General features: G+C 41.3%; 2 protein-coding genes across 2 annotated transcripts; both read left to right on the forward strand.

Moving 5' to 3' along the window:
• Positions 1-26214: 26214 nt before the first annotated feature.
• Positions 26215-29677, forward strand: LOC131291099 (uncharacterized). Its single transcript, XM_058320290.1, has 3 exons — positions 26215-26888; positions 28499-28943; positions 29657-29677. The coding sequence occupies exons 1-3, from the start codon at positions 26215-26217 to the stop codon at positions 29675-29677; spliced, it is 1140 nt and encodes a 379-aa protein (XP_058176273.1).
• Positions 29678-33868: 4191 nt separating this feature from the next.
• Positions 33869-34348, forward strand: LOC131291100 (SUMO-conjugating enzyme UBC9-like). Its single transcript, XM_058320291.1, has one exon. It carries the CDS (start codon positions 33869-33871, stop codon positions 34346-34348), a length of 480 nt encoding a protein of 159 aa, XP_058176274.1.
• The last annotated feature ends 37741 nt before the right edge of the window (positions 34349-72089 follow it).

Consider the following 72089-nt stretch of genomic DNA (forward strand, 5'->3'; position numbering starts at 1 on the left):
AAGGGACAAGTGCTGATGAGCGAACGGAGAAGAAACGGTTCTTTGTTTGTGATTTGGTACGTTTGCTCATATCAGCTTTTCAGTAAACAGTTCATAGCCTCGTTTCGATGAACGGGGATGACGAATTTTTCGTTTCTATTTCCAATGGAATTTCGTTAAGTAAACACACTGAAAGACAAAATGAATATTTCTCAATGGCATGCAGAAAACTGCTTACATGCCGGAATTATGGTATGAGTATTTGGTTATAACGAGTAGAAGAAAAAACACCCTACAACCCCCAGAACCCCTGGTTCTGTCGCACAAGGTTGATGACGCATCAGGTGTGACAGTTTGAATGCTGCGCAACGCAGCGATAAACGAAAAAAAATACAAAATTCCCTTGCAACAGTCGCACCGTTGCGCGTCACAAACTTTATGCTCGATGCGATGTTGCCTATGTTGGCCTCGATCGAATGCTTCATGCTGGTTTTTGCTTCCCTTTCGTGCACGCAAGGGTCGCATCTTGTCTCGCACCCCGCACACAGTATTTCCACCGACCACCCGAAGAAAACGCCCCGTTTCCTCGCGCACCGGAGCGAACTAAACCAATCGGCGAGGTCGGAGAAATGGAGAAATGTGGCCGCGTGAAAGTAGAAGCGAGGCAGGAACAGTGTAGGGCGAGGAAAATTTTTGGGGCGTTCTTCGGGAAACCGTTGCTGGGAAACGCGTGAAAGAGAAACTAGGAAAGAGGAGGGTTGCGGTTGTGGAAGATTTCATTCGAGATTAATCTCGGGAGAAAAGCAACAACCGGTTTGTTGTCTATTGCAACGTCTGCATTTGTATTCCTTTGGTAACAAGTGTAGAAATTTTACAAATCAAATTGTAAAAATTAAACAGTATAATATTTTTGATCGGATGTAATAGGTTTCCTTCCATTTTTCAACGTCCTGTGAAAAAAAAGATAAAAAAAAGATTTAAGATAAAACTATGTGCTTTTGAAACTAGTTAACTATCTTTCTTATGTCCTCCCTTCGGGAAAGCCTTTCAAAAAGCCTTTTCCCAGGAAGCCCTGGTTTAACCTGGTTTTCTCGATTCCCAGATAACTTTCCCCTGAGTGGAAATTATAAGTCTCTTGATTGTTCAGTAAGTAGTCTAATTTTTTCTTCAGTACAAAAATAACTGAGCTTTAACAAATTACCTGAAAGTACCTCCGTCGATTTTCAAAACTCTTTTAGTTAAATAAGATTCAAGAAAAAAAAAAGTTAATCAATCGAGTCAAAGTTGGACTTATTTGTTTTATAAGAGCTTGTATTCCAATGTACACCCTTGCAGTATTTTCATATGGTTTCTAAATTTATCCACAGGAATAAATTCTGTAAAAGAGACTAGTAGTATTCTGTAACTTTTGCCAACTCGGATACATATTTTATAAAAAAAAAAGTTAGTTGATCTCCACGGGAAATATAAGGAGAAGAATTATAAATAATGTTAGAGTTTGAAGGCCACGTATGATGTGATTCACATTTCCTTGTTGTTTCATATGTTACTTTAAAAGTTCATTTTTCAAAAAAAAGTTTCAATTCGCCCACGCAATCTAAACAAGTAAAACAAATTCCCTTACAAATCCTAAACCGAGCCAATATAATAATTTTCTACTGAAAGCTACTTTTTGTAATTCTTTTCTAAGATCATTTCATTATTTTCTTCTTCTTTTAACGCATTCAAATCCATTCATTTAATTTTTCTAATTGCTGGTGAATCGCAGGCGCTTTATATTTTATATATTGTTTGTTTTGGCCATAACATGACTGTATATATATTTTTTAAAAATTTTTTTTTTCTCTTTGAGTTACTTATTACGTTGTATTAGGTGAAAATTGTAAAATATTAATAAGTTCATATTTTTTAGGGTAAGTGATAATAATAAACAATAATAATAGTAGTAATAGTATTAATAATAGTAATGATAATAATATTAATAATAATAATAATAATAATAATAGTTTTAAGAAAATAAAAGCACCATCAAAAAAGAGTAAACACATGTTAAAACGAAAACAAAGGATACAATGTAGCTAACCCGATTAAAATGTTTCAAATTCTGCTTGTGATGTGAGATACGCTTCGGATGTTGTAAATCAGTTTCCCAGTGAACGCTGGACGCGAACATGCGGTCCTTAACAGCTTGATGAATTAAGGGGGTCCCTCCCAGACCGACGCTCGCCGACGTAACTTTCACTACATTTTATTCCTCCGACCCGGAATGGCAGCCGTCGGAAAGTTCAATTAAAATCTCCAAATCTGTCACCTTACCTAGTTGTGAGGAAGAGGGGGGGGAGGGGGGGGGGGGGTGAAAGATAGCGCCAGTCATCGCCAGAGTGTTCGGTTGGCGCAAAATTGTGGCCAGCTCGACCGGTCGGCTTGAAAACATAATCCTTTTGCCACAAATTACCGCAAGCCGGTTGGATTCCGAAAACCCTGACCCTTTTCTACCGCTGTCCACCCCATCCCCTCCCCCCTTTACAACCGAAGTGGGGGGTTGGTTGATTTCCACGCGGAAAACGCCGGAACGGTCGTCGGGTTTTCGCTTGACCGTTGTCAGGCGCTAAATACCTGCACCGACCACCTGTCAGCGTCGCGCTAAGCCAATTGGTGTGTGCTTGTAGCTGTGAGCCACCACCCGCTCCTCCCGCTGCAAATGCTTGAGTGTCCGGCCGGAAGCTGACCGGAAGCGGAAAAGGGGGTAAACAGATGGGCTCGACACGGTTGTCCGGAGGGTGGGGGAGGTTGAAAAAAGCGCAATAAATTACAATTCACGTTGACAACTGAAAATGCCCAACTGACTGGGGTGAGGTGGTAGAGGGGTGGAAAAGGGGATGCTGTGAGGGGTTGTGATTTTGGTCATCGGCTGTGGGGACATTCTTCGGTCGAAATCACCACCAAAATCTCACCTCATCGCGAGTGGGTGGTGTTCACCCTCCCCCGGTATTGCCTACCCTCAACACCTTTCAACCTCATGTCACCCCATCCCCTCCCCCCCTCTCACCACCACCCTTAACCTCGATGTAAGCGACGGCGTGGCTTAAGAGTTGAACCACATTGTCTTTCGATACGTTCCATCAAGCTCAAACCATTTCCCCCCACACCTCACTATTTTCCCAACCCGACCCCAAACCGGCCGTTGACAGTGCCGGAGGGACACTCGACACACTCGTGGTTTTGGGTCGGGGTTTTGGCGCGCGCGCGTTCCCGCAACGCGCCCTTCGCAATAGGGACACAATTTATGGTGATTTATTCACTTTTCCAACGACGACGTGAAGGATCCATGTAGAAGAGACGGGAGTGCGGGGCGGGGGGGGGGGACCACGGCACGGATGAGTCTGAAATCAACTGACCACTCAACCACGTTGACCAATCTAGGCACCTCCCCGCCCCTCCTCTCGCCACCATGAAGTGGGCAACATTTGCATAAAATGAATGAAAGTATTTATCCTACCGCAAATGGAGTTTCCCCGTTACGAATTTCTCTAGGAAAATGTAAGTAAGGGTAAGGGGGTGGTGGTTGGATGTGAAATGCGGCGGTCACCTAGCAAACACACGCACACGCACACCCACGCACGGAACGCAAGTGAACGACGTGGTGCTTTTTGGAAAATTACTCCGATTAAAATAATTGGAATCGAATGCACTCGCACTTTCGCCGATCGGCGCTTTTCCGAGTGCGTGCCTGGCAGCAAATTTATATGCAAATGTACCCTTCCCGTGCTGGTGGAGCCCGCGGGGTTCCATCGCGCAATCGGGAAATTAATTGGTGGAGACGCAATCGGGCGCATCCGCTCGTTCGCAAACGCCGATGGCGATTTCATTAGCTCAGGCTGTAGTTGACGACAAAATAGTGGACAGTTGTCGTTGTTAAGATACCGGTCACAGGCGGGGGAAAACACTCCTTACGCTGCTACGGAGGTTGACAAAAATCTCACAATTTTCAAAGATTTAAAATTGCACTCGAAAATGTTCTGACAAATATTTTCCATTTTCTAATGCTGACTTCTTTTATAATAGTATTTATTTTATTATTTTTCTTAAACGACCTATAATACCATTAAAAAGCATTTTCTTCAAAAATATCAATACTAGTCCTGTAAATGACTCGATTCATATTTATTACATCACTTTTTATCTAATGTGATTTGACAGTTAGAAAGCGTTTATAAATTAAATTAATGAATCAGTATTAAATTATTTTCCATTGCATGGCATTCGTTAAGTCTTTTAATGCTGACTTATTTTATAATTAGAAGGCTCTCAGCATTAATTTTGATCGTTGGGAAGCAATTTCTTCTCTTGAACAACGTATTTTACCATCACATAGAACTTTTCCTTACTAGTCAGTATCAGTTTGAATCCTGTAGAGATGATTATGATACGGTTCAAATTTATTGCGTTATTTTTTCATCTACTATCATTTTGCAGTCGGAAATATTTTTTAAAGTAATATCGCTGTTAATTATTATGTGAATAAATGATTTTCCATTTCATGGCATTCGTATTGTCAAGTGAGTTCAAAGGCAAAACACTCCTTACGTTGCTCTTGAGGTTGACAACTACCTTACAGTTCAAACACTTATAATTGCACTCAATTTTTCCATTTTCTAACGCTGACTTGTTTTATAACTATAAGGCATACAATTTTCCCTTATTAATCAGTATCATTTTTAGTCCTGAAGAGATGATTGTGACATGATTTGTATTTATTGTATTATTTTTTCCCTTCTAAGTTAAATTAATAAACCAATATTAATTATTACGTGAGGAAATCATTTGACGAAATTAATAAAATCATATAAAATAGTGAGTATACATAACATATCGAAAGACTGTGTGAAAGGAATACGAAAAACCCGTTTCATGGGAAAGTGATATTCCATTATTGTAGAAGTATATGTTTTGAAGAAAGAAAAATGGTATTTATGTTGAAGTTGAGGTTTGAGGTTGGTAAATATGGTGTTTATTATTATTATCAAAATTATTTAGAATGATAATACAATCCTGGAACAGGTAATACATTGATCTCAAAGTCAAATTCTAAATCTAAAAGAATGTAAAAACAATTTTAAATAAAACACTCTCAAAAAGAAACCTTACAGGCCTTACGTTCTCTCGCTTGTATAACGGCAAAGATTATTATCCCACTGGCAAGGCTAAACAATTTCCAGTTAACGATTTTCTTTCCACTGGACTGTGCGCTGCGAAATTCAATTAGAAATAAATATTACACGAAAAAGCCAAACCCCGGGCGCAACACGTGGAACGAGCATTTGGAGTCGAGCATTAGCATAAAATATTTATTTAACCCCTTTTTTTCCCCTCACAACCAACAAGGGCTGTGTTCCGGTACCAGACCGGTTGGAAACAGGGAGGCACAATGTCGCGCACGGTGTGGAGGTTAAAAATCGAAAATAGATAAACTCTTTTTGGCTTTCCCGGCGGGGGAAAAGGGAAGCGAATGGGTTCGCTAGCGCTGATAACGAAAACCGAAAAAGATGTGCTAAATTCGGCTCGTAACTTGAGCCCGGCGCGCAGTGGGAATTTCCCGGACCCTTCGAAGCGGGAGCGATGAATATTCTACCATAATTAGCGCCTGAAAAACCCCCGAACTTGCTGGACAAAACGGGAAACCAATTTACGACATTATTTAAATTAAATAAAACGCAAATAAATAAGTGATAATGAACGGTTGACTGAGCGGGCGGGCGAGGGACTGCTGACCGCTGAGTGATGGGTTTCGATTCGTGCGAGTTGTTATCGGCGTGGTCGGAAGGGATTTTTTCACACTCCTTGCGTCCTGCATAATTACGGCGGCGCCGAACGACACGGTAGGTAAATAAATAAGACTAAACGGCGAAAGGGGGTTCGTCGCTTGCCGCTCGGGAAAGAGAAAAAAACACCGTGAAGCAAGTGTTGGTCCGGATAGGACGGCATGATAAGGACGACCGCCGCGAGAAAGTTCCCGCTTCTATCTAATCTCGAGGCGTGCGTGAAAACTTATGCGACGTCGAGTCGAGGCGAGCTTTTCCGCGCGGTGCGGTTGTTTATCTTTCTTAACAACAATGTTTCGCTCGCTGCGAAACACGCAAACGGTTTTCGGTGCTGAGCGCTCTATTTATGGCAATCCCGAACGTGCAACGGACACTTGCGCCGGCAGGAAGTAATTTACCACGATTTTCCGTTACTCCAGATCGGGTTCGTCGCTTGCTGATTTCCCCGCGGTAAATGGTGGAGGATCCCAGGGGGGAGACGTTTTCCGAGGCACGCGCTTCCTGGCAGGGAAAAAGTGGCCTGCTCCATGCGGCTGGTGAGCGTGAAAAATGTTTTCCGGCCAGCGAGTAAGCAGTTCCCACGAGGTGTTTTTCATGTCAGGTGGTTAAAGAAGTGTTTTGAGTTGAAATGAAGGCAACGAAAAAAAGGAAATGGTTCAAGATTTTGGTTAATGTAACAGATAACAATATTTAGACTGGACGGAAACAAATTTTTATCCGTTAGTGAAATTAATTTTATCGAAGAAAAGCCCCACGAACCGGTTCCAAATACGGTTTCAAACATCCACAAAAAAAACCTTTTCGAAGCCGCGTTTGAAATCCAACGTTTTGCTGGACGGAAATAAATCCTCCTCGTGGGGAGAGACAAACAGACCACTTAATCTGCATGCAACCACTTCCTGGTGCACTAGTGAATCCAATGCGAAACCTGTCAGTCGCACGCGGACATACCTAAAGCCAGACTGAAGGGGAAAAACTCGACTGCTGGCAGCTAATTCCCGTTACAGGACACGGATTTCGTCGGGCTGTGGATCGAAAATAGTTGCCCATTTGTCCACATTTGTCCAACCGGGAGTTCGTTTGAAAGGAAGGGGGAGGGGGGGGGGGGCTTATTTTCCAGGAAAATTGATTTCAAATTGGATTTGATAGCTTGCGCCCCCGGTTTCCCGGTCGGGGATTTTCCTAATCATCTATCGCGACCACAACGGCTTCTGGCGTGCGCTGGGACAACAAACAATTCGAATACCTGTTTGAAGCGGCACAGTGGGACACGGGATAGTGTTAGGGTTGGCTTAAATTTAAATAGTTCATGATACAGCACTTATCAAAATCAATTTCAAGTAAAACTAAGCTGCTTGCATAATTGAAATAGAAATCAGAAAAATGTAATAAATCAATTATATAACGTTCTTTTAGTCGTTTTCGTTTTCAATGTTATCTTATTCTTATTTTTCGCACATTTTTTAAAACATTTTAATTTTTTCTGTTATTTTTTCTATATATTTTAAAAGACAATAAATTCATACACACCTGGCCTCGTTAAGGTCGCCGTTACAGTTCGCAAATAACAATTGTACAGTCTAATCAATAAATATCCTTTTCAGGAGATGATTTGACGCCAAGCACATTATTAACCCTTTCCACTCGAGCGGCGCCGATACGGCGCCCAGCAGTAGCGTAGCACCAACTCGAGCGGCGCTGCTACGGCGCCAAGCCGGTTGAAGCTAGTGAGCCGATCGAGTCTTACTCAATTTGCAGTTCTTGATCCATGCGCTTCAACGTTCAAAGAGACATTTTTATATTTACGATGAATTAATGAATGAACTACATAACTGTAAACTTTTTCTGCGTTATTTGCCGCTTTTTCAAATGCATCTCTCTAATGCAAAACATCTAATAGGACATGCCAAAAATGCATTGCTTTCATTGAAACTGCTTATGCTTGACATATTTGAAAATTCTGTTGGTTTTTTTGCAAATGCATGCTTGTTTACAATTGATACTGTTCAACTCTGATTATATACCGGACCATCTTTCAATTTTTTCGTCATGGTTCTTGGCAATAATTTTTATAGGATACAGAAAACATTTTCCGTTATTGACCGGTTACAATTTAGTACTTGTCAATCTTTGAATAAAATTAATGAAGTTTAAAGAAATTTTGTTGAAATCTGAAGGAAACCCTGGAAGATTCAGGCCCCCTTGCGAGCTCGGGGCTCACCGCGGCCACTTAGTCCCAGCACCGTTAAATCCGCCTAGGCGTTTACCAATTTGGTCAATTTCGCCTCGAGTTGCTGGTTCGCGCAGGCGAAAACGCTTTCGAGTGCAAAGGGTTAACACCAAAACTGTGTATTTTAATGTTTGCAAATTTAAATAAAATACACAGACGAGTATAGAGATTAATTTTCTTCTGTTCTGTGTTAACTATTGGGGAAGAGGATTCAAAAGTAGTCAGTTTTATTCTACTCTGTTAAGTTACTTTAAGTTGAAAATTATACTACTATAGAAGTCTCGGCACATTTGGTTCCAATCGAAACACACCTAGATTACGTTTTTCCATTTTTAATATACGAATGGGAAGGTGAAGATTAGTTATGTTCGCTATTAGTCGCGGTGTACAATGAATCGGTTCATTTGTGCTGTATTTCTCACTTACTGCTGTCTATAGCTTTGTTGCATTAATTGTTCAAAAAATTGTTTATGGAATTCTACATTGAAAGATTTTGATCATTAGTAAGACAATTTAAAGACAATGTTTTGTGAGATGTTCAGCCTCTCGATGAACCACTGTGCTTGGAAGCTGAACCGGTCGTTTAATCCACGCGTTTCCAAACTGGACACAAATGCCTTCGGTTGCATGTCAACCGGGCGAAGCCAAGCGATGCGGTAAGGATAACTGCACTGTCGCTAGTTTGTAGACTCACCATTGCACCCCCTCTCTACCCCCTACCCCCTCTTTGCTCACCCTTTATTTGTCAGTTCAGCATGAGAATTTCGGTCACAATCGGTTCGGGCACGACTGCAAAATATTAATTTTCCACATATTTCATACACCATCCGGGTTGGCGGTTGTTTGGTACACCGGTACGGTTTCTTCCCCTCCCTAGTCTACGGTTTCCACCAGGTTGATCATCCACGTTCCGTAACATTGTTACACCGGTTAGCGGGTGAATAAAACGTTATAAGCCCATCGTGCTCGCGCACTTCTTCTGTCGAGTGTTTTCGGACGGATGAACACAACTCACCTCCGCCCGGATTAAGGTTTCCCTGCGAGGGGAGGAGGGAAAACCGCCAACACCCGAGGGTGCACAGGAATGTCCACTCAAGGGAAAATCGGGGCTGGAATGTTGCAGTTACATACTTCCGCTTCGCGCACACACGCAAGCACATCAAAGGAATATTTGAATTTTTTAACGGTACCCACGATTTTCCACAAGCGCTCTTTCTGATTGTTTGCAAAAACAAAACAGTATAGTAAAAACAAAACGTTGCTCAAATAATGTATGTGCAACAAACTAGTGGTTGTGCATCGCGGGCATTTGGAAAATATCGGCCCGGATTGTGCAAACTCCGATTGTTCGAAACGTTTCGCAAGCTGTACCGGATAAATCGGGTGTGGGTCCCGGGAATTTTCCACCCATATTTTCCCAACACCCACTGACGTTGCCTTTGTTGGCAGCGCGATGGGCTCACGGGAGTTGAACAACTGACAGTGTAATGGTTGAGTAAATTGTTACAGTTTTCCCAACACACCCACCCCGTGTTTTCACCTCTCTCCCAGAGAGATTGTTTTCCTTCCTCCATAAGCATACAAAGTCGACCTGCATTCGCATCGGTGTGCATGTTTTATTATTTATTTTTTCTGTCCAATGGTGCTGCCCTTTTTCTGCCTCTTGTTTCCTATTGCTTCCCCATCGTGCACACTGTTCGCCCCTAGTCTGAAGCATCGAGCCAGCGATATTTTATTATTCCTCTTTTGTCATACGGCATTTACATTTACACTTGTTCATCATAAATTCAGCCGCAAATTGGATTACATCGCCATTGCGGAGGACTTCCGCCCTCGCGGACTATGAAAGGGGAGTAGAATAAATCACAGGATCTCGCTACGCCCAACATGCAGCGCTTCGCGTTCCACGTGGGTTTTTCTTTTTCCCCCGCGGCAGCTCCGGAAAAGTGCAGTCGTAGTTCGGCCAAATGTCGGCGAACCGGTGGTTGATTAATTTACAACTTTCACTCGCTTTTCCCCATTCAAACACGGCCACATTTGCTTCGGTACGGTGAGGCGGGAAAAAGGATGTAAAAAAAAAAACATCACCAAAGTGACCTGCATGTGCGGAAAACTGTCCCGATGGAAAACGAAATGAAAAACACCCGGATGGCCATGACCGTGTTCGATCGAGCGAACCGGCATTTGCTCCAACAATGTTGCCCGGCAAATTTTCCCGGCGATGGAAAAAAAAAATCGAAATCGGAGATCTCGCCCGAAAGCTTTGTGTTTGATTTCATAGGCCCATTTTGTTTTTGTTTTATCAATTGACGGGATTTCTTTTTCGGTTTTTTTTTATCACATTTGAGAATGGGATTTCACTTCATGAAAGAATGGGAAAATAAAAGTCTGAAACTGTTAATTCCATTTAAAAACACTTTAATAGACATTCTCTACCAGTGTGGATTTTTAAAGTAGTTTATTTCTTTCCCTCACGCAGAGCCGGATCATGGGGTAACCAAACTAAGGCTTGGGCCCCGAGGATGCAAGGGCCCCGTCCTTTTTGGCCCATACTTTTTAACATATTTATGTTTTATTTATTTTTATTTATTATTATGATATTACGGACATTGCCGTATTGTAATTTTTATGTTTTCATTATTTCTATTATTTTGTAGTGAATTTGCCTGTTCTACCAAATGCGTGATGCGTTTGGGAATTTAATTTTGAAAGAATATGGTAATGAATCCAGCTTATCTGATTTTCGCTTTGATGCAGAAAGGTGCCGTGTTTTGAAAATAGGATAGAAAAGGAAAGAAGGGGAAATTATAAAACTGTAAAGAAGATTAATCAAATTGGATAAACGTGAAGCACTTTACAATATTTTGGAAAACTACTTTGTTGATTTTATTACGACATAATATTGTTTTTCGCTTTGGGCAGAGGTCGGCAACCTGTGGCTAGTGATTGTTTGAACACGAAACGAACAAGTTTTTGAAACGAGTTGGAAAACTTGTTTGTACATTCTTTTGAGCATATCAAAAAAATTGATATTTCAAATATTATTAATATAGTAGGAAAAAACGAGTAAAGTGTTTGTTTTTGGTTCATCTTTTATGCTATATTCAGTTTGCCTACAGATATATTGGAAGCTGTGTTTTCGCGCCGGAATTTTCTTTCATCAATAGCTTAGTGGGCAAGGTTCATGGGTGTTTTTCCGGACGATCAAGGTTCGAATCTAGGCTGGCAAAACCTCTATTGTTGACGGTTGAATATTTTTTTCATGTTTTTCATTCAGTGTTTTCAACACCATAGTAATTGGTATTTCAGTTATTATTAATATACTAGGAAAATGCGACTGAAGTTTTTGATTTTGGTTCATCTTTTATGCTATATTCAGTTTGCCTACAGACATATCGGAAGCTGTGACTTCGCGCCGGAATTTTCTTTCATCAATAGCTTAGTGGGCAAGGTTCATGGGTGTTTTTCCGGACGATCATGGTTCGAATCTAGGCTGTGAAAACCTCTTTTGTTGACGGTTGAATATTTTTTTTCATGTTTTTCATTCAGTGTTTTCAACACCATAGTAATAGGTGTTTCAGTTATTATTAATATACTAGGAAAATGCGACTGAAGTTTTTGATTTTGGTTCATCGTTTATGCTATATTCAGTTTGCCTACAGACATATTGGAAGCTGTGACTTCGCGCCGGAATTTTCTTTCATCAATAGCTTAGTGGGCAAGGTTCATGGGTGTTTTTCCGGACGATCAAGGTTCGAATCTAGGCTGGCAAAATCTCTATTGTTGACGGTTGAATATTTTTTTTCATGTTTTTCATTCAGTGTTTTCAACACCATAGTAATTGGTATTTCAATTATTATTAATATACTAGGAAAATGCGACTAAAGTGTTTTGTTTTTGGTTCATCTTTTATGCTATATTCAGTTTGCCTACAGACAGACGACGTTCGAATCTAGGCTGGGAAAACCTCTTTTGTTGACGGTTGAATATTTTTTTTCATGTTTTTCATTCAGTGTTTTCAACACCATAGTAATTGGTATTTCAATTATTATTAATATACTAGGAAAATGCGACTAAAGTGTTTGTTTTTGGTTCATCTTTTATGCTATATTCAGTTTGCCTACAGACAGACGACGTTCGAATCTAGGCTGGGAAAACCTCTTTTGTTGACGGTTGAATATTTTTTTTCATGTTTTTCATTCAGTGTTTTCAACACCATAGTAATTGGTATTTCAATTATTATTAATATACTAGGAAAATGCGACTAAAGTTTTTGTGTTTGGTTCATCTTTTATGCTATATTCAGTTTGCCTACAGACATATCAGAAGCTGAGTTTTTGCACCGGAATTTTCTTGCATCAATAGCTTAGTGGGCAAGGTTCATGGGTGTTGTTCCGGACGATCAAGGTTCGAATCTAGGCTGGGAAAACCTCTTTTGTTGACGGTTGCATTTTTTTTTATTTGTTTTCTTTCATTTTTTTCAACATCATAATAATAGGTGTTTCAATTATTATTAATATACTAGGAAAATGCGACTAAAGTTTTTGTGTTTGGTTCATCGTTTATGCTATATTCAGTTTGCCTACAGACAGACGACGTTCGAATCTAGGCTTGGAAAACCTCTTTTGTTGACGGTTGAATTTTTTTTTTTAAATTTGTTTTCTTTCATTTTTTTCAACATCATAATAATTGGTATTTCAAATGTTATTAATATTCTAGGAAAATGCGACTAAAGTTTTTGTTTTTGGTTCATCTTTTATGCTATATTCAGTTTGCCTACAGACAGACGACGTTCGAATCTAGGCTGGGAAAACCTCTTTTGTTGACGGTTGAATAATTTTAAAAAAATCTTTTTCTCTCATTTTTTCAACATCATAATAATTCGTATTTCAAATGTTATTAATATTCTAGGAAAATGCGACTAAAGTTTTTGTGTTTGGTTCATCTTTTATGCTATATTCAGTTTGCCAACAGATATATTCGAAACTGTGTTTTTGCGCCGGAATTTTCTTCCATCAATAGCTTAGTGGGCAAGGTTCATGGGTGTTGTTCCGGACGATCATGGTTCGAATCTAGGCTGGGAAAACCTCTTTTGTTGACGGTTGAATATTTTTTTTCATGTTTTTCATTCAGTGTTTTCAACACCATAGTAATTGGTATTTCAATTATTATTAATATACTAGGAAAATGCGACTAAAGTTTTTGTGTTTGGTTCATCTTTTATGCTATATTCAGTTTGCCTACAGACAGACGACGTTCGAATCTAGGCTTGGAAAACCTCTTGTTGACGGTTGAATTTTTTTTTTTAAATTTGTTTTCTTTCATTTTTTTTCAACATCATAATAATTGGTATTTCAAATGTTATTAATATTCTAGGAAAATGCGACTAAAGTTTTTGTTTTTGGTTCATCTTTTATGCTATATTCAGTTTGCCTACAGACAGACGACGTTCGAATCTAGGCTGGGAAAACCTCTTTTGTTGACGGTTGAATAATTTTTAAAAAATCTTTTTCTCTCATTTTTTCAACATCATAATAATTCGTATTTCAAATGTTATTAATATTCTAGGAAAATGCGACTAAAGTTTTTGTGTTTGGTTCATCTTTTATGCTATATTCAGTTTGCCAACAGATATATCCGAAGCTGTGTTTTTGCACCGGAATTTTCTTCCATTAATAGCTTAGTGGGCAAGGTTCATGGGTGTTGTTCCGGACGATCATGGTTCGAATCTAGGCTGGGAAAACCTCTTTTGTTGACGGTTGAATATTTTTTTTCATGTTTTTCATTCAGTGTTTTCAACACCATAGTAATTGGTATTTCAATTATTATTAATATACTAGGAAAATGCGACTAAAGTTTTTGTGTTTGGTTCATCTTTTATGCTATATTCAGTTTGCCTACAGACATATCTGAAGCTAAGTTTTTGCACCGGAATTTTCTTGCATCAATAGCTTAGTGGGCAAGGTTCATGGGTGTTGTTCCGGACGATCAAGGTTCGAATCTAGGCTGGGAAAACCTCTTTTGTTGACGGTTGCATTTTTTTTTATTTGTTTTCTTTCATTTTTTTCAACATCATAATAATAGGTGTTTCAATTATTATTAATATACTAGGAAAATGCGACTAAAGTTTTTGTGTTTGGTTCATCGTTTATGCTATATTCAGTTTGCCTACAGACAGACGACGTTCGAATCTAGGCTTGGAAAACCTCTTTTGTTGACGGTTGAATTTTTTTTTTTAAATTTTTTTTCTTTCATTTTTTTCAACATCATAATAATTGGTATTTCAAATGTTATTAATATTCTAGGAAAATGCGACTAAAGTTTTTGTTTTTGGTTCATCTTTTATGCTATATTCAGTTTGCCTACAGACAGACGACGTTCGAATCTAGGCTGGGAAAACCTCTTTTGTTGACGGTTGAATAATTTTTAAAAAATCTTTTTCTCTCATTTTTTCAACATCATAATAATTCGTATTTCAAATGTTATTAATATTCTAGGAAAATGCGACTAAAGTTTTTGTGTTTGGTTCATCTTTTATGCTATATTCAGTTTGCCAACAGATATATCCGAAGCTGTGTTTTTGCACCGGAATTTTCTTGCATCAATAGCTTAGTGGGCAAGGTTCATGGGTGTTGTTCCGGACGATCATGGTTCGAATCTAGGCTGGGAAAACCTCTTTTGTTGACGGTTGAATATTTTTTTTCATGTTTTTCATTCAGTGTTTTCAACACCATAGTAATTGGTATTTCAATTATTATTAATATACTAGGAAAATGCAACTAAAGTGTTTGTGTTTGGTTCATCGTTTATGCTATATTCAGTTTGCCTACAGACAGACGACGTTCGAATCTAGGCTGGGAAAACCTCTTTTGTTGACGGTTGAATTTTTTTTTTTAATTTGTTTTCTTTCATTTTTTTCAACATCATAATAATAGGTGTTTCAATTATTATTAATATACTAGGAAAATGCGACTAAAGTTTTTGATTTTTGTTCATCTTTTATGCTATATTCAGTTTGCCTACAGATATATGGGAAGCTGTGTTTTCGCGCCGGAATTTTCTTTCATCAATAGCTTAGTGGGCAAGGTTCATGGGTGTTGTTCCGGACGATCAAGGTTCGAATCTAGGCTGAGAAAACCTCTTTTGTTGACGGTTGAATATTTTTTTTCATGTTTTTCATTCAGTGTTTTCAACACCATAGTAATTGGTATTTCAATTATTATTAATATACTAGGAAAATGCGACTAAAGTTTTTGTGTTTGGTTCATCGTTTCTGCTATATTCAGTTTGCCTACAGACAGGCGACGTTCGAATCTAGGCTGGGAAAACCTCTTTTGTTGACGGTTGAATTTTTTTTTTTTAATTTGTTTTCTTTCATTTTTTTCAACATCATAATAATAGGTGTTTCAATTATTATTAATATACTAGGAAAATGCGACTAAAGTTTTTGTGTTTGGTTCATCGTTTATGCTATATTCAGTTTGCCTACAGACAGACGACGTTCGAATCTAGGCTGGTAAAACCTCTTTTGTTGACGGTTGAATAATTTTTAAAAAATCTTTTTCTCTCATTTTTTCAACATCATAATAATTGGTATTTCAAATGTTATTAATATTCTAGGAAAATGCGACTGAAGTTTTTGTTTTTGGTTCATCGTTTATGCTATATTCAGTTTGCCTACAGATATATCCGAAGCTGTGTTTTCGCGCCGGAATTTTCTTTCATCAATAGCTTAGTGGGCAAGGTTCATGGGTGTTGTTCCGGACGATCAAGGTTCGAATCTAGGCTGAGAAAACCTCTTTTGTTGACGGTTGAATATTTTTTTTCATGTTTTTCATTCAGTGTTTTCAACACCATAGTAATTGGTATTTCAATTATTATTAATATACTAGGAAAATGCGACTAAAGTTTTTGTGTTTGGTTCATCGTTTCTGCTATATTCAGTTTGCCTACAGACAGGCGACGTTCGAATCTAGGCTGGGAAAACCTCTTTTGTTGACGGTTGAATTTTTTTTTTTAATTTGTTTTCTTTCATTTTTCATAATCATCATAATAATAGGTGTTTCAATTATTATTAATATACTAGGAAAATGCGACTGAAGTTTTTGTGTTTGGTTCATCGTTTATGCTATATTCAGTTTGCCTACAGACAGACGACGTTCGAATCTAGGCTGGGAAAACCTCTTTTGTTGACGGTTGAATTTTTTTTTTTAATTTGTTTTCTTTCATTTTTTTCAACATCATAATAATAGGTGTTTCAATTATTATTAATATACTAGGAAAATGCGACTAAAGTTTTTGATTTTTGTTCATCTTTTATGCTATATTCAGTTTGCCAACAGATATATGCGAAGCTGTGTTTTCGCGCCGGAATTTTCTTTCATCAATAGCTTAGTGGGCAAGGTTCATGGGTGTTGTTCCGGACGATCAAGGTTCGAATCTAGGCTGAGAAAACCTCTTTTGTTGACGGTTGAATATTTTTTTTCATGTTTTTCATTCAGTGTTTTCAACACCATAGTAATTGGTATTTCAATTATTATTAATATACTAGGAAAATGCGACTAAAGTTTTTGTGTTTGGTTCATCGTTTCTGCTATATTCAGTTTGCCTACAGACAGGCGACGTTCGAATCTAGGCTGGGAAAACCTCTTTTGTTGACGGTTGAATTTTTTTTTTTAATTTGTTTTCTTTCATTTTTTTCAACATCATAATAATAGGTGTTTCAATTATTATTAATATACTAGGAAAATGCGACTAAAGTTTTTGATTTTTGTTCATCTTTTATGCTATATTCAGTTTGCCAACAGACAGACGACGTTCGAATCTAGGCTGGTAAAACCTCTTTTGTTGACGGTTGAATAATTTTTAAAAAATCTTTTTCTCTCATTTTTTCAACATCATAATAATTGGTATTTCAAATGTTATTAATATTCTAGGAAAATGCGACTGAAGTTTTTGTTTTTGGTTCATCGTTTATGCTATATTCAGTTTGCCTACAGATATATCCGAAGCTGTGTTTTCGCGCCGGAATTTTCTTTCATCAATAGCTTAGTGGGCAAGGTTCATGGGTGTTGTTCCGGACGATCAAGGTTCGAATCTAGGCTGAGAAAACCTCTTTTGTTGACGGTTGAATATTTTTTTTCATGTTTTTCATTCAGTGTTTTCAACACCATAGTAATTGGTATTTCAATTATTATTAATATACTAGGAAAATGCGACTAAAGTTTTTGTGTTTGGTTCATCGTTTCTGCTATATTCAGTTTGCCTACAGACAGGCGACGTTCGAATCTAGGCTGGGAAAACCTCTTTTGTTGACGGTTGAATTTTTTTTTTAATTTGTTTTCTTTCATTTTTTTCAACATCATAATAATAGGTGTTTCAATTATTATTAATATACTAGGAAAATGCGACTGAAGTTTTTGTGTTTGGTTCATCGTTTATGCTATATTCAGTTTGCCTACAGACAGACGACGTTCGAATCTAGGCTGGGAAAACCTCTTTTGTTGACGGTTGAATTTTTTTTTTTAATTTGTTTTCTTTCATTTTTTTCAACATCATAATAATAGGTGTTTCAATTATTATTAATATACTAGGAAAATGCGACTAAAGTTTTTGATTTTTGTTCATCTTTTATGCTATATTCAGTTTGCCAACAGATATATGCGAAGCTGTGTTTTCGCGCCGGAATTTTCTTTCATCAATAGCTTAGTGGGCAAGGTTCATGGGTGTTGTTCCGGACGATCAAGGTTCGAATCTAGGCTGAGAAAACCTCTTTTGTTGACGGTTGAATATTTTTTTTCATGTTTTTCATTCAGTGTTTTCAACACCATAGTAATTGGTATTTCAATTATTATTAATATACTAGGAAAATGCGACTAAAGTTTTTGTGTTTGGTTCATCGTTTCTGCTATATTCAGTTTGCCTACAGACAGGCGACGTTCGAATCTAGGCTGGGAAAACCTCTTTTGTTGACGGTTGAATTTTTTTTTTTAATTTGTTTTCTTTCATTTTTTTCAACATCATAATAATAGGTGTTTCAATTATTATTAATATACTAGGAAAATGCGACTAAAGTTTTTGATTTTTGTTCATCTTTTATGCTATATTCAGTTTGCCAACAGATATATCCGAAGCTGTGTTTTCGCGCCGGAATTTTCTTTCATCAATAGCTTAGTGGGCAAGGTTCATGGGTGTTGTTCCGGACGATCAAGGTTCGAATCTAGGCTGAGAAAACCTCTTTTGTTGACGGTTGAATATTTTTTTTCATGTTTTTCATTCAGTGTTTTCAACACCATAGTAATTGGTATTTCAATTATTATTAATATACTAGGAAAATGCGACTAAAGTTTTTGTGTTTGGTTCATCGTTTATGCTATATTCAGTTTGCCTACAGACAGGCGACGTTCGAATCTAGGCTGGGAAAACCTCTTTTGTTGACGGTTGAATTTTTTTTTTTAATTTGTTTTCTTTCATTTTTTTCAACATCATAATAATAGGTGTTTCAATTATTATTAATATACTAGGAAAATGCGACTAAAGTTTTTGTGTTTGGTTCATCGTTTATGCTATATTCAGTTTGCCTACAGACAGACGACGTTCGAATCTAGGCTGGGAAAACCTCTTTTGTTGACGGTTGAATTTTTTTTTTTAATTTGTTTTCTTTCATTTTTTTCAACATCATAATAATAGGTGTTTCAATTATTATTAATATACTAGGAAAATGCGACTAAAGTTTTTGATTTTTGTTCATCTTTTATGCTATATTCAGTTTGCCAACAGATATATCCGAAGCTGTGTTTTCGCGCCGGAATTTTCTTTCATCAATAGCTTAGTGGGCAAGGTTCATGGGTGTTGTTCCGGACGATCAAGGTTCGAATCTAGGCTGAGAAAACCTCTTTTGTTGACGGTTGAATATTTTTTTTCATGTTTTTCATTCAGTGTTTTCAACACCATAGTAATTGGTATTTCAATTATTATTAATATACTAGGAAAATGCGACTAAAGTTTTTGTGTTTGGTTCATCGTTTCTGCTATATTCAGTTTGCCTACAGACAGGCGACGTTCGAATCTAGGCTGGGAAAACCTCTTTTGTTGACGGTTGAATTTTTTTTTTTAATTTGTTTTCTTTCATTTTTTTCAACATCATAATAATAGGTGTTTCAATTATTATTAATATACTAGGAAAATGCGACTGAAGTTTTTGTGTTTGGTTCATCGTTTATGCTATATTCAGTTTGCCTACAGACATATTGGAAGCTGTGACTTAGAGCCGGAATTTTCTTTCAACAATAGCTTAGTGAGCAAGGTTCATGGGTGTTGTTCCGGACGATCATGGTTCGAATCTAGGCTGGGAAAACCTCTTTTGTTGACGGTTGAATATTTTTTTTCATGTTTTTCATTCAGTGTTTTCAACACCATAGTAATTGGTATTTCAATTATTATTAATATACTAGGAAAATGCGACTAAAGTTTTTGTTTTTGGTTCATCGTTTATGCTATATTCAGTTTGCCTACAGATATATGGGAAGCTGTGTTTTTGCGCCGGAATTTTCTTGCATCAATAGCTTAGTGGGCAAGGTTCATGGGTGTTGTTCCGGACGATCAAGGTTCGAATCTAGGCTGGGAAAACCTCTTTTGTTGACGGTTGAATATTTTTTTTCATGTTTTTCATTCAGTGTTTTCAACACCATAGTAATTGGTATTTCAATTATTATTAATATACTAGGAAAATGCGACTAAAGTTTTTGTTTTTGGTTCATCTTTTATGCTATATTCAGTTTGCCTACAGATATATGGGAAGCTGTGTTTTCGAGCATTTTCTTTCATCAATAGCTTAGTGGGCAAGGTTCATGGGTGTTGTTCCGCACGATCAAGGTTCGAATCTAGGCTGGGAAAAAATTTTGTTGACGGTTCAATAATTTTTTTGTTTGACTCTGTTATATATAACATATATATTATGTATTTTTTTATTTTTATTTTTTTATTTATTATAAGATTTTAAGATTATTTATTATTAGAGCATATTTTGATAAAGATGTTTGGTGTTTGAATCCCGGTTGGGAAAATCTTTTTTTGTGCGAGATACATTTTTTCTTTAAAATCAACGTTTACCATTCAAGTAGCGATTTTTCATCAATATTTCAACTTGTGCTATGTTTCCTCGGAAATAAATGTATAGAAAAGTTCAAGTAGTTAATTAGTAAAGCCCTTTCCTAAAATATTAAGGCATATTTTCACTAAGAGAAATTTAATTGTAATGTAATATTTATACAATTCTAACCCTACCATTTATATCGCGTTTGGAGGATCTAGAGGGAAACCTAATTTTGCCTTATTTTAAGAAGTGTGAAACGACTTTCAAAGATAAAATCGGTGCAACAGCAAACTAAATCAATCTTTTTTGGCCCGAACCGAAGGTTGTCGAGCACAGGTTTAAGCGATGTAAAGAGTTCCAGCTTTTATTTCTTCCACAGCTGGCACTGGAGTCCCAAATGCGGCCGGCAACATTGTATGCAACTGTAAAACGCTTCCCCGCTTCCCCAAAACCCGGCGCTACCGTAGCAACCTAGTGTCCGCCGGGGTGTTCCACCGGTAGTTTTACTTCCCACCGGAAACGTGACCGTCGGGGCACGTTTCTCGAGCGGTTTGGGCGTAATAAAAAAAGAATGGGTGAGAAAGAGACGAACCCGCAAGCGAACGATGGCTACCGAATTTGGCCGTGTTCCCGCGGGGTTCGATCGGTTTCGGTCACCCTTAATTACCCTCACCCGCCCGTTCCGGCGCCCCGTTCCCGGGAAAACGGTTCGGAAACGGGCAGGATTCGCTCTCGGCGAATTGATGGATGATTAACCGTTTATGGTTTTACAGCCAGCAATAGAACGAACGGGCCGTTCCATCGGCTCCGGGGTGGTCCTGGCGATGGTGGAAAGGCCGGGAACGGGTTTTACGCATTCAGGCGCTGAAGGGAACGGTCAATTTGGGAAGCTCATTACCTGATCCTGAGGATACGGGCTAAGGAAGTGCACTCTTAAACTCGTCCGAGGACGTTAAATCACGCACCACCAAACCCGGGGCGGGGTTGGGCAGGGTGACAGGGCCTCAACAAACTTGCGTCCGGAGCATAAAACCCTCGAGGGGGAGAACACAAAATAGTTCCGTTCCCGCCGAATGCCGAATGAATACAAATTTGTGCAAACGTTTATTAGTCCCTGCTTAGGCAGCTTTCGGGACGCGGGCTCATAAAACTGGCGCAGTCGAGCCAAGGCATTAACGTCTTTTTGGTGCCTCCAGCTTGTTTACTACCGTGCCACTCTAGTTATTAATTGCACCAAATAAGGTTACTTTGTCGCGCGAGGTTGAGTGAATTGATTCAACTTCCTTCTCTCCTTTGAACGTTCGGTGTCAACTATGTATTAGACCCACTGGTACAATTTGTTGATAGCCGAGTTCCCGCGAGCTAGAGAGAATGAAAATAAGGATGCAATTTAGTTCAGGGGGAACTAGTGACTACAGGGTAGTGTTGTCATATTTCTTATTCGCAAAAAAAAACCAGAAACCTTCAAAGTCCCATCGTTAACAAGCTGTATTCTTAACATTTAGAGCAGAGTTGTCAAACATGCGGCAAGAACATTGAACACGCTTTCATTCTTGAGTATCGGTTTTTTTTTATAAATAGATGCACGAACTGTGAATTTTATAAGAGCAAACATCAAGTTAAACAATTTCTATATAAGGTGGTTGACAAGAGCAAAAGTTTTACACAGACTTTTCGAGACAAGCGAATAAATAATGATTAAAGAAATCAACCTAAATGAACTACAAGGGCATTCTAAAGGAAATAACAGATGTAGAACAATCAGTTAGCTGTAGCAATATTGTATTTTTGCTTATATAAACTCTCTAGTAAAACGCACAATAGTGTTGAATCGTAACATTTATTTAAATAAACTTTTTTTTTTTTATAAAACATACTATTTATTTATAAAATAGTTTACTTGCTTATAAATATGGTCTTTACAATAGTGTCAAAGAAACAATGTACATTTAAGGACAGCTAGATCGATCGCAGTATCATTGTTTCCAATGATATGGATGATGTAGTTTGCATACAGACGAAGCACTTTTACTCGTTGCGCAGTACTCATTCCGCGGAGTACTGGAAAACGGAGACATTGAAACGAGCACTGACACCCTGGAGCTTCATTCCTGATGCACTGCTGCAGCAGGTCCCAGGCGGCAATAACGCGAGTGCAAGAGGTGAACCTATGTTCCAGGGTGTCACATTCAACACAATACATACAGGACGATGAGGATGCGCGTCCCATCCGCATTAGCAGATCGCCATGTGGGACCTTGCCGTTCACGACAAGGTAAAGTGCCGACCGCTGCTCCGATGACAACTTCGGGGAATGGATGTTCTTCCATACCATCTTCCAGACAACATTTTGAAACTGTTCCTGGATTTTGGGATTTGGGAAACGTTGCACTAGCGTCTTGCGAAACGCTCTAGTGGACGGGTGTTGCTTAAGAGGGGAGGGAACGTATGCGAGTATCTGGACAACACTCCGAAGGCATGGATATGTTGATGGGATGGCTGCAATGTCAGGCGGGTTGTCAGCGTATTGTATGTGGTCCGCACCAATCCGCAGGTACTCCTGTTCCACCACATACCGGTTGGTCAACAGGGCTATAGTCGTCACAGCTGGGATGTGGAGGTTGAGTCCCCCACGGTTTCGGGGCAGCGCCAGTTGTTGGAGTGGGATCCGTATTCCGCCAGCACCGCTCCAGAGGAGAGACCCTACCAGGCTAGTTACCTTGGCTGTGTCCATTGCGCGTGCACCAACAACCGACGCAACGAACCACAGCTTCGGCAGCAAGAAGGTGTTGAGCAGAACCACTTTCTGCATAAGGTTCAGGTCTCTCACCCTGTGTAACCACACCAGCCGACGAAACTGGTTGATCACCAGGTCCCAGTTGTGACCGGCTGCTTCCCGAATGTTGTTGGAAAAAAGGATTCCAAGCAGCCGCAGGCGCTCCACAGTGTGCAGCCATGGTATTAAGAGCCGGTGCCCGTCTGATACCGCTCCAATATCCAAAGCCAGAGTCTTGTGGACATTTAGTTTGGCACCAGAGCAGACACCAAAAGCCTCGATTGCCGCTCTCACTCGCTCAATTTTGGAAGGGGACGTACTCACCACTGAGACATCGTCAGCATAAGCATTGACCAGGTCATCCGGATCGCAGCAAATACCTTCGATTCTAGTGATGAGGGGATGAAGGTATAGGATAAACAAGTGCATTGACAAGGGATCTCCTTGCCGCACGGAGCGTTGGATAGGAAAGGAAGAGGATAGAGAGCCGTTCACAAGGACACGAGAAGAGGACTGTTCTCCAATTTTCCTCAAAAGGCAGACGAGATCCGGATTGAAACCCAAGGAGACCATCAATTCAAACAGAAAGCCCCTATCAACACGGTCAAACGCCTGCGAAAGATCGAAGGAGACGAGCTTTCCACACTTCCTCCTCCGCTTTAGATCTATGATTCTCTCCTTAACAGAGAGTACGGCCTGGAAAATATTGGCGGGCTTGTTGCTGCATTTCTGCGCCGGTGATATCACCTGCCACTTATCCATAATTCTTCCAAGCCGAATCCTCAATATCCTCGAGAGGAGTTTGTAATCCGTGTTAAGGAGAGAGATCGGGCGGTAGGAGGATAACGTGCACCCATCACCCTTCTTTCTTCCGAGGACAATGACCCCATTAACGAAACTCTCCGGAATATGGCCATTGAGGGCTTCGTTGAGAACTAATACTAGTTCTTTCCAAATGACCTCAAATGTCCGTAGATAAAACTCTATTGGGATTCCATCAGGACCAGGTGACTTCCGAGGTTTCGATTTTTCAATTGCATGAAGGATTTCACTCACGGTAATTTCATCCATGCAACCGTTGTTGGTTTGACAATCCTCGGGAATTGCACGGTGACATGCGAAAGACAGGTCAGGGTACGTCGATTCGTCGGAGTACAGGTCCCTGTAGTACGTCTGAACATAGTTCAACAGTTCGTCAGGGTTGTCTATAATAACGTCATCGTCAGTTCTTAGGCTTGAAATCACGGTACGGCCCTGCCTTCGTTCTCCAAGCTGAAAAGTGGAAACTTTTTCACCACTTACTCTCGTTTCGTTTATTTGAGCAAAGTCCTCAGAGAAACGCCTCTGAAGGAGGAGCATTTCCCCTTTTATACGATTAATATTAGACAGCTCACTAGGATCTGCCAAATACCGATCATATGAGGACCTTAACTCCGCGTAGAGGATGTTATGAAGCAAGCGGAAGTTGGAGTATTTTTGGTTCGTTTTCCAACGGAAAAACGATTTAATTTTTGGTTTGGAGAAACAAATCCACCATTCCATCCAGGAACCATAGTTCCTTCGTTGTCTTGTCCAATAATTCCACTTGCCCCTAAAATCATCTATATTTTCGGCTGTCAAAATATGTGGCCGTAGTTGCCAATAGCCATTTCGTCGCGCGTCAGGTATGTTCGGAAGGCAGAGACGTACCGTAAGTGCCTTGTGGTCTGAGAACGACACCAAGTGCATATGCGTGTTACGCAGTTGGTCGTTCATAGTCTTGGAGACGTAACAGCGATCGATTCGCGAACCGGAACCACGTGTGATGTAGGAGAACTCAACATCGTTTCCTCTGATGGCCTCCCAGCTGTCACACAAAGCTAATCCATCCACAACGTTTTGCAAAGCAAGGCTCTGACTCCCTCCACCGGTAGCGTCCTTGGACTTCAACACACAGTTGAAGTCCCCTGCCAGAATGACCGGTCCTGGTACATTCCGCAGGTAGTAGGCTATCGTCTGGTTGAAGAACAGTTCCCGCTCCGCTCTACGCTGCGTTCCTGACGGAGCATAGATGTTGCATAATGTGGAATTATTCTCAAGCCGAACGCAGATGAGACGTGAATCCAAACTGCGTTCGACGTGAGAAAATTTTATCGGTTCGCGAATAGCGATCGCAGTACCTCTCCTTGTGTGGTCAACGTTCGTTACTATATTGTACCCAGGGAGCGTCAAGTCAGAGTCATAAACCTCCTGCAAGAATACAACGTCAGCGTCAATATTCCGCAGGAAGCTCCGTAAAGCATCTAATTTAGTCGAGTTGGAGATCGCATTGATATTAATCGATGCGAAAATGATCGATTTCAGCGATTCATCCATCTCAACCAAATTAGCGCGAGTCTCGTTCTGTCGGCTTCGGGTCTTGTGTCGGGGGTTTTTGCAGCCCAGGGTTTTTGGGGGGACGGCCAGGCTTGCGCTTGGGCGGCGCCTCCGTCCGAACTCCCGGTCCGTCTGTCTCTACCGTCTCGTCCGATCTTCTCTTACCTGTCACCAGCACGGATGATGTGGAAGGAGTAGGAGAGGGAATTCTCCTTGATACTTGCTACTCCTCCTTGAACTTGATATGATTTTGTTAAAATTTGGAAACAATTCATGGCTTCGACGCGCTTTCGATGAAGCTCTTATTTCTCACCGTTTCAAATGAGATGAAATGTTGCCTAAATCTAAAACAAATTTAAAACAAGCATTATTAAAATTTAATTAAACAATAACGGTACCGAATCACGAAACCTTCTCTTTATCCTATTGATTCAGATTTTTGCTTAATGTCCCTGTTCACCTCGTTGCTTTGTTTCCAGTACCATACTGATACTCTAAATTTTCGCTGTCAGGCATATCATGTAAATCAACAGAGTGCAACAAGACTCAAAATTGCGAAATTTGTAAGAAGTTATATTATATTTAAAATATAGGAAAGTGTATATCATTATTGATTGTTAAGATAAAACCACACTGATTTTACCCACTATTACGAACCACTATTTTTATCAATCCAACCAATTTTGGCATGAAAACAAATGTTCCTATTTTTGTATAATTTTGAACATATTTGTAGTGTCTTAGAAATGTAAGTAATTTGTAAGCGTAGTATAAGTGATCGATGTAAGTTAGACATAAGTATATGTGTAAGGATTATAATAAAAGGTCAGTCGTTGATCAGCATTCAAACAAGCAACAAGTCCGCATAATAGTTGGCGACGAGGAAAAAAGCGAAAAAAGTCAAGTCAAGTCAAGTCGAGTCAAAATGTCTTTGATTGGAAAGATTGAGCCCTTTGTAATGGGAGAAAGTATTAAGGAGTATTTGGAGAGGATGGATATCTTCTTCGATGTAAATGAAGTTGAGTCCGGGAAGAAAACAGTGATGCTGTTAACGCTGGGAGGAGCATCACTGTACAGTTTGATCTCAAAAATGGTGCTACCGGAGAAACCAAGTTCAGTGCCGTACGAAAAATTAGTGATCAAACTTAAAGAACAGTTGGAGCAGAAAGTGAACGTGGTAGCGGAGCGGTTCAACTTTAGGAACTGTATTCAAAAGAATCAATCAGTGGCGGAATATATAGTTGAACTAAAAGCGCTCGCACAAACATGTGAATTCAAGTGCTGTCTGGTGGAAGCGTTGCGTGATCAGCTGGTTGCGGGTGTTCGAGATGATGGCCTGAGAAAGCGGCTTCTGCGTGAGACTGGTCTCACGTTCGAAGGAGCAGAAAGCATCGCCAGAACGTGGGAAGCTGCGGACGAGCAGAACGAAGCGTTTACGAGGAAGGAGAAAGGAGGAGAAATGGCGGCGATTAGGAGTGCGCCAAAAAGAAGCGTCGTTTCAAAATTTCACTACTACCGTGGAAGTGGTGCACCTGTAAAACCAAGTAATGATAATAATTGTCACAGATGCGGAAGATCGCACAACCCACAGACATGTCCTGCGCGTACGTGGCAGTGTTTTACCTGCAAAAAGTACGGACATGTGTCGTCGTGTTGCAGGAGCAAAAATGTACATGGGCAGGATAGATCACTAACACACATAGCGCGGATCAATGTAATAAGTAGTCCAGAAGTGCGCGTGTTAAAAGTTAATGACACGGACATTGCGTTTGAAATTGATTGCGGCGCGTGTAATACAGTGATGCCGGAGAATTTATATCGAGGAACGGAATAACAACAAATGAGTCGAAAGTTAAAGCAATAATTAAAGCTCCAGTACCATCAGATGTGATGCAATTGCAAGCGTTCTTAGGAATGATAAATTATTATAGCAGGTTTTTGCCAAATTTAGCAACAATATTAAGTCCAATGTATGAATTGCTACGCAAAGACAAAAAATATGTATGGTCAAATGAATGTCAGGCGTCATTCGAAAAAACGAAATCAATGTTGGTAGATAACAACATTTTAGTACCATTTGATCCTAAAAAGCCTGTTATATTAGCAGTTGATGCTAGTCCTTACGGATTAGGAGCAATATTGTCGCATGAAATTGATGGAGTAGAGAAACCAATATATTTTGCCTCAGCAACTCTCTCACAAGCGCAGAAAAACTATGCGCAGGTTCACAAAGAAGCGTTAGCGGTCGTTTTTGGTGTAAAAAAATTTCATAAGTACATCTACGGAATCAAGTTTAAACTAGTGACCGATAATTCGGGAGTAAAAGAAATATTCAATCCGTCAAGAACAACGTCGTCGATTGCAGTAGCTAGATTGAGTCGATGGGCAATGATATTAGCCGAATATGAATACACAATAGAGCATAGGCCAGGCAAAAGCATGAGTCATGTAGATGCATTAAGTAGACTGCCATTAGAGGAAGGTTTAGAAATAGAAGAAGATTGCGCACAAGTAAATGCGATTTCGTCGTCCTCAATCATTGACATTGAGATGATTAGTCAATTCCAAAAGTCAGATGCAATATTGAAACAAGTATACCAACAAGTTAAACATGGTTGGGCGAAAAATGTCAAAGCGGAATTGAAAGATTATGCTAAAGTTAGTAATAGCTTAGCAATAGAAGATGGTGTGTTGTTTTTCAATGATCGAGTAGTAATTCCAGATAAGCTGAAAGATAAAATAGTCAGTCTTTTTCATGACAACCATGATGGGTTAGTAAGAATGAAAATGTCAGCAAGGAAATTAGTATGGTGGAAAAGTATGGATAAAAGTTTCGAGCAATGCATAAAGGCATGTCAAGTCTGTCAGTCGAGACAAATCGTACCTAAAGAAATAGTCACAACAAAATGGGTACAATGCTCAAGACCATTCCAAAGAATACACATAGATTTGTTTTACTTTGAAAATAGTACATTGTTAATTATAGTCGACAGTTTTTCAAAGTATATTGAGGTAAAAATTATGAAAAGTACTAAAGCAGAAAATGTCATAGAAGTGTTAGAAATATTTTTTGCATGTTTCGGATTACCAGAAGAAATTGTATCAGATAATGGTCCTCCATTTAGTTCAGATCAATTTACGAATTTTTTAAGAGAAAAAGGTATAAAAGTCAGTAAGTCCCCACCGTACCACCCACAGTCGAACGGGTTGGCCGAGAGGGCGGTTAGAACAATAAAGGATAGCCTGAAGAAGTATCTATTGGATACAAGGTACAAACCACTAAGTCTTCAGAGGAAACTGAATCAAATATTGTTCAAGTATAGGAATAGTCCATGTACGGTAACTAAAGTCACACCTTCAGAAAGAGTGTTTTGTTACGTACCACATACAGTAACAGCAAAAGTCAATCCTATAAAAGGAAATGAGAGACAAATGTCAACTATGGAAGAGTCAAGAAGTCAGTCTAAAATCGTAGGAAATCAAGTCGAATATGAAGAAGAAGAATCTGTATTTTACAGAAATCACTTTAAAGAGCACATGAGATGGATCCCGGCAATAGTAAAAAAGAAAATAAGCGGGTTAAGATATTTAATCAGTCTGAATGGAATAATACGGATGGTACATAAAAACCAATTGAGGAAAAACAAAAACCAGATGAGTTCAAAGGATGTCATAATACCATCAGAGGTAAATATTTCGTACAAAAGGAAAAGGAGTGAATCAAGTCCTCCACCGTTAAGACGATCGAAAAGGTTAGAAGGACAACCACGATTTAAGTATCCAAGATAGGAAGTAAACTCCGTTTAAGGGGGAGAATGTAGTGTCTTAGAAATGTAAGTAATTTGTAAGCGTAGTATAAGTGATCGATGTAAGTTAGACATAAGTATATGTGTAAGGATTATAATAAAAGGTCAGTCGTTGATCAGCATTCAAACAAGCAACAAGTCCGCATAATAATATTCAATGTATGGTTTGTTTTTGTTTGAATTGTCTATCATTCTTTTCCTACAAACTTCAAGCTTTCTGCGGATTCCTCGATATTTGTTTTTATCAAATCAATTAAAACTGTTTTACAACGGTTTTCAATAAAACATTTTTCTTCTGTTCCCCTTCGACTCCCATTTTAAAGCCGGACTTTCCTTCCTTTTCTTCGTGCAGTTTCCTAAAATTTACACATATTATGGTTCTTAGTATTTAGTATATACAAGTATCAAGCAAAAGCACCAAACTTTGAAAAGAGTTTTAGTTGGAAAAATGTCTAACATTGGTTAAGATTTGAGAACAGGTTTGTGTTTTCACTCCTTCTCTCATTTCGCAAAGTGAATAATTGGATACATCGCTAACATTTGCGTAGACAACGCCGTCAGATGTCTATCTCTTATAGTCCCTGTTTCTTGAAGAATAATCTTGGAAGAACTTAAACTCGGAACCGTTTCTTGAGGTTCTCATTCCCAGGGAAGAAAATAGCAATACCCTTGCTCCAAACCGCTTGTTTATGCGTTTTGTACCAGTCACTATCGAATCGCTTCCATCTTTTGGACAGCTTCTCTGCCGGGGAATCGTTAATCCCTTCCCCCCTCGTACCCCAACGGCCCCAATTCCAGGCGCAGACGAAACCTAATCCCAGGTCTGCGATAATTTGAGCTTGCCATAAAGTTCAATATTTCAAACCCCTCCGCACATTCCACGGTCGCGGCGTTGGCGTTCGATTGTCGGAATGTTTTATCTAAATAGCTGCTGCTTGGGAAAAGGGGTGTATTGTGTTCCGTGAGGTGGCGAAACGGTTACGGTTGAGCGGCGAAGATGGCCATCTACTGGAGTAAGTAAGCCACCGGGGAATTCCTTATAATGAATTTGTCACCTTGTCTACAAGGATTGTTTTCAACGGAAGCTACCTCCATCTTCCGTTGCCTTTTCAACCCATCCCTCCCATCTCCCCTCTCCACGGGTAGATGATGTTTCACTGGTGCGCGTATCCTTTTCCTCGAATTTTCCGGCTGCCGCTTGTCGGCGGCTTCGTTTGACAATTTATAGGAAAAACTTTGTCTGTTCCCGGTCTCGCACGGTCGGCGTTGGTGTGGCGGCCGGTTGGATGTGTTTCTTAGGAACTTAATTTATTCCCCCCCGGCCCGGCTCCGCTTGGAAAGGGCTCGTTCTTGGGTTGGGGTTGTTCCGAAGGAGCGTCTTCCCGTACACCTTTGTCGTGTTGGTCTTAGTGGGCTTTGTTGGCGAAACAAAGTAGTAACCCCTTTTCGAGCAGATTCTCCCTCTCTCTCTCTCTCTCTCTCTCTCTCTCTCTCTCTCTCTCTCTCTATCTCTGAGGACCTATTCTGAGCATACCCTGTAGCAGATCAAACTCTTGGGTACATGTAAAATCAGCTACAAGCGCGTGAATCGCGATAGGCGAACCCCACCGGAGAGTCGTCGCGAGGCAGACATCTTGAGCTAACAGCCAACACCATCATCTTCAGAGTGGCGGCAGCCAACCCCACAAGGTTCAGCCAATACAGCCACCAAGACCTATAATTAACCGTTTCGAATGAACGTTCGAGCTCCGGTGAATTTACATCCGGAAGTGGGAAAAGAACTCCCGGGCCAGGGAACTCCGGAGAGCGCTCCTCCAACCACCTGTTTTGTGGTGCCGCCAGAATTGCCTCCTACCTCAACCGCAACCGACGTCTGGTGGAAAAATAATCGTCGCCTCGAAACAAGATGCTCCATTTCGGCAACAATGGAGCGAAAGGTTGCCGAGGGTTTCGGGCTGTAGACTTCTGTTGCGCTCGCTGGTAGCGCCAAGGGCACGGGCAGTGGGGGACCCATTTTCAATGAGTATCTCGTCCGCCTCTCGTGGAGTTTGGGGGGAGGGAAAATTGCGAAAACGGCAAGGCTGACCGAGAAACAATGTAACCATAATTTAATACAATTTCCCATTTTCGGCAAACAATCTCCAACCCGTCGGACGCTGCGGGATGCTGCGGGACGTGGTGGTTTACGATTTACACATTTTCCGATTTTCCTGTCATTGGCCGAGCGACAGCGGACTCATGGAACATCGGCCGGCAAAGGCTAAGGGCGAACTTTAAGGAACCGTTCCGTGAGCCCTCATCCCTCCGAGTTAATGAATTGATTGCACTTAGTGGCGCCAGGGAAGGCCTCATCGCCTTCCGGGTTGGTCGACGCCAATTCGAGGTGGACTCACCCCAACCATTGGCGATGTCCATTCGGTGAGTCAACGCCTGCCCTCGATAATAATTATCAATTCAATTAATTTGTCTACCTCCAGCTTCAGGGTTTTGCCACGGCTCCTACCGAAATCTGACCTCCGGCGGCGATGGAGCACATGCAAAGTGTATGATTTAATGGACCGGCGGGTCGAAACCCCAGACACTGCGGTGCGGTAGAATGGTTTCCGTTCTGGCGAATAGATTAGTTTTCCTTCAACCGCAAACGCTAAGAAGGTGCAAAACTTGGGTTTGCTGCAAAGCTAGAACCCAAAAAACCGCAGGGTTCCCGGTCCCGAACGTTCATTCACTTTTATGTCGGTTGGCAAAAGTTTGCCTCTGATTTCTTTGAATTGAATTTGCCTAATCGTGTCCTACCTGGATCCTGGAACTCGGTTGAGTGGTTGGAACTACCAGGAAATTAGGTATTGCCAGTCACAAACTGTCGAGAGATGCAACCAATCGATTTCTGCAGCATAATTCCTTAACTCCAGAAACTCCAAGCGAGTTCTGGATGTGTACTCTCATGGAGGTAATTAATATTAATATCATTAGGGATTCGAGGAATTGGGAAACGAAAAATGGAATATTGAATCCTGAGTATTACATCTCCATTCCTCTATTTTGAATAAAATTGTGGATCAATGTTGGAGAAGGTGAGGACGTCTTGCGTAGGCGACATTCCAGTACACCGACCCGACGGCAGCAGGTTTCTTCGATCAACCAAATCGGGATAAGAACAAAGACCAAACGCGTGCCAGTGAAATTCAATGCCTCCAGCTCTGAACTATCATCTGCCAAAGAGGAATGCCCTTTCCCTTCCTGGCCACTTTGTTCCCGAAGTTCGCTGCACCTGAAACGGGAAATGGGAGGATATTTTTCCGCTAAAACCGGTTTCTTAGTAACAAAATAACAAAATAACAAAATAAGTTTGTTTTGTTGCCGGAAAACCAGAAGCTCGCATTCCCAACCACAATGGAATTCCCTGAAAAATTGCGAGCCGTACCATAAAAAACCAGAAAAACCAAACGGAAGAAGAAGGTGCGAATCCGAGGAATGAGCTAATCGCACCGCGCGCGATACGGTTCAAGTTTAAGGCCGAAAAATAGAGTCATCCCCGCGTGCGCCGTAATTTCCATCCAATCCATCCGTTGCGTAGGCGTCTCTTCCACCGTCGCGACGCAAACGAAGTTGTCGAGCCTCTTCTTCGACCCGTTGTCCGACGCGGAATAATCAAGCTTCACGGGACTGAAAAACAACCTGTCGACAGTACACAACGCTATCAGTACACGGCACCCGCCACATCCTACTAGCTGTAAACTGAATGTAAACAAACTTTACAGGACGCTGTGCTGTAAGTACGCCTATTCGAAAAAAAAAGAAACGGTATTACACGGGTGGCCAAAAGAAAGCTACTTCTTCTTAGTCTGCGAGGATTTATACCCGTACGACTGTTGAATCTAGCATCCTGAGCCTTCGCCAGCTAATCTGGTGATGTAGACCTCTAAGCGTTAAGGACCGGCAACTAAGGCCATATGTCCTGGTGGCCAAGCTTTGCAGCACTGGAAAACAACCTGGTGTGCTGTCAACGCTATCAGTGGATACCCGCCTCATCCTACTGTAAACAAACAATGTAAACAAACTTTACACCACGCTTTGCTGTAAGTACGGAGGAACTGGCAAACGCGCCGATCGTAAAGCGTTGTGACACCACGAATTATGCGGATGTCCAAATATTAACAACCCACACAACACGTATGCATGTAAATCGAATATCAACTTGAAATAATCGTACTTCTATGCAATATGATTGAATCGTAGATGATGCAAAAATAATACCTATACGTACAAAAGTGGAGGCGCTAACCGTACATTGTTCAAAATGTATATGTTTAGTCGTATATTTTCTAAGTCGGCATCATATACGATTTACGATATACATCAGCCAGACATTGCTCGTTTATCTATACGTATGCATAAAGAAAATCGTATTACATTCTTAATCGGCATCATATGGAACAAAGAATATACATTGCTCGTACATTGTCTATGCTTACTGCGATTCCGATTCGAAAAATACTAATATGTGATTCAATTTATTCAACTTAATACGACTTCGTGTTGTGTGGGAAGTAATCTACACTTTTTTTTCTTGTGATCCTCGGCTACCATATCCGCCGTTTCTATATTCGACTTGCAAAAAATCGCTGGGATTTCTATATTTTACAAACAACAAACATATATATTTTACAAACAAGCCCCAATCTGGTAATCGGTTGAGCCTAACCTTGTACTTAAAGACCTTGGTTGACGTTACACCCACCTCGTAATGACATCTGTTGTAAACAGCATTACAAGAAGCTGTTGTGCAAGTAGTTCGTGTAGATCAGCATGTCTGAAACCGCAGTTACACGTTTAACTGAAGAGAGAAAAGCTTGGCGCCGGGACCATCCCTTTGGCTTTGTGGCCAGGCCGGTGAAAAATAGAGACGGTTCCCAGGACCTGATGGTATGGGAATGTGTTATCCCCGGAAAGACGCGAACGCCATGGCAAGGTGGTTCTTATAAACTGAGGATGTATTTCAACGATGACTACCCTCTCAGCCCCCCGCTATGCATGTTTGAACCTCCCCTGTTCCATCCGAACGTGTTCCCGTCCGGAAAAGTGGCTTTATCAACGTTGGACAAAGAAAAGGATTGGCATCCGGCGATGACCATTAAACAGCTTCTACTGGGAATACAGCGTTTGCTGACCGAACCAAACTTCAAAGATCCTGCACACCCGGAAGCCTACACCGTCTACCGCCGAGGCCGTCTGATGTATAAAGAGCGCATACGAGAACAAGCACGCGCCATGGCAGACAGATTTTAAGCTGCACTTTCGGCGACCACTTCCATCGAAGCTGATGACCGGGAGGATGAGCTGCCTTGTATGTATGAATCAGTCAAATTTCACGCGAGAAATGTGAATTAAGTATAGCGCATGTTTATTCATCTATTTATTCAATTAAAATCTGTAGTTTTACATCCACTAGTTTAAGTTTGTTGAATCTTAACTATAGACGAGGCATTTTTCGTTTACCATGAACCATACCTACTCGAAATAAGGAAGGTAAGCAATAGCAGAATGTTTTTGTGTTTTTTGTTGACAACAACGCTTCAAGTTCGAAGTTTGATTATCGATAGGAACATCATTTGCGCACAAGAAACGATGTTATAGTGGGGATACTATATGTTATTGAGATGTTTCCCAGTTGGAAGTTAAGACTGAACTTCCTTGCATGCTGGCGTTTACCTCTTGGTATACAGATGCACAGCTTGCGTTGATTTATAATACTTAACTTATTGCGATATTGTTAGGTACACTACAATGTGTTTTGCAAAGTTGGAAGATTACTCTCCTAACCGAGTGCAAAGTTCTGCGGTGAGGTTACACAATTTCCCTTGCTATTTGTCATATTCCCTTACATGATTGTAAAGTTCCCCGGTGCGTCTGTGTCGATGAAAATTTTCCCTCTAACACTTGAATTATTCCATTATACAGATCGAAACCCTATAAAGCTCCAGGTATTGGAAGCAGCGATGCCGGAGGTGGTTGGACATTCGCCAAAATAGCCGCTGCAGGTGACACTTTGCACTTGACTCGCGGGCATCTCTCGGGCCCGGGGTTTTCGACGAAAAGTTTGGTGTGCAAGCGACAGCAGCCCTGCCCGTTCCCCGTTGCCATCTCACCAGCGAACGGAAGGGCACGGTTTGGCAGGATGACAAATTAACTTCGCCGAAATGGTAGGGGATGCCGTTCGGGATGGCCGAACCGGAACGGTGGTTCGCGCCCGCCACCCGTCACTCAATCAGCTCGATGGAAAATCCTTGTACCTCCACACATGAGAACAACGACGACGACCTAACGTTGAACAATGCTCCTTTCGCAGCCGAGCAGGCGTGAGGGTTCGGATAGTTTTTGTCACCACAGCACGCGCGCACACGGGACCAACCTAAGGACACACCCGCTGGGGAGGGTGTCAGGATACACGCAGAGGGAGGTACATTTCCCTTTTTCCTCCTCGCCCCCGGTGTTCACAGTGAAAAGCGGCGTCGACGAGGCGTTCCATTCCGTGCCGGCCCATTTCGTGTTTTCCTTAAGCACTGCTCAACCATGCGTGTGTGTGTTTGTGTGTAAGGGTGACGTGGGAGGGAGTGAGTGACAAGAAGAAGTTCACGGCAAACTGCTCAAGAAAAACGACACCCGTGTAGGTGATTGTTGCTGGGGCGTGAAGGCGCAAAGGTTTTGGTGGCAGGAAGTGGTCCCCCATTCCACTTCGCAAGTCGTGGTCGTCGAACAAACGACGTTTAATTATTTTCGCTGTCACACTTGTCAGTTGAGATTTAAAATTCATTCAATTGACTTTGGTTGTCGTCTATTCTGGGGGACTTGAAGGTGGATTACACACACTGGAAATCAGGCTCACGTAGGCAACCCGAGATCTCCTGGATTCTCCATTCTGGAGTTCCGTTTGCTCGCCGAAGTTTACTGCTCCATTCCGGGATAATTGTTCGGTACCGGGCTGGTTTTACTGGCGCTGGAACCAGGACCAGGCCCGTACCGGTACTTAACCCCTCCGCGCTACTATATATCCTACGCTCTACTATATCTCGCCGGGAGTGCTACCCATTCCCGGGTACCTGAGCCACGATTGCCACCGTAAAACGCAACCGACCGGTTCCATTTCCGAAGCGGCCGTAGGTAGTAAAATCTCGTTTTTATTCTCGAATTAGATGATCAAGTTCCGGGAGTTTCGCCGGGTGAACATCTCCGCCCGAAAAGGAAGTTCTAGCTCGATAGCTCGAGGGGGAAGTGTGGTCGTAAAAAACTAATAACGATTAAAAAATCCACCAATCGAAGTAAAGGAGGAGAAGACGGAGGGTGTGGAGGGAGGGTTCGTAACGGTCATCATGCGACCAAATTGACTTCTTACTCTGTGCACCTCAACCTAGGCGATGTATATCCTAGAGGACTATACTTCTCATCCGGGAGACTGGAATATACACAGTAGCTCCCAAAAGTGAAGGTACAGTGACGATTTGCTCGTTTAACCCCAATTATCTTGGTAAGTTCTCATCGTATCCGTAAAATTCTACAAGCACAGCAAAGAGGAACTACTAACGATCAAAATACGTCTCTAACGAGATTTTGACATGTTAAATTGGCTTAGTTTTAAGCCATTACCTGATTAAACACCATAATGAGAACATACAAAAGATTCCACGTCTTTTAGTTCCTCTTCGAATTAGTTGAAACTGGTCAAGTAGCCTTATGTAATTACTGCATGCAGGGTTCAGGACAGGGTCTGCTCCGTTTTACCATATCAAACTACTTGCTTTTCCAATTAAAACTGTATATTTTTGCTTCATATGTTAGTCAAACTTACAGTGAAAATCATCACCACATTTAATCAAAAAGTAAAGAGCGTTGTTTTGCGGGTTTTCTTAAGATATTGTTAATATTTTTAACCGTTAAAGTTCTTTCGTTTATTTTGTTGAGCTCTTAGACATCTTTAGTAAAGGAAAAGCCTTTTTTAAAACGAATCTCATATCTGTTTATTGTAAGATGACCTATTTCATTTCCTATTTCAAGTTATAATTTTGACAATATTGGTATTATTATTAGTTTGTTGGTATATTACGAATCGTAATTTTGATCTAATTGATAAAGCTAGGCAATTTTCAACATTTTTGTTTCAATCTATATGATAAAAAAGATAATATTTCGTTCCATTCAGTAGCGTTACAGATATTAACCATGATGTTTAAATAATGCATTAAAATTATTCTTTCGTGTGTATAATTCAATGGTAAAGTTCCGCATTAATCACCATAAAATGATTCCCCAAGCCTAAGAAAAGCTTAAAAGTTAGCATCCACAACACTTTAACTGCACTTTTTTCTGGTGTCACGCTACCCGATTTGCACACTGTATATACCAGAGGGCTTTCCTTCCCATCCGGAAGACTGGGATATCTATGTTTGTATTGTATAGAGGAAGGGAAAGAAGACTTTATCTAAGTTTACGGTTCACTGTCAAATAATTACGTATGTGTGGTCGTCATCGAACGATGGTCATTCCCCAAACCACCGTTTTGAGGTTATGGCATCCATTGGGGTTTCCTTCAGAAATTGGCATTTGTGTGAGTGTGGAGGTTTTTGTGCCTGAAAATTTTCCTCGTGGCGAATTGATTTCACGGGCGCCAACAATGACCGAGTGGGATGTGTGGGTGACGTTTTATTTCGACGTTACCCTCCCGTCTTTGTTTCTGCCTCGAGATTTCGAGGCTATAAGAAAACGATAATGCTTCGCTTCGTAAAATTGACCAGTGTCACCCACGCCAGGGGTTTGGGTTTGGCAAGCCATCAAATCGCTTCACATGCGCTTGATCCCCGGCGCGGAGTACTCGCAAGTGGACAGTGGTTTTATGCGCTTCCCTTGAAGCCGGTCCATTCGTCCGACGATTATGACCGGAAGTCTGGAGGGCCGGGAGTATTTCGGCATCCGCATCCGCAGCATCATTACGCCGTCGTTGTCGTCATCGCCGGGCATCACCATGTCATCATCGTCGTCGAAGACAAGTCATGTTTTAATTACGACGAATATCAATTAAAGGCTCAGCTGCAGTTTCTGTATTTCTCTGTGTGTGTGTGGAACGGATGGAGCCGGTCGTAAATATGGCCGTACGCCGGTTGGACAACTAATCCCCGGGGCCCTTTGGGATGCCACGGGTTTTGCAGCGGCGCGGGTCATCAACTCCGGTGATTTGTCCACCAATTCGTTCGATTCCGGTTCTTTCCGGATCGGGGTTTTATTCGGATTTTGTTTTCTCCATTGTTGTGTGTCACTACGGCGCTTTTCCAACCATCGAACAATGTTGCACCGCGCCGCGAGGAGGGTTTGGGTGAGAGGTAACATGACACACATTTTCTGCAAACCACCCGTGAGTGCCATCGGCTACTGTCAGGCGCTTTACGGCTCTTTATGTCTTTTTTTGCCAACGACAGCTCAGTGCACGTCCCAACCTACATCGTTCCTGCCCTCTATGGCCAGGCGAACGTCAATTAAATCATTCCATTACCGATCGGGATTTTTATGTCGTCCACACGCCGTGCGCCGTCGTACGTCCGTCTTCGGGAACTTTAGCAACCGATTCCTTTCGGAAACTTCGGACCGAGTTTAGGAGATTTTTTATTACAGCATGCCTACAGCATTACCAGCACCAGTTGGAAGCGGGAGTTCTGCCTGGAGCACCGGGACAATGTTGTGCTTACTAAGTCGCAATACTTGGCTGTTCATTGGAAGAGGAATGTGCAGTTCATTGGAGGAAAGTTACTGTTTTGATGTGTTCTTTAGTGATTACCTGTTTTAACACAAACAACATATTGGTAGCCCCAAACTCCAACAATCATGAGATTCAAAGCAGAATTCTTCTAAAGGCTACATACAAGATCTGTAAACAAACTTTGTTTACCTTTGTGAACGTGGAACGGGTAGTGATTCACTAGCGCGGATGACAATTAATCCGAACCTAGATCGCAATATAGTTCCGACCGAAGGAGCGACCAAGGGCCATAAATAAGGCGTCGCAAGGAGCCATCTCGGTTTGGTTGAAAAAAGTGACAAAAAGTGATTAAATTTTTAAACGTCGCTTAGTAGCTTAGGTTTTGAGATATAAAAAGTTGCCAGAAATTGACAAACAAATGTTTTCCAACAAGATCCTTTTAAAACTAATTTCAAGTATGTATCAAATGAAACCTATACAAATACAGAAATTAACAGTACCACATAGAATTACGACCCCTCTCCAAGTATCGCCAAAGTATTATGACCTTACCTAGGCCTTTCCAATGGAAGAAATTTATCATTTACTTTCAACTACTGATTGGTTTGGTTGCTACCATGGTAGAAATGGAGAAATAGAAATAGTAGTTGGAAGGCAAAGTTTCCTTTCAAAATTGCTTGACTAAAGATAGCAAACGCATGTTTAGCTAGTCATCTTGGATAATTTAATGGTCCATTCCATAATTCTAGCGCAACTTACTTATAAGCTTTACAACAATGTTCGCTAATGTGAAAAATTGACTGACATCTTCTCTGACATCAAAATGACTTACATCTTTTCTCATTCTAGTCTTATTTTTATTAAACAAAGTTAGGTAGTTTGTTGTGCGGTACGATGTGAGTATCGACCCCTCGATCATTTTTCTCATCTTTACTTAAGACTTTTGATTAACATTTGAGAGATCGTTTCTCGAAATACGTCTATCTATGGTTATGTGCATTTTTTTCAAAGGTTCTAAGGAAGTCTGGGCAACTTAAAGGAACTTAAAATTATGTGATATAAAAAAACATCATTAGTTGAAATATTTTCACAGTTTTTAAAGGTTCTTAAAGGGATCTTACAAAATAATTACGAACTACTGGAATCCATCGGCACACAGGATAGGTTTTCTGATTTTATCAGTTCCATTTATCATTTTCCTTTTTTCAAAATCACAATTATATCATCAGTGGTTTTTATTATTCTACTATTCACTATAGTGGTCTTATAGCAATTGTGTAATCATTGAATCGGCCTTCAACGGGACCCCTAAATTATGTAACTTGGTTTGTGCCCATTTATTTATTAAAATTAACCGTTTTACTAACTTATTTGAAATGAAGTAACAAACCATAGTTTTGCTTTTGCGGATGAGAAGAGAACAATTGGAAAATGGTTTTCCGCGCCGGTGTTTCTAACAAACACTTGGCAAGCTTAATCAGATTGATAACAACAAGAGAACTTGCTCTAACACATAAATACGAGTCTTAGTTGTCTCAAAAGGTGTAGCTATATGAAATTATAATTAAAAGCAAATGGGTGATATATTATCCACGCAACAATATTGTTTCAAATAATTTTGAAAGGTGTAAATCGTTTCAAAGCTACTTTTGAAAAAGGTTATTTTGAAGAATTGATCTCTTACAAACAAAATTCATCCAATTTTGACATTGTGATATAGAATATTTAGACAAATTTGTCGATGATTATCATTTTTGATAATGTTTGAAACGACAATAATTAAAACATTCTTGTTAATTTATATTAAAATTCTTCGAATCGAAACCAAATGTTTAGGTTGATGGTCAACTTTAAAAAAAGTTATATTAAATTGAAAAATACTTGTCTGGGTTGACTTGTATGATATTCCACTCTGCCCAGGTGCCATTACAACATGCAAATAATCATTTTTTGGACTTCATCCACGGTAACATAGTCCTTTTTTCTTCCAACACATCAACCAACAAATAAAAAAGTGACCCTCTGGCACTTGAACAACGAGAAAAAAAACCTGTAGTACTTATCCCTCGATATTATGTGGCAGCAGTTTTCGCAATTATTCGAGTTGATATGCATGAAATTCGGGACCAAGCATACGGGATCGTGAAAATGGAAATAATCTGCTCGGGAAAACAATTGGAATGAACAATAATAATGGTAAACGATCGACCAAAAAAAAAGCCTGACTCACGCATGCACCGGAACATCCTGTCGGATGCGCGGCGGAAGGTCATCGGCAAAATTATGTAACATTCGTCACTGGCATACTCGCTCATTAAGCGGAATGGAAATAAATACGTGCTTTTCATCTTCATCATCATCAACAGCAACCCCTCGCCCCGGGGTGGCGAGTTGATACAAAAGAAATGCCTACATGGGCAGCGGACCCGCTGACCGGTAAGGAAAAGTCGAAGGGAAACCCGATACTGACCGCGGTCGTCGATTTTGCTTGGGAGGAAAAAAAACAAGACGTCTCGAGAAAAATATAATCGAACTCCAAGACGACTCTAGACCTCGGACAGTGCAGATGGCAGGACTCGAGGGAAGGTGGAAGAAAAGTCGCGTAAAGAGACACAATAGAGAACGAAAGAAAGAGAAGGCAAAAAGGCAGTACAAAACAATTTGATTATCTATTTCCTTCGCCGCGTTGACTCGGGCCGACTTTCTACGTCATTAAATTAAGTGAAAATCATTTGTCTTCCGCTCGTCCCGCGCCGTCCAGTCCTCCTCCTCCTCCCCCCCCAGGCAAGGTTCATTTTTTATCAGTCGCATCATCGGCTACGCCATCATCGTCGTCATTTTTCCACCGCGCGTCCGAAATGCCGCTTCCCGCTTCCGGGGTTGCGAACCACGTGCACACACACATGTCACTCAAGGGGTTTGAGCCATTTTTTACCATTTCATATGTGCGATTGAGCGATGCGAGCGACGCATCCTGGCCATCCGTTTTTATCCCTTCGCTATCTCCTTGTGTGGAGATTCATCTTCCTTTCTTTGTTTTTTTGTTTGTTCGTGCTTGCTTTGCTGGTTCGCTTTTCCATACAAAAGACCCCCTCCACCTCCCGGTGTGCACGTCATCCGTATACTCGTAGGGTAATGATATATTTCGCTCTAAATCGTTTCACATTACCACATCGATCCATCCAACCCATTTCACTGGGACAGGATTTTCCCCTCGAACGGGGTGGGGGGGTTTGGGGGGAGGGGGATGAATTTGATTATCTACACGACGGGACCAAGGCTACCGATAAGACAAACCGTGGTGACCCTTCCCCCGTTTCCCCATGCACGATTTCAAAGAGTTGTCTGTGAACATGATTCCACATTTGCAGAAAACGGAAAGTGAAAAAGTGTATGCATAAAATTGTACTAAATGTCCCAAGGATATAAATAGAGGGGGTGTAGGAAAGGACGGGGAACACAGAGGAGTGGGGGGTCTCTCGGTTTTTGTTCAATAACCACCGAGGTTTTGTGCCACATTCAAACGGACATTAAACGACACGAAATAACTCATCCGATTGTTTAGCCAGACTATCAAACCCCAAGCAACTGCACACACACACACACACACATAGATATATTTCCACATATCCTTTCAATGAACCCAATTCTGGTGAGGAGGGGGGGAGGGGAGGGAGATAGGGCTTTGGTTATAAATGATGCATCGCTTAATCATGTTCAGCATAATTGATATAATTATGCGCCGCAGAGTACGGAGTGCAAATAGAAAAGTGAATCACAATCGGTTTTTCCTCTTCCTTTGTCCGTCCAGAAGCCCGCTCACATGTGCCTCGGTACATGTGTGTGTGTTTTGTGTGTGTGTAATAAATATTCTCTTTATGTTTTGTTGTCGTTTTGTCGCTCGGAAAAAGTGTTCAGTTTGGTTCAGTTCATCAAACTCGGTCAACGAGACGCCGGAAGCCGGGGAAAAAAGGAAAACTAGTGCGGTTGGGTGAAAACTCGGCAGCTCGCACTCGTCGGGATCGGTTTCCCAAGTCGCGACGGGACACCAAACCCATTCCTTCGTCTTGCTTGTGTGGACATGTGTTTCCGTTCCCCAAGCGGGAGCATATTCTCGGCCATCTATAACACTCCTTTGTTGGGGTATTTTTTTATTATCTTGATTTTAGCATACTATCATAAAAGAACGCACGTTGGAGCGGTGTGGGGAATGGTTGGAAGTTAGATGCGTTTTAGTTAGCTGAAGTTAGCTGAAGAAATAAAACAATACTCTCGACCAGGAGTCGGCAAAGTCCGGCCTACTAGTGTTGTGCCTTATGAATCTTTAGGCGAGATTTATTCATCTGAATCATTCTCCTAAGATGAATCTTTTAGAATTCAAATCTTCTAACGATGATCTTTCAAAACCCTTATGAAACATGAAACTTCATGATTCTTTCATTGGCGAAAAAAAGCTTAGTTATCTGTATTTTTAAAGTCATTAAATCTTTGGAATTCATGAATCATAGAAAGATTTATGAATCTCTAAAACGATGCAAAAAATCATTCAGATTAATGAATCTAAATGGCAATTACACAACTCTAGATTTTACTTAAACCGAGAGTCATATTTGTTCACTATATCACTCTTTTTTATTCCTTTAAAGGTACGTTAAAAAAAAGGAAACTAATGAACGAAGTGGTTTAAAACCCAAGCCACTTCCTCGTTTATTTTTATTAAACATTCTCGATCGCATTGATCGTTCCAAACGTAACTTGTTAGCTTTGGATTTACAATAACTAAATACATTCAAGCAATACTATTATTACTCCATATTACCCAGAATATGGTTCACAATATTGAAAACCCCGAAGCTAAGTTATTCTAGTAAAAAAGAGTACGCCAGCAAAGTTTTTCTGAGCTAAAATAACTTGAGAGCTGGTTAATTTAAATTATAATAAAAAGAGTTTGAACTAAAAGCACATCGAACGTTGAGTTAAATTTATTTTGATCACGTACAAAAGAAAAACATATTAAAATTAACAGTTCGATGTTAAACTTTGAAATATTTTATCTTATCTTTATGTTACTTTTTGGTTCATATAATTGATAATGGTTTAGTATCAGTTTCAAAATTTTTGGTTTGAGTTTGGTTGGAGATATAGTTTTTGGTTCTTTTTTATCATTTTGCCCTTTTCTAGAAACGTGTGCCGACCCCTGCACTAGACACACCAATGAGATGTAACTTAAAACGACCACCAAATTACCGAACATTCTTTCTTTCTTTCTTCTTTCTAACCATCACTTGTTTACTCGTGGTTTTGGTAGAAGTCCATTTAAATATTTCCTTCTGTCTACGAAAAAAATACACACTCTAGCAAAGGCAAGTTTAAAACCGGAGTAATTAAAATCGATTCTTAGGCGACCGATTTACGACTCTCATGGTCGCGGATAAATTACGGCCCGGGCCGAGTGTACCGTGTGGTGGTCGGGGAGTGTTTAGCACGCTCGTAAGCTCGTGGAAATGATGAAGCGGGCCCCGGAAAACCAACGCCGCTCGTAAATTCCCCTCCCGGAAAATTTCTTTCGCCAAAAAACCCGACCCGAAACGACCTTGTCGATAATAATGTCGATTTGGGCACGGGGACGGGGGAGTTGTGGAATGGGGTGAGGTTCGGAAAAGCGGCCGAGTGGGGGAGGGGAGCAAGGGGGATGCTTTTAATGACAATCCGCCAATGATACGGTGTCATGATGATGATGTCATAAAACAAAAAGGCTCCGCAATAAAATTGTATAGTAATTAGTTTCGCCAAAAATCTGCACCCCTCCCCACCCCGCCCGTTCCCGGAAAGACACAGGGTGTGGGGGAAGGCGTGGGTAAGGGTGGGTAGGGATAGAATTAACTATGAAACGACAATGTGTGTAACGCACTTTTTAACGGCCTGCCATTTCGGGTCTGAGCTGGAGGAGTGATTTTAAAATGATAATTGAAGGGACAATGGTGGGGAAGGTGTATGAGGGAAAATTACCATGTTGAAAGAAAATGACGCACCCGGAATCGTACATCCCAAAGGTTTTTCCCCGAGCCAGGAACGTGAAATTACAACGTAAAACCTGGCGCGGATGAACTCGGGCGGAGGATTTAAACATTTCACGACCGATTTTTCCAGCAGCTTGGAGCGGGAAAGCGGTGCGGAAAGGGTCGAGTCGGGGAGCTCATTTTGTGGATTTACGCAGACAATGATTTGAGAGAGATCAGCGCTTCACGGCGCGCGCTTTTAATGGATCGATGGGAAATCAAATTTAAATCTCCATCATCTTCCATCGCACGCATTTCGTTTTATTTGTGAAAATTTCTATTTCTCCAAAGTGGGGGAGGGGGTTTGGGGTGAGCGTTGGTAGCCGTGGAGGGGGGGAGGGAAGAGCGAAGAATAATTGCGGAGTGAAATGATTCACCAAAATAATACTACAGCAAACAACAACAGCGACAACAATCGGCAGAAAGTTTTCCCTCCCCCCCTTTTCATGGATTTCCCAGACAGCGAACACTTTCCATTTCGGCAGAAAACTCTTCTCGCTGCACATCAAAAGGATCGTCTTGGCATCTCGTACGCCAAAACCACCATCAATCCGAGCCGAGTTTTCCGGGATATCGAACCTACCGTTCAACCGTGTCCCGATTTTCCGCCGGTAAGCAATCGGTATAATTATTTTCCGCCCGCTACGGAAAAGGAAAAGGTCCACACCGCCGACCCCACCACCGCTTTCTGCTGTTCGTCGTTGAATCGTCCCATTGTTGATTCCGGCATTTGGAAAAATGAAAGGAAAATAAGAAACGAACGAAACATCCTTTGATTTTCCCAATACACCCCTCCACCGGTGTTTCTTCGGGATTTTCCCGCCAGCGCAGCTTATCAATTTACTCTTGCGCTTCATTTTAATATTCGGCTTACGGGCGGATGCGGGAGTTATTATTATCATTTTCCTTCCATTCAGCGCGAACAGTGGTTACTTCGCGAGAGGTTATGCTTTCGTCCGTATGAAGTACAAAATTGCTCTCTCCAACATGAGACATGGTGTTCCGAAAATAACCGCTGTAAAAGTGCTCCACAGGACTGGGAGAAGGGATTAAATACGCTTATTTTCATTTGCCTCTGCGCTTGATGTATTTTTCTTTTCTTTTGACAATCAGTAATCAATTTTTGAGCGTAATATAAAATCCTATTTAAGGAATTAAAAATATATATTCTTATGTTTCAAATGCATAGAATAGGAAAAAATTAGTTTAACTTACTGTTTTGAATGAAAGATGAGCAAAACAAGCTCACAAATATGTAGAGGATTTATTACAAGCAAATGATCTTAGATGTCAGGACGGATAGATGTCATTTTCAGGAGTAAAGAATTGAAGAAACCTTAGAAGTCACAGTAACTAGACCGAAGTTGATAGCAAAAGAATGCTAGTCTATTACGATTACATTTCTAAGATGTACAATGCAATCAGAAAAGCAACCGCAAATAGATATTGTTGTGAAAACAAAAAACAAATTTAAAACTTTATTTTAAAGTTAAAGTCTTCATAAGTAACCAAATAGTCAAAAATACAAATTAGCTGAGTTTGGCGGACAGGAAATGTCGTACAACGTCAAACAAGTTTGTTCCACGGTAAAGCAGGAAAATCCAACATGTAATCCAACGTAGTTGCTGCAATGTTTTGGTCGCGCTGGATTCAATTCAATTGATAAAGTTGTCAAACTGGATCTAAATTAAAAAGAAATGCTACTTTTTATGTCACAAAAGAAAATTGCTAGCGTTTTTCATTTTTGCATGAGAAGTCGTAAAAATATGTCTATTATGTTTAATGCAAACGTTAATAAGTTGCAACTAGACAAACTGCAGTGCAACAAGTCGAATAAAATATGTTAAGGGTACCAACATATTTTGAATGAAATGGAAATTGCGAACCGAATTCAAAAGAAGTGTGTTTTGACTACCAACATCGAACGCAGGCGGTTAAAGTGTTTAAGTAACATTCACCAGGTAAATATAACATTAGGAAAAGAAACTGCAAAGATCTATTACTGCGAAAAAAAACATAATTATTAGAGAAACTACAGGACAAAAAGGTAGATAAAATATGGAAAGAGTGTCAACACGTTTTGAAAGGAATAGTGTTCAATTTAGTGTGAAATAAATAGGACAATTTACAACCTTTTTTGCAATAATATCGGTAAAAAGAACAGGAATATTGTAGGTAAGCCATTTAAATTTGGTCGGTTTGAAATCAATTCACTCTTCTAGCACATTTAAACTGTGAAGTAGCAAAAGCAAAAGCAAGTAACAATTCTTCAAACAACCTCATGATGTGCGTTCGTACAGATATACGGACCGAAACGGATTTGACACCATTTAATTTCCCTAGGCAAATACACATAAAGCATAAATAAAAAGGAAATTCATTGCTGGCAACAGAAGACATTAAACATAGCATAAAAATTGTGTTCGTTCTTCTAGTTTAATCGAAATTGGTAAAGATTTCCAGTGTGAGATACTGGGAAAACATAACACACTCAGCCAGCCACACAGGGAAAACACAAGGCTCGCTTGCTGGCTGAGCGGTACCTGGTGGCAATAAAATTTCCATTTTCCAGCAACAGGATGACCGTCGCCACCGTGCTGCTCAATTTCCATTTAAATCACTTTTTTTTATGAGCTCACCAGCAACACTTTATGGCCCGGGCCTCAGTTTCGTTATGACAACCGGCCCAACCTCCCCCCGCCCCGCCCGGAAGCCTACCAAGGTTGCGGCTGCAGTTTTGCTCCCGTTTTGCGATGCGCCGACAGGCTCGCTCGAGGAAAACTCGCCACGGAAGCTCGGGCGACAAACAAATCACTCGACGCACCGATTTTCCGGGAAGTTTTGCCTCGTAAAATTGTCCTAGAAACCCCGCCGCACGAGTCCTGTTGCGTTTTATTTTTCTGTTTCCGTGGAGAGGCAAAAAAAAAATAAGGCAAAACAAGCGACCGCCGACACAACTAGATGGGAGAAAAAAAAAACCACAGAAAACCTGCCACCCGATCGACCCATCCAATCACTCAGCCATAATTAAAACATTAAATTTCAACACCAATAAAAACAGCGGAAACCGAAACCCCGTTAAAAAGCGAAGGAAAAACGATACGCCCGAGCGGTGTTGTGGTGTATTATTTTTTTTATTCTTCTCGTCTACGTTGGGCTACGGCCGGATTTCCTAATCCTATCACCTACGCTACACGCCCTCCGCTTTTCCGCGCCGCAAAAATGGGGCACCGGTTTTTCCCGCCGAAGCAATCAGATCAATTTCGCATTTTCCGCATCGTGATGGCAGATGAAAAAGCTATAAACTCGAATCTTCGATGAAACGGGAGGGGGGAAATGGGGGTGCTTGATGTGGAAGAAAGAGTAAATGGAGAAATGTAAAACTCGAAACCGAAGCCGCCGGGAGAATGATGATGGTGGCGTAAATGCCTGGGATGTGGGAAGCGCAGCAAATAAACAACCAACTCGAGGGAAAACTCCAGACAAATAAAACGAAAAATGCCGTTGCTGAGAGTACTTGTTTTCTTTTCATTTTTGCAGCTGCAATTTATAACAAAAGATCAGTTTGAATTAGGTTAACGATGCGCCAAGCTAATCATTTCCATGCAACTGCAAAGCTGCATTTATGCTGGAGTTCGTAACCCGAGCCCTGGGGTTTTCCTGCTCCGTGTGGAAAACCATGCAAACACCCTAGCGAAGGAATAAATGAGTGGATGATTGACGATGGCAACAGTGTGTTGTCAATGAGAACCGTTTTCCCCCGTCCCCCGGCCCTTCGTGATCTAGCTTATTTTTTATTATTTTCCCTTTATTATTCGAATAGCACTAGTTTTAGCAGCCTAGCGCATAGATTTTTACCATTCCCGAGCGACCGGCGTCAGCGTTTATGTTCCCGCAGCATAAAATTAGATCCTCCTCGCTCTCGAAGCTTGTTTGGATTTGTTTTTTTTTTATTTTGCGCCTACCAATTATGAGTGCATCCTCTTGGCCATCGCTCTGCGGGTTGTTTTATGGTGTTTTTTCCAGTGTCGATGTAGATTGGGGGTTGCGCTTGAGTGGAACTGATTTTCATTTACACGCAGCACTGGATGGCTCACAAGTGGACAAGATGGTGTTTTGTTTGTGAACGAGTGCGTCCTTAGTTCCTATCCCGAACTACTGCAGCCTGCAATCTTCTTATGTAGTATGCATCTCTCTTTTCAGGAATGATTTTATCACTATGCATTATTGTTCGTTAATTGTTTACTAAATTTCGATAAGCTATTACGACTGATTTGTGGTAACTATTTAGATATTTACCTAAGAGAGTATACCTTTTAATAAAAGAAAAAAAACTATTTGGTACATCTACATCAACGAGAGTGTTTTCAGATATAGTTTATCAATGTTTTTTTTAAATGAAATCTAACCTTGAGTAATGTCTAAGAAAGATGTCAATGTGAAATTTACAAACTCTACGGTATTCTAAAACAAGATGTTTCGTAATTTGATATAAAGGATGGAAAAGCAATGTAATCCTTTTAAAAAACGGTAAGACTTATGTCTAGGAACCAGATAAAATTAGCAACGCAAGCTGTGCGATATTCCAAAACAAATTCGTTACGAGAGTATGTAAAAGCAATATGATCCTTTAAAACAAACGATAAAGCATATGTCTAGATGTTGTCTAGATAGTTGTAGAACAAGATGTTTCATAATTTGAAATAGAGGATGGTAGAGCGATACTATCCTCTCAAAGCGATAGAAGTAATGTTTAGTAATCCGAACAAAATAAACAAGATGTTTCTTGATTTAAATTAAAAGCAAAGCAATATTATCTTCTATCCAATATTTTTCAGCTAAATGTTATTCTATTCTAGTTGAAAAAGCAATATTATCATGCTTTACGGTATTCTAAAACAAGATGTTTCTTAATTGAAAGAAGAAGATAAAAATCATTACAATCCTTTAAAAAAAACTTATGTCTGGAAATCAGATAACATAAACAACACAAGCTTTACGATATTCTAAAACAAGATAGTTCTTCATTTAAAGTAGAGGTTAAAACATCAATATGATCCGTTAAAAAAACGATAAAACTTATGACTAGAAATCAGATAATAAACAACACTACCTTTGCGATATTCTAAAATAAAATGGTTCGTAATTAGATATAGAGGATGGAAAAGCAAAACGATCCTCTCAAACTGATCAAACTAATCTTTAGTAATCAGACAAAAATAAACACTACAGCATAATCTTAAACAAGATGTTCAATTTAAATTAGAAGTTAAAAATGATCTACTCAAAGCGAACAAACTATTGTCTAGTTAGCAGACAAAAATGTGTGTTCATTTAAAGTAGAGGTGGAAAATAAGAAATGCTCCGCTAAAAGCGATAAAACTTATGTCTAATAGCGCGATAAAAGCGATAAAAACTTATGCGATAAAACTTATGTCAGGCAAAATAAACAAGGGGTTATCCCTTGAGGTTTGAAGGTAGAGTATTCAGAGTATTCTTACCAGAATTTTAAGGCTCAACTAATAAGGTATGTTAATACATATCGATACTTTGTGCACAGCTCAATTGACGAATTACGACATAAGTCTGTCATGTAAGAACCTGTAAAGAAAACCGATTCTAGATATCTCCGAAAAATGACTGTACATGCATGTCTGCTTGTATTACTCAATGTCCTCCGCACGGTTCTATTTACAGATCAAGTACAGGAACACGGCTCAGCACGTGATCTACAGTTTGGTGCTAGAATCGGGCAAATCACCGCATGTGTCGGAAGCATCCTCCTAATGAACTCTCCACTTTGGGGTCGCGTCGCCGATAATCAGCTGTAATCGGTTTTGATCTGTTAGAGGAAGCGGCTGGCGGCGAAATGAATTGATCTGAATGTTTAGGGAAGAGCCGCGGCACGCGTCCAACCGTACCGACGACAGAAGCGACATGGATTTTTCGTATGGAATACCGGATGTGGCGTGTGTTAAGACGCTTCTTCAGGCGGTGGCTACCGAGAGACTTGAACCGGAAATCGCTTGACAGTCGAACTCCTTAGCCGTGGTCCCGCTTCCAATCGCGGAGGGTCGCGCGACCGGGAACCTTAAATCATTCTCCCGACACGGGATGATCGCGGGACTCAATAAATCATATCTACTCGGAGGGGACATCGCTTGATCTGGTCGATCTGTTTTCCGTCGCACGTAGGGACCCTCGAGGTGCAGGATCATCGCCCCAGAGGTCCAGAGAGACAGAGGGAATCCAGTGTAATGACAAAAACATCTTGTCTGACATCTTGTCCCAGACGCCTGGAAGTTCTGCTACATCTCGAATTGTCAGCGTGCCACGTGCGCTGGAAAACGGGCGGAAAATTAACTACCACGACGCTCGGGAGGTGCGAAGGGAAACGCGTAATGCAACAGCGTGGCGACACTCCGGTGTGCTGTCACCCACGGTTATGTCTATGTTCACGGCGTGGTTGTACCTCGGGTCGTGAAAGCAATTTGAATCTTAATTAATTTACTCTCACTTAACCTCAAGTGGTGTATGTGAGTGTTTGAGGGTTAGGCGTCGGTTGTCATTTTTACACCATGCCCCGGGACTTCTCCAGCTGACGAATGTCGGGAGAGATCCCCCTCTGGAAACTCCGGAGGCTTAGGTTCTATGTCGCGGTGACGCACATAATTGAGATGACTTCATCGCCTGAAAGGGGGGAAAGTGAGGCGTTAGGGGAGAGGTATGAGAGGCAGGATTTATGACGCACAAAAAAGGCCGTGTCCAGCTGGAGCACGGTAGTTCAGGTCGGTCCACGCGTCAAACCACGAAAGAGCGTCGCGATAAGGATCTCTCCGAAAAAAGGCCTCCATTCCTACGTTTGACGTTGTTTGGGGGTGTTTTCCACCCGTTTTCCATGGGTTGCCGCTAATCGTCCGCTCGACCACGGCTCATCATACCTCACATGTGCACCCTCCCCTTCCTTTCCTCGCACCCCTACACCTCAACGGGGGTACGGGACGAACACCCGGTGCTCGCGATCCCGGGTGGCCGATTATGATTTTCCCCGAAAATATGCGCTTTTAATTGCCCCGCTACATGCATGCCCACTTTCCGGGTGCTCGACGGTTTACACGAGGGGGAGGGTGGGGGGGGGGGGGGTACAAGCAATACAGAAAATAAAAATAGGGAAATGGAAATTGAGCCGCATTGTTGAGCACTTTAAAGCGGTCGTCATCATCATCAGGGCGCACCGTTGTAGTTGAATTAATTTACCGTTGCTACGGCGAAAAAAAAGGGAAAAACAAAGAACTGAACACGAGAGGAAGCGCGAGGGAAAAGTCGAGCACGAGGACGAACACCGAAGCATCCAGAGCACTTTTGATCTTCCCATTTCCACACCAAGGCCTCTTCGCAATCAGTGTAATTACTGCAACGTTTTGCATTCTCGCTTTTCAATCGGCTATCTTGAAAGCTTCCACGAATGGTATTGAAGCGCTCACTCTTTGTTGTTTCACTTGAGGGTTTTCTTCCCGCAGTTTCCTTTCAACGATATGAGCAAGACAATTTCCATCGTCTCTGGGATGGGGTTTTCAATCAACCGGGCTTCAAAGTTTTGTCGTACAATTGATACAGATGCACGAGAACCGCCTTAAGCACTTTTGTTTTTCTTTTTAGAACTTCCCAGAACATGGTAGAATAATTTTCTCTAAATGACGTTTTGTAAAAACTTGTGCAAGACATCAATGTGGAAGGTAAATTTTTTGAAATCAGATCAAAAGGCCATTACAGACTATTAATTTTTTAGTGCAACAACGACCTCTTGAAATGACACACAAATGTCATAAAACTTATACAACAAGTGCTTTACTTGCCGCTTATAAAACAAACAAATGGTTTGGAGGGATATACTTTTCAATAAAATTAACGTTCTATTGCTTTTATCCTACTATCAATAAGTTTTCAGGAGGACTTCTCGAAGTTTAATATCATCAATTTTTTCTAACAATTCTTATTTAATCAATAGATTTAGAAAATTAAATAATTTTACTTCTCCCTTTAAGATCCGCATGAAGTATTCGTTTAAACACGTAACTCGTTTTAGAAGGAATAATTTTATTTTTACAAAGAAAGGTATGCAACTTTTTCAAATGAATCTTGTTGTTTGTAAACTGATTGATGAATTCTATTGCGCACCGTTAAATCCGACACTGCAAGGGATTTAGGGGAATTAATGAATAAGAACTGGCAACGTTTTCCAGCGTTCTTTGGCGAAAAACTTTTAAATTTAACAAAAAACACAAAGTAACTTTTTAATATATTTCATTTGGAAAGTATCAGTAAACTATCACGTCAGTAAACAATTTTGTAAATCACTTTTTCCCTTTATAATTGTACTCCAAATAACACACTGTTCTATAACAGGATAATTTTAGTCCAAATGTTTGTTGAAGAGCTTATTTGAAAACAATTAATGCAAACAGGGTTAAACACAAGCAGACACTTTTAAAGAGGTGTCCATTATGACCAGAAAAGTAAATTAAAAAGCGATAATGAATAATGACTTCCGCATTTACGGCCAAGCGGTGTGTGCGGTGTGAAAGTGTACCAGTTATCGTTGTTTAATTTGTTGAATAATATAAACAACCGACGCTGAATAAATCATGCTGGACAAAAGTGCAATTAGAAGGAAGATTCCTTTTCCGCCTTTCCTCGAAGGGTGCGTTTTCGGGTTGCTTCCGCCCTCTGCGTGGTGCATTTCGGTCGATGTCCCTTTTTCCCCTGTTGATTCCCTCCACTTATTGACACCCTTCAAATACACCCCCGCGCCGTTCGAAAAAACAAAAAAAAAGGATGCGGCTCGGCTTTTAAAGCGCTCGCCCCGGGAAAACTTACAAGCGCACTTTATTGCCATCATGTTATCGCGTTTGTTATGCATACATTTGTCGACGATTGCGTTCCGATTTCCCTCCCTCCTTCCACACGCATCACACTCGCGTTGGCACGGTTGGGTGACTCCGGCTTCGGTTTTCCATCGACACCAGAAGGTCCAGAGTGTATCTGTTTTTTTATTATTATTTTCTTTTTCAACTTTGACTTTCATTGTGAATATCATCGCTGAAAGTGTCATTTTTTGTTTTTCTCCTCTCCGCATCGTGCTTCCCTTTTGGTGCTGGAATTAAAAAACGTTCAGGGAGTGATGCGCGTCGAAAGTGACATTCTTTAACAAAAAGGAGGCCGAAAAAAAAGTAAGTCATCAAACGTTTTCCACCGATGCGCACCGACACGGCGGGGGAGTTTGCGCTGTTAAATAGTTTCCCTTCGCTTTTAAAGGGCCTTCGCCTCGTGGTCTGTTTTGTATTTTTTTTTCACCACCGAAAAAGAGAAACATCCCGATCCCGCGATCGGTTGCATTTTCCCGAGCGGTTTTCCAATTCCGTTGTTTTTTTTTCACCATGTTTGCACCATACCACCACATTTGTAGCCTTCGCCCTCGCCCCCGATGCAAATGCGATCGTTTGCCGTGCGTTGTTTTTCCTTCATTAAGTGTTTTAATGTCATTCATTGGGTTGTTTTTTACTTCCACTGCTGATTCGAGGTTTTTGTGGTTTTCCAGTGCGTCCCCTCGATCATTATCCTTCGCGTGGAGTGGAGGAGGGGACGGAGAACGACCCAACCGGAGGTCCGTGCGTCGCAAATGCGGGTAATTTGTTCGGGAGTTAGGCCGCATGCATAGTTTTCATAATCATGTGTCCTTTTTTTTCCTCCTAACCTGGGTTTTATGTTTTTTGCTCGACCATCGGGTTTTAATGTCAATTTGTTTTATTTATTGCTTCACTTTGGGACGCTTTGGGCAATTGCCCATTTTTATTTTTATATATTTTTTGCAATCGGATAATGTTAATGAACGAAGGAAAATTAAACAAAACAAAAAGAGGAGACAAAAAAAGGCAAAACTATGCGTGTCCCCCATTATCGATTGGGAGAGGAAAATTAATCGACCAAAACCCATGCGGTCACAGTTAGGCGTCATTTGTTTCGACAAGCGGAGTGACGTTTAGGCACCGCAGGCAAAAACAAAACATATAAAATACAACACGCGGGCGTCGAAACGAGAGGAAGGGGGAAAAGATAGTTGTACAAAACCTTCTCTGGCATTTTCCGATGACGGACTTCTTTGTGGTCATTAAACGGTATGGTTTTCCTTTTCTGCGCGGCGTCCTTTGGGCCGTCTTGTAATGATGAATTATTCGGTTAAATAAGATGGACAAAACGAAGCAGCGTAAAATTCAGTCTCAACATTTTTTCACTGCCGCCTTCAGCAAAGAAAGCTGGAAAGGAAAATTCTACAAATTACCGCAAACAAACCGCGTGTTTTGTAAATTAGTTTCGTTCACTAACCGTAAGCGTTGATGTATGCGTCCAGAAGCAACGAGCCAACTGGGCGTCATTAAGTCGTTAGGAAGGTTTCCTTTAACACAGCGATGTCAAACTCGGTTGACCTCGCGGACCGCATCTCCTCCCAAAATAGGTTTACACTTTGGAACTTTTGGTGTGTTATATTAACTTTTATAAATTTGCTTTAAATCATATCCAACAATTCATTACCTGTATTTTATTTTCTTGAAATAAGCGCTATCATTGTATGATCAATTTACAGTAAGAAAATAAAAATAAAAGAGTAAAAACAGTAAAAGTAAATAGTGTAGTGATAGAGACAGATGTTCAACAATCAGTTAGCTACAGTAATTATGCACTTTTCTTCTCAACTCTTCACCAAAAAACACAATATTGTTGAATAGCAAAATATGTTTCAATAAACTTGATACTTGAAAATGTTTTCTAAAACATAACTGCTTTAGGAGAAATTTTGCATAAGTTGGTTGCAGTGTAGTCTATAAGAAACTTTAAATCAAATTTAATTAAATTTACGGCCAAATTTTATCAATTTTGGGAAACAGTTTTTTTTTCTGAGCAACTATCTGTTATGTTCGTCTTTCTGCAATTCATTTCGGGTATCTGTCAGGTTTGAGCAATTCAGAAAACATTCTCTATGATCAAAGCATTATGGATTTTTGAACCGTTCCTGATTGCCTCTTGTCGTTGCTTATTTTATATATTTTATATATTATATTTATATTATACACTGCTACAAATCTGTTATTTTATTCTGAAAGCTCTTGTAGCTCAGCTCAGACTCACTTTATTTTGCTTAAAAAATCTGTGTAAATCCCTTATTCATGTCCTCCGTTATGTGTAAGCTTGATGTGGATCAATGGTTTGTATGACTTTCTTATAGAAAGTATTTAAATTGATGGTGGTTCAGTGCTCTTTTTTGTATGAAATTCACCGACATTCCATGTATTTCGAAGGAGTTGCGGTCCACATGTTTGACATCTCTGCTTTAACACATTCGTTTTTTCTTTCGGATTGTTTTTGCTATTTACATGTCGGTTTTACCTTTGCTTATAAAGGAGAGGGAGAGAGAGATGCGACGGAAAAAAGTTCTTAATTGATCCTTTCCTTTGAGCGGTGATCAAAAGAAAACTATCGCCAGGAACGCCACCCCGGGGAAAAACTTAAATCGGCCAACGTTTCGGTAAGATGTTTATATAACGTAAACCCTTACATTCCCGATAAAAGTTTGATTGATTTCGGGTGAACCTGTTTCTCGTTCAGCTGCACTCCCGTTTGTCTGGCTTTCCGGTCTCCGGTCGACTCTGGTGAGGTTTCTAATTAAACACCTCGCCAGCTCAGAAGCGGGAAAATCCCGTTTGATGTGATATGCGCCCGTCCGGAGGACGACCGCTTTTCCAGCTGCTCGCCATGCGGGAAAATTCGTATCCAAATTCGGCTTCCCCGCGCTCGCACGGTGTTTAACTCCGGCGCGCCACCAATCAAACCCGGAAGTTGGGAAATCTTTTCAATTTGCCCTTCCCGGCGCACAAGTTTCCCGCCGAGGAAAACCCCCACCACGGCTGTCGATTTGCAGTGGTTTGGTTTTTCTCTCAGACGTGGCGTTGTAACCGAACCGTAGTTCTCCAGTACTCCCCCCACCAAACCCACCCCCGTTCCTCGTCCACCGGTTTTTGATGGGACTTTGAAGTGACAGCGTTAAGCGGCACGAATTTCCACCGGTGGTCGATCGAAGCGCAACCGGAACCCCGCGTCACGCTTGTTTGGCGTCCGATTTGTGTCCGATGTTTGTATTTTCATTCAACTTGCCAACTTTCCCGACCAGCGACCGAGCGTACCGAACTTGATAAAAGCAATGGAAAATGAAGTCAGTATTTATACATCTGTGTGAACCTCATCTGAAGAGAATCCTGTTAAAAGTTTAATTTTTTAAACTGCTCTCGATAGGGGTTTTACCCTAGCATCCTTTGTTATGACAAATTATAGAATATGCTAATACTTTTGTGCACTGAATCTAATTCAGATAACTTTTTTTCCTAGATTATTTCTTTAATCTATTGTAGTGTATCGTTTCCAATCCTTTGGAACGATCACCAATTACTACGAGAAGATCACGGTGGATGCGGATTAAGGGTTCTTAGACCCAAGAGCAGGTATAAGATGAAGTCCAAAAACCATACAGTTCATAACGTTTTCACCACTCAAATGTTTATTTTGCTAATATAAAATCTCTATTTAGATTAAATAACAATCCACATTTTTATAAGGCTTTTTTTTCGTGAAAAACATCAGTATGCTTTTAATTTTAAGAGCTCATTTGACATGGTTTTATACAAAATGGATAAGTTATAAAATTGTTTGCTCATTCAAATTACCTCTTAAATAACATTTCGACAGTTTCAACAGTGAAAAAGACCTTTTCTCTGAAGCGGTTGAATATACCAAGTTCTAAAAATATTCCCATGTTTGGAAATGTATGCAAGAAGTTATTGGTTCATATAAAATCGAAGGATTTAAATATAAAACTTTCTGTTGTGACATAATTAGTGGTAATTTTCAACATCAAAATATATTAAACTCCAGACTGTTAAGATGCTGCATTGTCATTGTATAAATGGATGGAGTGGTTGTGAAAGATTGAAACCAAACTGAGAATATATTTACGTAAAGGTTGTCCTTGTGAAATAAATAAATTAGCGCAAATACGTCAATAATTGAAAAATGTACCTTTTTAATGTGTTTAATTTTTAATAATAACAAGAATTAAAAGTTTGTTGCAACAATTCGTCTTCCTTGGCCGTTTGTCAAAAAATCTTTTTAAAATCAAATACTTCAACCAAATTTTTATAATCAAAGTGTTTTTTCATGGTTTGTGATAAGTCAATGCCAAGATAGTTAGTGATTATGGGCAAAAGAAAATAGTGAAGCACGGAAAGGGTTTCAAAAGACCGATAAAATGCCATAAATGATGGATTTTTAAAGTGAGATTTAATGCAATGGAATAAATTGTGGCTTCAATTCAAAATTGTACCTCGAAGCAGAAACACTCGCTTTCCATTATTTCAAACAACTTCTTACGTTCGCGTCCGCTCGCCCTCAGTCCGTCCGGTTCCGGTTGTCACTCCGATGTGTAGAACCGGCTTGGGACAGACCGTGGGACACCCTTCCGTTCGTCCTTTCGATCCGACTGGTGGCCACAACCACATCATCGTCATGAGATTGCGCCACACAATTCACCGAACCGGCATCAATCACGTTCTCACCCACCAGCGGGGATGGCAGGGGAAAAGGGGACGGGAAATTTTTAAAGCCGGATCAGCACGGTTGCCTATTTTACACCCGCCCGGCGACAACATCTTCTCAAGCATACCACGGGGTCCTGGAGCGAATGCGGAACGAAACGATGACGCCGCTGCTGGCGGCGAAAGGGAAAACGCTGTTGGCGTGCGTTACGTGTGCTCCTCGATTGATGCACAACGGTGGAAAACTGTCACCAGGATTCGGCACGGTTGTTGGGCGCCGGCTTCCAGATTGAGATGGATTGGAAATTGACAAATAAACGATTAGAAACGTTTCGCGGATCGCGTTACGATGGGAAACCTGGCGTGGCTGGGCGTATGGGAAAACGCTAAGCATTTTCCTCGTTTGACCCTTTTACAATCCTTTTCCCGACGCTATCGGCTGCGTAAGGATAACTCTTCCTCTGCGTGAGGGAGGGTGGAGGGGGTAACTTTAAAAAGGTGTGTATCAAACATGACAAATCAGCCTTGATTGAGGTGTCAAATTAAACATCGAGTATGGATTTTAAGCATCTACACTGCAATGTAAACATGGACAACTTGCTTTTTAATTTCCTGAGAAAAAATTACGTACATTCCAAACTGCATTGCGAAAAAAACTCTACCGAACCAATTTCTGAAAGGTACACAGATAAAAAAGGCATTGGTTTGCATATAAAACTGTTGTTTGAAAACGTTAAATATAATAACTATTGTTAATAGTTCATTTCGGAAGAATTTTTCGGAAAACAGTTCAGCAGCACAAAAAACAAAACATGGAAAGGGAAGGAAAAGCCAAAGGCTAGATCTAAATATCGCAACCGGGACAGTGGGAATAGAAAATGCGACAACTTCAAAAGTTCGAAGAATAAATTAATTTTCAATCGCAAAATTAAAACATGAACTGTACAACGTTGCAACAAAAAACTATAGATTTGAAATAATGACAATATTGAAACAAGCTTACTGTGATGATGAAAAAGTCATAAAATACAAAACCAATTGGTCATATATCCATTTCGTGATGTTTCGCAAAATTAATTTTATTTAATTAAATGCTTAACTTAGGGGTTAAAATTTTAACGTTTCATCAAACCGTTTCATATTTTTGCTGTTTCATTTTGGAAGTTTAATATTTAATACAAAAGTTAGACTTTTGTTAGACTTTTTCGATCGTATTTGCATCAATGATCGTTCTATAGACGCTTTCAATGAAATAAACAAGTGTTTTCCTGATCAATTAATTACACGGTTTTATTATGATCTCCACGAATCTTTTCTTTATATATCTCAATTAAATTTCCGAATTAAAAGTTTTCTTTTTTTTCTCAATGTGCTTAGTTTGCTCACTTCATTTATCCTTTTCCCGACGCTCGTTCATTTTTCATTACCAACTAGCTTGCAAATGATTTCGATTTTTTACGATTTTTCATTTCTTCATCAGGACGTTTAATTATTGTTATTCTAACTAACTCGGCTATATCCCTACAGGTTTTATTTTTATATTATAAATTTTGAATTGTTCAAAAATTTAATCTGCTACCTTTGCATGCAACCCTGTTGTATTTCGATGTACGATTTCACTTTTCCGGCGCACGGCGTCCCATGGCTTCCGGCCCTCTAGAAGTCATGTAACGTGTTGGAAATCATTTTTCACGCCATACCCCGGCCGTTTTCCCGCCACCTTGGCCTGGGTTGCTGGGCGAGTGAATGATAGGTTGCCATTCTCCTTCGCCATGCCACACGCCCTCCTAATTAAGACGCGCGGAAAACGGCAACAACCAGCACCGTCCGGCGTGCGATTTCGGTGCGACTACTTCCGGTGCTCATTAACCCGGGGTGACGGAAGCCGACCGTCCGGCGGCCGCCCGAACCGAACCGATCATCAATCAACCGTTCCCTTTTTCGGTGGGACTCTTGGCCACCGGGGGTTTTTCACGCGACCGGAAACGGGCTGGCGAAAGTGTTTGCCGCCCGGAATGATTAATTTTTCTGCACCCAAATCCTTGAGCGGGTCGCGTTCCGGTTGAACTGCAGCATTTGAGTGCATTTGCAGGCCACCTAGTGGACCCTTTTCTCGGGCGCCCAGCTTCAAGAGGCATTCAAGGGACGACGTATAACACTCAGACACACACACACCGAAAGCGTTTGTGCGTTAGGTCGCGGATGGAAATTAATTTATATTTTAACTCCGTGATGATCACCGACAGCCGTGAAAGGCGATCCTTTACTCGCTGATAAAATTAACCTCACGATCTAAACCACCTCCACCACCCAAATTGGTCCCTCTTCACCTCTACTCCCATCGTTTCAAATCGCGTAAAGCAGGGGTCGGCATACATTTTCTAAAAGATGTAGATGATAAAAAAGAAACCGAAAACGCGGGCCGGATACCTCAAATGATGATTAAATGTTTTAAAAGTAATGCTTAACCCTTTTGAATTGGGAATCAAGTTCTTAAATAGTAAAGTTACATTAAAAAGTGGTGTAAGATAAAATGTAGAAATTTAATTCTTAAACCTGTTTTAAAATATTCATATTTATTTTCGTTGTACTCTCTCTCTTTTAACAAACACATTTGTCTTTTTTTTTAACAAACACATTATGTTTCGTTGTACTGTTGATTAATTTCATTAATTGTAGTTCAAATGAAATCTCTACTCAAATTATTTTAAAGTATTTTGGCTTAACTGGCGTTCTTTAACCGTATGAAAACTTTATTCCTTGAATGATATTGAAACAAATATGATAGAAAAAGTCGACGTGATCTGACATCGTGAACAAATTCGATAAAAATTGAGATGGGTTTGTTGTACAAAGCACTAAAATTTTCTTACGGACCGGACTTTGCCGACCCCTGGCGTAAAGGGTTGCCCGACGATTCGTCACGGTTGGTGAGCGGTCCTTGGGAAAAGGAATTAAATTATCCTGCCAGCTCGGGTGCCCTTCCCTCCACCGGTGGTTCCCTTTCCTCTCCCCCTGGGGGTTCGGTTTCGGTTTTGCAGTCAATTATGAATTTTTCAATATTAATTACCTGCATCATTTTGCGCGCGCGTTCGAGAGACGCGTGCGTGCACTCACGCAACAACGCTGTTCTCGCGTGCTCACCCAAACAAGCCACTAATTATCACGTGGCACACACACACACACACGCACGCATTTTATATGCAAAAAATAAAGGGAACAGGATAAGCGGGAGATAAAATTTATGCACGCCAGAGTTGTTGAGTTTTCCCCCCTCTGGCTTTGACTTTCTCGCGAGGTTCGACGAAGAAATTATCATAACAACTATAAAAACATCCCAGATATTCCCTCCCCTCCTCCCGTCCCACACTCGACAACTAATTGCGACGCCCCGCCACCCGGCTTCTGAGGGCGAGGGTGCATATGGTGCACACACATTAGCATAAACGCTTGGCACCGTCGAGAGCCTGGGCTGATTTGTATCGGTCCCGATGCACTCTCGATGTCTCATGCAAGCTCATGTCCCTAACTGTCGAATCGATGAAAATAATTAACCCATGCAGGTTGGGCAGGATTTCTCCGTCCGAAACCCTTTCTCCCCCTTTTCAAACACGATCTCCGACGGAATGGTTTGTCATCGAACGTAATAATTCCCTAGCGAACGTGAAACGGTTCTTTACCCCGCTCTTAAAACTGCTACATTTACTACAACTCTTTGAGAAACCGAGTTTATGACAGGATGATCAATTGAAATAACGTTTGCATTAAAAAAATAGACAAATTTCAACGACTTTTCATGCAAAAATGGAAAACGATAGCAACTTTCTTTTGGAAGCAAAATAAAGAGTAATATTTCTTTTAAATGTGGAACTAGTTTGACAACTGTTACATTTAAATTGAATCCACCGTGGCAAAAACATTAAACCATCTACGTTTGTTTGTGTGTTAAAAACATCCAGTTTTATCGCAGACCAGGCTCGGGCAAAACTGTGAAGGGATTAAACACGGTCATATAGCAAAAGTTCAACAATAACCAGTGTGTGTGCTACCAGATGTGATGAGAAATGATAGAGAAAAAAAAAATTATCAATAAAATATAGTTAATAAAAATAGGAAATACCGGGATTCGATCAGATGTCCTTGCAGTTGGAGGAATACTCCATATAAATAAATAACTAGCGAATGGGTAAATTATCTCTAAATTATTAAGATTTTATTTCATATCACAGCTACGAGTAAAACTTTACTAGCAGCTGAAGTCTTGTATTTTGAACATTCTTGGAACTTTACATATGCAACAGATACGTTGTTTTACAATATTCAAATAGCGCATACCTTACTCTTGCTAGTGTGTTCATTTTTATTGCCAGTGCATCATTCGTGTGTCCAATTGCAAGACCGTCCACCTCGCGCAAAGGATCTGTTCCGGACATTAGGCCTCCGGAGAGTAACACGGTAGCGAAAGGCGAACACCAAAGAAACACGATTCACCCTCGTTACGCTTGGACGCTTGAAGAATCCGTTTCGCGGGGACACCCGGGAAAAAGGGGGCCCCCATGATGATCGGCCTCGATTAGCGTGCCCGGCTGCTAAGATGCGGGTGCACGTGTGCGTCGACCCCACTGTTCCACATCCCACATCGATTTACGAGCAGCGTCGGGCTTGAGGTTGGGTGATGGATTTTTTTTTATTCGTTGCTGTGCGTTCCGTTTTTTTATTTATTATTTCCTTCGCGCTTCACCTTCCGTATTGGCGTCTGGTGCCATTTTAAGCAGTGCCATAAAAATTGATTGGATTGCGCGTTCAAACTATTGCATATGATTCCACCTTCACCGGTGTGTCCTTCGGGCACTCATCACACACACACCGCTTGTGACACTGTTTCTAAAGTGTATCACGAAACGTTGTTCTTCAGAGGCAAAAGTTTTCCAACAACACCACTTAGCGGAAAGTGCCAACGTGCAAGCCACCCGAACCGGGTGCCTGATATTAAACGGGAAAAGTTTGACTTCGAGCCAGCGTTTGGTTTTGCGCCGTTCTGGAACAAAGAACAACACGGCAGGGACAAAAACAGGTTCCATCATCGAAAAGCGGCACTAAACGGCAAACAGTTTCAGCGCTCTTCAGCCTCTGAAGCAGCTTCAGCAAGTAGTGAGTGGTTGTGCAACAAAGACAAGTCCTCCAGTCAGTGCGTTGATTTACGGCCAACAATCCTGCCTGGGTCGATGGAAGGGCTAGCCTTGCCGGATGCAAATGGAAGCTGGCAAACGGGGGCCCAAAACTTTAGCTCCCGACCGACAGCTCATAACTTCACCGTATTGACACGGGCGGGCAGGATGAAGTTGCACTTTCAACGACTTTTCACGCCGTTTCGTTGGAAGCTGGGATGGGGGCAGAGCGTGCAAACAAGTGGGTGCGAGCGCAGATTACATTGTCCTTGTGAGTCAGCCTCTCTCGGGTCGCGTGAAACGATCCCGAATGGACAGGAGGAGGGAAAATGGAACTCGAAGGATGGTCGTCATCGTGATCGCCGTCATCGCAGCATTACAGTGCAGTGCGATTTTTCCTTGTCGGCAGTACGCTTCTACATCTGTTTCATCTGTGAACAAAGATTAGAAGCGCTGTTAAATGAAACCCATGATTAAGTTACGGAGGAAACTTGCACTATCATCCGCCGTCCGAGCAATCCCACCTTCCGAAAATCCGACGACCACTGTAGGAGCAACACGGGAAGCACGCTTCACTGCACCAATAAAAGCCCAGGGATTCATCGAGCATTGCACCGCCGCTGAGCTGCACCTGGGCAGCGTGGAATTTCTTTGTGTGTTTCTTCCGCAAGACGGCGACCCTGTCCTCCCCTTGGCAGCTCATCATCATTATCACCCTCGGGCGGGTAGAACAGTAGCAGCAACAGTGTATTAGGTGCCGCGCCGTGTTCCGCATATAACGACTCCAACTTTAGCGCGCGCTGTAACGGCAGGCAGCAGTTGCATCAATATAAATTATCGTAAAAATTTATCACCCAACTTGTGGATGTCATGCAGCGACGCTGAAGCGAGGAAGCTAAAGCATTACTTTTTGTCTCCTGCTTCTGGTATCCGTCTCTCCACCAGTTGAGGATATTTGAAATTGAGAGTTATGTGTCAGCCCTGGGAGTTTGCGAGGCGGTTATATGAACATTACCTTCCGAATGGTATTGCAGTTCCTTATTGCAACAAGCTTGCCCCTACAACACTGGGCGAGTCAGCGTTGTTCAGCTTAAATTAAAGGATTCATGTTTCTGAATGAAACAATCCTATTTGAACATTTAAGATTTAAACAACATTTTTGATACAAATTTGGAATAAATTTCTGAAAATTTAAGCAATTCAGTTCCTAAGACCAAAGATATGTATACTGAAATACAGAAAAATGCTTGGGACGAAACAGGTTTGGGTTGTAGATGTGTAGGGTGAAATATTTTGCAACCTCAAAGTAATATACTTGATATATTTTTAAAATTATAAAAATTTAACAAAATTTTCGAAAACACCCTCAAGTATCTTCAATGAAAATTTCAAATCCGATCTGGCTTCTCAATAAAAAGACATTTGCTCTAAAGTGCAGGAAAACGGAATCTCGGTGGAACGTTCACCTATGAAAAGAATCGCAAGTTATTATCGAAATCTTTTTGTTCTTGTGCTCATATATATAGAGAACCTTAGTAGTTACAAAGTATGTAAAGTTGACAATAATTGCTTTAAGTAAGTACATGTTGAGTAACTGCGCAGATAAGGTAAACCAAATTTAAGTACTAGATAAAGTCAAACAGGTGACAAGTAGGGTTGATACCGATAAAAATTAATTATGAATAATTAAGTACCTCGGATGGGACGAAAAGTTCGCCTCAATCGAGATAAGAAAATTTTGATAAACTGAACAGCCATCGATACAAGGACTATAACAGGATGGAAGCCGATGAAAGCGTCCTTTTTTAGTGCTCTTGTTACATAAATAAAGAACGCGATTTGTAAAACGAGCGTTAAATTGTAAAATCGTTTATCAGCGCGTTATCAATATTCTTATTTAATTGCAACATGCATGTTACGTGATCAAAATCCTTTCAGTGAGCTAAGCACGGGAACTTCTATTAAAATTAATTTTCTACATAAACGGCTCGCCTTGAGAATAAATTTCGATTCACGGGTTGAGCAAGGGTTTTCCGTATTCCGCTACAGCTTAGACTACTATTGACGACTTCTAAATCCTTTCGGCTTTGAAATCAGCAGCTAATCAGTCGTTTCGGGAGGGGTTCGCGTAGAAAACTGCACTTCCATAGCCGGCGGAGCCGACACGCCGGTAAGCCAGTTGTTGTAGGCCTCGCCAGTGCCAATCCCTGCGTGTTGCCATCACACGGGCACTCATCAGCCATCTGTTAGGATTTCGCACCATCCATTCATTCATGGCGCGAGTCAAAAATGGCATGACACACCGCATTTAACTACCGCGTGGGGATCGTTCCGAGATAGACAGCGTCCGATGGGCGCGCCGGTGCGATTCAATTTGAACGCTACAGCGACGTTTCGCGGCCCCGACTGATAATCCGCCACCACGCAACAGCCTGCAATGAGAATGGAAGAATTTTTAATTAGTTTTTATCCGGCGCGGTGTGGCCGCGACGTCGAGACGTGACGGCTTGCCCCCGCTGCCCCGGCCCGGTTCGTTTCGATCAATCCGTCCGTGAACGAGCGGGAACCCGCGGGACCACCTGTGCCCGAACCGAACCAACTTGTCGACATCAGCATCTTTCCACCAGGCAGCTCCCGGTCTTCCGCGGCTCGCCCGTTGATCCCGACGCTGTCCTTACACTAATCCTTTGATAATTAATTTGAATATGAGGAGATTAGCCACCGTCACCCAGCGTGCTCGCGGGCGAAAGAATACCGCCGGTTGCTGCGGTACCTAAAAATCCCTAGATTCCCCTGGGGAGCGGATCGGCATCAGGATGCGTGAACACCATACCGTGCGAGCACATGTTTCAGGACAACGAGACACTAACGCAGGGGGTAGAGCGGTAAAGTATTATCCTCGGTGTTAATTTGTTGCCAACCTATGATACAGACGAAGTGTATCAACGTACGTTTTCGTGTTTACACAATTATTCATTGTACATTCACTGTTGTATAAATCTTGTTTCCGTTCGTGACAAACATTCTTTGTATTAAAACTTTCACAAGCCCAGTACCGAGTTAATATTCTATTTTCCTTGTGAATTACGATGCACGAGAGACGCTCCGAAAGTATAAAAATAGCGGAAAAATTAGACCCAACTGATAACATAAATAAATAAAAACATGCATGACAACATCTGTCAAAGTGATAAACGTAAACAAATCCTAAAGCCATGCGGGCAATGAAAACAATTGTGCTTCGTAATTAAATTACGAGTGGTGCAAGTGGTAGCCAGTGTTTTCCAAGGTTCTATTGTTTGTGAAACAAAATAAGTGCATCAGTGACTATTAGTGATGTGGGGAACGAATTCGTCGCGAGGAGATGGTACAAAGAAACATCTATTCCACCCGGATGCCGAAACCTAACCTAGCAGCTTATTTGTACAAGAGAAAAGCAAAGATGAGGCTTTAAAGGTATTTTTAACCATTGTATGTATGTTTCAGCTCAACGCCAAACAGCGTCCTTTGTGTCGCGCAGAATCCATCAACGTATCGATAGGCATCGCGTTCGTTACGCTTTAAATCATCGTTTAAATCATATCCCCTGATGGTACATTTTGATGGCTTGGGGATTTTCGCTCAACGCCTACCACCACACGATGGTGGCCGAATTTAAATCCTCCCGGGTGGCTTATCGCAGAAAGCAATGATGCCGCCCCCGACGCCCACGTAATGTGAGACGCATATAAAAATAAAATCCTCTAATTAGTCGCCCCATGCGGCGGAACCTGTGCGCTGAACCGTTCGTTTGCGCAACGGTATATGGCAAACGAGGAATGGCACAAAACACGGTGGATCCGATGGAAACGAAACCGATTTGTCTCGGCACTGGCCGGGCGTAAATCCCGGCGTAATGCTTCCTGATGGGATCGTCAAAATAAATCGCTCCGGATATCGAGCGGTCCCGCGGGTGTGCGAGCCGGAGACGACGGCCTTTATCATAACCACCGATCCGGGCGCGCGGCGACGTTTAGCGGGAATTGTTTTACGGGCAAACTCATCAACATCGCATTGTCGCAGGAGAAGAGCTGTGCTGCGGCTCCTTCTTGCGGGGCGTAATCGAACTTTGGCTTTTAGCACTGCTTTAGTAACGATAGGAACGAACCTCCCCACGGTCCGTATCACTTTCGGGATCAACCCGATTGACAGCCGCCTGATGGAAGTCCCCATGGGGATTTAAAAAATACCGTTTATCTCTAGGACGTGCCGCTGCCAGTTATTTCCTGTACTGGTGATTTTCCTTTTGCTAGGATGATGATGACGATGATAGTTCGTCTTTTTACATTCTTCAAAGGCAGCAAAATCCTCCTTGGATGGAAACAACGTACCTAACGCGAGCCAGCGAGTTATTATTTCATCATTGTTCAACCAATTTTTTTTTCAGCCTGTGAAATGTGACAGCGCCTGTAATTTATGTTGATGCCACTGTTTTATCGTTCTGTGTTGTTTTTTGTTGTTATTTATATTTCAACATCCAGCACTCTTTAACGATCGCACGGGTGGACAGCTAAACGGCACACGACTTTTCGGCTACTCGACGATTGTGTCGAGCCTGCCGGTTAGATGATTTGTTGTTCAAATCCATTAGCGGTTCGATTAGGCGGCAGCATAAATGCAATAACCCCTTCCTTTGGTTTCGACGTGCGAAGAACAAACCAAAGGGTGCCGGCTACAAGCGCAATAAAAGTAAAGCAGCATAAACGGGTCCCGCGCGCACAACACAATAATGGGGGAAAAGTGTAAAGTTTAAATCGAAAAATTTGCCAAATTCAAACGGAACCAACCACACACACAACGGGTTCGCGTAGGGGTTGCAGCCTGTACTGAAGTCTGCCTAATTCGATTGGTTTTGGTAGTGCGTACTTTTCCCGCCCCGCTCTCGGTACCAATCTGTGCACCTTTCTTCGTCCACCAGGCTAGGACACCACCGGAAGAGTCGAAAGTTGACAGCTTAACCCATTCCGGCCGTGCCATTCCGCTGCCCCGCCGTCCATTATGGGTTTCGATTGCGTGCGAACAATCTTCGCGCACAAATGGCACTTTAAATTGTTTGAATTGTTGTCACCTTTCGCCCGGGCGAAGGTTAAAGTAGTTGTACCCCTCCCCTTGGTTGTTTTAGGATGTAACTGTAGCTGTTTTTTTTCGACCCTCTCGCTGCTCTTCCCGGTGCCCGGTAACTTACAGTTTTAAAATTGCTGTAAAGAAATGGCTATCAACAATAACCAATTGAATATAAAAGTAGCGGAAACAACCCAAGGCGGAGGGAAAGGATAACAGCAACACGCCAACTGACGCCCGTAAGTCTCTGTTTGGCTTTTAGTGCCGGGTCGATAGAGACGATAAATAAAAACCCCTTCGACTCGAATACTGAAGCTAACCTCGCGCACAACCCACTTTCGGGGCGAATGATTTCGCCAAACGTGGCGACACAACATAAATTCCAATCGACAACTGGCCTGACAACTATCGGCAGTACAGTTAAACGTAGCGTAAACATGCACCAAATCCGGTGCGGGGCCCCGGAAAGCCGGGGTCGGACATCCCTGAGATGTATGCGAGCGCGCGTGTGTGTATGTGCTTTTTGCACTTTAAAACAGGATCCCTTTATTGACGCTTGTCCAAACTTAGGCGCCGGCGTTTTGCATCAAGTGGAAAATGGTGAGTGGAAACAATAAAGTAGGGAAAAATAAAAGATTCTCCAGAGGGGCTGGTGAGCAAAGGGTGCGGTATAGGGTAAGTGCACCGGATTGCCCAACCCCGGGCTGCTGCGGGGTGTGGTGGCTTTTGGGATTGATTTAGTTTATTGGTGTTTTATTGAATTTTAGTCTCGCTCGCATATGTTACCATCGAGGCAGGCCGGAGGAGATTTGGATAGCGATTTCGGGTGAACAATCCGTGCGTGGAGAAGGCTTTTGATAGTTATAGCTTGGCCAAACCTTTGCTTACCAGAAGGCACAACTTATAGCTTAGAAATAAATTCTTTACTGTATCGGAAGTCGTTAGATTAGAACAATCTATTAAAACTTCTCTCGTCACTTTTTTGATACGAAATCAGCACCTGAGGGTTGGGTTTACAATTACCATTCTTTACATAAAAAAAGGGTTTCTGTGATTGCAACCCTCGCATTCCAGCACTTATTCGTGTCCTTAGACAAGTTTAGTTCCTTCATTTACCTATAAAAAAAGATAGTGTTGTAAAACCTAACCCAAAACCGATCCAATTTAAGAATATGCCTTTTATGAAAGTTACTTACAGTCATGAAGTGACATATGAGCCAACACGCCTGCTCTAAAGACGACCTGTTGCAATTTATGGTTCAGAAACTGACACCGGCAGCACCGATACCTCGTCATCGTTATTCTGCTTGTCCGGGTAGGGAAATCAAGGTAAAAACATGGCAACGGATTGAATGGTCGGAAGGGTGCGGACTGTTCTGCTTCAAGAATACCACGGCGAAATCCTTTGTCTGGGAGTAGAAAGTGAGAAACACCCAGAAGGGAACACGTCCCGATCGGAAACGATCCGTTGGCGGAAGGATACCTTCACCTTACGAGCCGAAAAATAAATGGCTTCGACGGCAAGAATGTTGACTATCGAAAGCTGCTCGACAGTGTCCCGGCGGGACGAGCTTTGTGTCCTCGTTACACAACAATGCCCGGCACACACACATACAAATCCCAGCATGCCACTTTTTTTCAACTACCTAAGGTGCTTCCCGGCATTTATTTCGCAAAACCCCCGGTCGGAAAGGTTTTGCCCGACCATTTTCCTTTATTTTGCCGTTTGACTTTTTGACGATGGTTATGATCCGGTTTTACGAGCTTTCCACCGCTCGGCGTCCCAACATGCTCAGAGTGCAACAAAAATAAAACCTCAAAAGAAAAAAACAAGAAGGAAAGGGCAAAGATTGTGCCTCGTAAAACCCATCGAAGGAAAAGTTAATATTATCGTCGATAATTGTTATAGCTTTAGACATTTTCCCTCAGGGGGTTTATTTGCGTTTGTGTGTTACTTTTAGTCCATCCCGTTGCTTCTTATTTTTATACTCCTCTATTCAGGGTTTAACCCCGAAGCAGTTTCATTGATTGGCCATTCGGATGGCGACTGTAGTAAATGTTACTTAACTCGACTTACCTTTTCTTCTGTTTGTTGTTTTAGGAACTGGCAGAATCAACGATATTATGGTTCCAGTCAATTTCAAACTGTTTGAAATAAGAATGAATCAATCGTTCAATATCAACTGCATTGATGAGGAACGGGACTCCGTCGAAAAAGAAACATAATTAAACACAGAAGAAGTGTAACGCTCAACAGATCCGGCCTCTAGACATAGGCTCGGAATTGATAAGCAGATGCAACTGTTATTCACAGAGAAAGCGTTTAAGTTTACCGGCAGCCAGGACACGACCGTATTAGGTTACCAAGTTAGCTAGATCGGACCCACATACATTTGTGCGATACAATTGTCTTTCAACAGAATGTACTACCTACCGGAGCTAGGGTTTTTTTTTGCGACCGGTAAGGTTCACTGCAGACCATTCACCATGGAATGTCAATTTTATTTTGTGAAATGTTATTCGTCTATTTTTAGATCCTGAAATCTAACGCAAAGCGATGAATGGTACTCAAGGTTATGCACGAGAAAATTTGCGAACTGAAAATCAAGTGGAAGGCACAAGTTGAGCTTTATTTTTAATGCCAAATTGTATCATCCGGTAAGTCAATTTCTCAACACAGCCAGTTTGGTTCCAAAGTGACGGGGATTTAATGTTTGTCACCAATCTATAAACGATTCTGTATTTGATCAAATTTTGATATTAGACTAACATGACATTGACTGTGGTTGGAACGTATTCGAGGAAGCCTTTTTAAAACTTGTAAAAACCTTTTAAAAAGATATGGTTTAAGCGTTTGACACTGATCCACTTTCACGCGGGTAAAAGTACCAATCCACTTCCGTACGATTGAAAGGACGCTCGCAAGGACGATCAGAAGAGCAGCGATAAATGGACGTGGTCAGTTTTACAACCCCAGTGTCGTGCATCGGCGGTTTTAGTTTAAAACGACAGTTAGTTTTACGAGCTCGTACGGAAGTGCCGCGAGCGAGCTGTGGATACCATGTTTGGGGGTATGTTTTGTGAACTCGTTCGCTACCGGATGCTGGAGTCATTCAATTTTTATCGCCCTTCTGAAGGAGTTCAGTGACGAGATACCAATATTGGAGAGTAAGCAAATTTTTCTTTACGATGATGAGAACCATTTCGCGTCGTAGATTACGTCAAACCGGGGGGAAATGTCCGTATTCGATTTACGGTTGATCGATTGCTCGGAATGGCACGGAAGCCCGATTCCGGACTCTGCGGGCATTTTTAATT

Source organism: Anopheles ziemanni, chromosome X, assembly GCF_943734765.1.
Source record: "Anopheles ziemanni chromosome X, idAnoZiCoDA_A2_x.2, whole genome shotgun sequence".
Lineage (NCBI taxonomy): Eukaryota > Metazoa > Arthropoda > Insecta > Diptera > Culicidae > Anopheles > Anopheles ziemanni.

What these genes read in the sequence shown, in the direction of transcription:
- LOC131291099 (XM_058320290.1), top strand. Translation starts at nt 26,215, where the DNA reads ATGGGAGAAAGTATTAAGGAGTATTTGGAGAGGATGGATATCTTCTTC. An exon ending in CAGTGTTTTACCTGCAAAAA is followed by an intron (nt 26,889 to 28,498) that starts GTACGGACATGT and finishes AATAAAGGATAG; the next exon opens with CCTGAAGAAGTATCTATTGG. An exon ending in ATGTCATAATACCATCAGAG is followed by an intron (nt 28,944 to 29,656) that starts GTAAATATTTCG and finishes TGTTTCTTGAAG; the next exon opens with AATAATCTTGGAAGAACTTA.
- LOC131291100 (XM_058320291.1), top strand. Translation starts at nt 33,869, where the DNA reads ATGTCTGAAACCGCAGTTACACGTTTAACTGAAGAGAGAAAAGCTTGG.